The 72,089-nt window shown below is 37.3% G+C and overlaps 3 protein-coding genes and 1 long non-coding RNA gene across 11 annotated transcripts in view; 2 read left to right on the top strand and 2 right to left on the bottom strand.

Annotated features, from left to right (window-relative positions):
• The window catches only part of TMEM67 (transmembrane protein 67), a 55,365-nt gene extending 37,276 nt beyond the window's left edge, over positions 1 to 18,089 (bottom strand). Inside the window, exons 1-6 of the mRNA XM_040493979.1 lie at positions 17,813 to 18,089; positions 16,088 to 16,176; positions 13,644 to 13,737; positions 7,026 to 7,125; positions 5,265 to 5,334; positions 5,094 to 5,168 (exon numbers count right to left, since the gene is read on the bottom strand). Of these exons, the coding sequence (XP_040349913.1) occupies positions 5,094 to 5,168; positions 5,265 to 5,334; positions 7,026 to 7,125; positions 13,644 to 13,737; positions 16,088 to 16,176; positions 17,813 to 18,074 (690 nt within the window). The 5' untranslated portion in view covers positions 18,075 to 18,089. The remainder of the gene's footprint in view (positions 1 to 5,093; positions 5,169 to 5,264; positions 5,335 to 7,025; positions 7,126 to 13,643; positions 13,738 to 16,087; positions 16,177 to 17,812) is intronic.
• Positions 18,090 to 31,319: 13,230 nt separating this feature from the next.
• RBM12B (RNA binding motif protein 12B) lies at positions 31,320 to 39,053 on the top strand. 7 transcript variants are annotated; one of them, XM_040493974.1, is made up of 4 exons: positions 31,320 to 31,517; positions 31,695 to 31,762; positions 34,786 to 34,833; positions 35,420 to 39,053. In XM_040493974.1, the coding sequence occupies exon 4, from the start codon at positions 35,448 to 35,450 to the stop codon at positions 38,424 to 38,426; it is 2,979 nt and encodes a 992-aa protein (XP_040349908.1). In that variant the 5' UTR covers positions 31,320 to 31,517; positions 31,695 to 31,762; positions 34,786 to 34,833; positions 35,420 to 35,447; the 3' UTR covers positions 38,427 to 39,053. The 7 variants fall into 7 exon arrangements, with proteins under 7 accessions (XP_040349908.1, XP_040349905.1, XP_040349904.1 ...); XM_040493971.1 differs by having other exon boundaries at positions 31,695 to 33,619; XM_040493970.1 differs by lacking the exon at positions 31,695 to 31,762.
• Positions 39,054 to 39,590: 537 nt separating this feature from the next.
• LOC121042705 (uncharacterized) lies at positions 39,591 to 65,874 on the top strand. Its single transcript, XR_005796394.1, has 2 exons — positions 39,591 to 39,652; positions 64,451 to 65,874. It is a non-coding gene; the product is annotated as an uncharacterized LOC121042705 (long non-coding RNA).
• Positions 42,448 to 69,954, bottom strand: CIBAR1 (CBY1 interacting BAR domain containing 1). Of its 2 annotated transcripts, XM_040493977.1 has the most exons (10): positions 69,808 to 69,954; positions 69,023 to 69,257; positions 67,870 to 67,893; positions 65,884 to 65,952; positions 64,829 to 64,930; positions 61,787 to 61,792; positions 60,480 to 60,584; positions 51,210 to 51,323; positions 45,523 to 45,642; positions 42,448 to 43,671 (listed from the first exon to the last, which is right to left on the bottom strand). In XM_040493977.1, the coding sequence occupies exons 1-10, from the start codon at positions 69,831 to 69,833 to the stop codon at positions 43,585 to 43,587; spliced, it is 888 nt and encodes a 295-aa protein (XP_040349911.1). In that variant the 5' UTR covers positions 69,834 to 69,954; the 3' UTR covers positions 42,448 to 43,584. The 2 variants fall into 2 exon arrangements, with proteins under 2 accessions (XP_040349911.1, XP_040349912.1); XM_040493978.1 differs by lacking the exon at positions 67,870 to 67,893 and having other exon boundaries at positions 69,808 to 69,952.
• Between the last annotated feature and the right edge of the window lie 2,135 nt (positions 69,955 to 72,089).

The raw sequence follows: 72,089 nt of genomic DNA, 5'->3' as shown, positions 1-72,089 counted from the left end.
TGGGCATCAGATTCACCTGTGGAATTTCCAAAGAACAGAAAATGCCTCACTGCATTCCAAATCAATCTCCAGGAGACCAAGGGCACGCATGTGCTCTGAAAGCTGCAGATATAAATCTCTGGCTAAGAACCACTGCTTTAGAGCTTATCTGCACATCTTGCTAAAAAATGACACACTAAGAAACACCATTCAGAGGCATGGACAGAGAGGAGATAAAACCAAATTATATGGAACATGGCATCATAGCTATCAAAAAAATCTGAAGTAAAATTCTAAGTCACTATTTTCATCTCGTCAAGTAGCAATTCTCCCTTTTAAAAATTCTCCCTTTTAAAGAAAAACATCACCTCTGCATACAGGATTGAAGAACACATTAAAAAAAAAAAACAACTAGTAAAAATGGAAAGCAAAGACAACAGTGTTTGGAAATTCATGTAAAATAAACCCACAGACAATTCCAGTGACAATGTTAAAGCTACATGATCCTTTCATAAAATACTATCCACACATTTTAACCCAGGAATTTAGAAACACTTGGGACATTTATCATAAGGAAATAATCTCTCTAAAAGGAAAAACATATCTGTGCATAAAATGATTGATAGCAATATTATTAATAACAGAAAACCTAAATATTCAAAGGGGAGTGTTAGGTAATGAGAGTGTTAGGTAACTATTAAAAATTATATTGGTTGAGCCTGGAACATGGTATAGAGAAACCAAGAAGGTGCAAAAAGACTGATGGAGACACGTCAAAATAACATAGGAACTGTCTTAAAGTGAAGCCCGAAGACAATTTGAACTTTGGAAAAAAAAAAAAAACAGTAAAAAATTATAGCACATTGAATAAAGATTTCATGAGTTCAGAGTGAAAGAAAAAGTATAGAGAGAAAGGAAAGCACTCTTTACAGAAGACTGCTAGCTACTAAATGTAAAGGAAATAATAGAATTGTGAAATTATCTTGAAATGACCGATTTAATTTTTTTTTTTTCAACGTTTATTTATTTTTGGGACAGAGAGAGACAGAGCATGAACGGGGGAGGGGCAGAGAGAAAGGGAGGCACAGAATCGGAAACAGGCTCCAGGCTCCGAGCCATCAGCCCAGAGCCTGACGCGGGGCTCAAACTCACAGACCGCGAGATCGCGACCTGGCTGAAGTCGGACGCTTAACCGACTGCGCCACCCAGGCGCCCCGAAATGACCAATTTAAAACTTGATTCAGGCAAGGTTGGTTCATCAGTGGCCACTAAAATGGATATTTACAAAGTCGCAAAGTAAAATCTCCGACTGACTTATTAATCACAGTACCTTTACAATGAAGAGAAGTGGCAGATCCCACCGTGACCAGATAATCAAATTTAGCATCACCAGGAACTAGACAACCTAACATGTGCTCTTTGTTATGATGCAATGGATATACACAATACCTACATCATATTCTTGTGAAAAGATGTTTCACTGAATCTAATCATGAGAAAACAATCAGAAAAATCCAGATTGTGGGACACTCTACAAGAGACCTGGCCTGGATTCTGCATTTCAATTCTATAAAAGTCAAAAAAGCAAAAAAACCCGCAAACCCACAAAAGCAAAATTCAGCAGGGTCTAGATTAAAGAAAACTAAAAGACTAATTACATTGTGGGATCCTTAAATGAATCCTTGGATTCTTGCCTCCTCTCTCCCTGCACCCACAAAAAGGGAGGCATAAAGGACATTATTGGAACACAGGGTAAATTTAGATATGAACAGTATATCAGATAATTTTATTATCTTAGTTTCTTTGCTCTGAAGCCAGGAAAATCCCCTTGTTCTTAGGGGCTATATAATATGATATTTAGGAGTGAAGTGTCACAAGTCTACAACTTATTTTCAAGTGACTCTGAAAAAAAATGTGTGTGTGTATGCATGCATTTTACATACATACAGAATTATAAAGCAAATGCAGCAAAACATTAATAATTGGTTAACCTAAGTGAAAGATGTATGTATAGTTCTGGTCTTGTACTTTTTTTTAAGTTTATTTATTTTGAGAGAGAGTGCACAAGTGAGCAGGGAAGGGCAGAGAGAGGAAGACAGAGAATCCCAATCAGGCTCCATGCTGTCAGCACAGAGCCCAGTGTGGGGTTCGAACCCACGAACTGTGAGAACATGACCTGAGCTGAAATCAAGAGTTGGATGCTCAAAACTGACTGGGCCACCCAGGCACATTCCTGGACTTATATTTTTAACTTTTCTGTAATTTTGAAATTTTCAAAAAAAAAGTTGAGAAAAACACAAAGCCAAGATGCTAGATCACTATTACTATCTTTGGGGACAGACAATGGGAACACACTGACCCGTATATATGGAAACTCTTTACTGATTGGCAGGGACATTCCTAGAGTAGGATTAAATGCTCTCATAAAATTATACAAAATTAATTATGTTCCAATTCTGTATTACCCAAGAGAACACCTGATTTGTAATGTTCTAAGCACACTTTTCCAATTAGGAAGCGTGTACATTATCAAGTCAATGTAAGTATTTTAGTCTAGCTGGCAATTAATATATATAAACTAATAAACATGCATTTTGCTTTATCCACCATCTAGTCTCTTGTGGGTTTAATTATTTTGTACTGGTCCCCTAGGTCCTGACTGACTACAAGTGCACTGCTAAAACTGAGTTCTTATGTCACCCAGGCTGAGGACTGGGCCAAAATAGTCATATAATCTTAACTATATTTGTTTACAGGCCTCATAACTTAAGCTACACAGAACCTGTCTCAACATTAGTTATAAAATGACTTAAAAATCAAGGTTTCCAAACTTGTCCTTAGGAAAGCATCAGTGTTCAAGATTGATAATGTTTAAATGAAATGTATTAACTGAATCAAATTAACTTTAAGAATGGAATTGATTTTCCCTGTCCATCTTTTCTTAACAGAGTCTGCAACAGATCTATTGCAAAGTGGTGTGAAGAAGGATGGGGAGATGGTATGGAAGAGAGCAGTATGGTTGGAAGACTATTACACTGAGCAAATGAGTAAACTGAAGATGAGACCCAGATTTCGCACTGCTGGAGACGGTACTTAAAATCTGTCAAAAGGAGAGTTAGAAGGAATGCTGAGGTACTGCTTTGGAATTGAAAGTATCAGTGGGAACTCATTTACTTCAATACATATACAAAATAAATAGTTACAGATGTGTGTATGTATATAGGTATCTGCCTCCTAAAAGGGCATGCTCCATGTGGTAATCTTGGTTTCTAATTATTATCTTCCAGAAATTCTAAAGAAATGGCTGATCCCAGGGCTGAGGTAGGAAAAGTACAAGATAAGCCTGGAAATCTTTTGTTCCAGAAAGGAAGGAAATGCTCAAAGAATGATGGAGATATATCAAAAAGACACAGGAAACAAACTGAAGAAGCTTCTACTAGCTAAATCTAGGACAATTTGAGGATCAAAACAAATAATGCATGTACTGGATTATAACCAACTGAATAAAACAGGAACCCACTAATCTATACCTACGTTAATAAACAAATATATAAATGAAAATAAGGAAAAATTCTTTCTTATAGTAGAATGTCAATTAATAAATGAAGAAGGAATGATGGAAATATTTGGCAACCATGCTAGTAGTGGTTGATAAAGGCAAACATCACTTTATTGTTGTTTAACTTACTGTTAGGGTCGGCGAAGACAAAGTGCAATCTTGGAAATTCTCTTTACAAAATACTAACCTATTATAAAGGGAAAAATGGTACCCTTATAGTAGACATGGTGACTTTATGGCGTGTGATCAAAGTTAAAATCACCAGTAGTGGGACAAATGGACACTGTGTGCCCTCTGTTATAATACGTTGACATCTTTTTTGTGGTTTCCTGCCAAGCATGTCCTGATTATGAGGAAAAACTGGCTGGATCCAGGTTGAGGGTCATCCTATAGACTGTAAAGCCTGTAACCTTCAAAGCTGTTGAGTTCATGAAAGACAGCGAAAGACTAAGGACCTATTTCAGATCAGAGGAGACTAAAAGAGGCATGACTTCTAAATGACTGGTGATCTGACACCAAAGAGAAAAAAGAGGCGTTGTTGGTACTTTTGGCAAAGTTATTTTAAAAAGGCAAAAAGAAAACAAATGGAAAAATGAAAATTAAAGGCCTGCAAGTTTGACAATGGTATACAGAAGGCCACTATAACCTGAGACTGGGAACACTCCAGAAGACACACCTCTTACTCCAAATGAGGCAATTTGAGGTGATCTCAGAGCTCCGTATTTGTACCCCAATATTAGCATTTATTTTGTTGGCTTGCAAATGCATGGTACTTGCCTATCACTCCCACAAGACCGTATTGGAGAACAGGGATTTTTGCTTTATTCCTTAAGAGCCCAGATTCTACCTTCATCATGGCTGTCCTCCTGTCCCTTCTAATGACTCTCATTCATCTAAGGATAATTTGAGCAACCGGGTCCTCGCCTGCCTGCCACAAGCTCTGCTGCCATACTGGGTATTTTATTTTCAGTGCTCATTAACTAACTCCTAGTTAGTCAACGAACTCCTATTCTCTATTCGTGATCTTTTCACTTCCAATTCATCTACTTCCCATTTTACACAGCAGACCTTGTCAGACCAGAATCTGTTACAAAGGCTCTAACCTGAGGCATCCATGCTCTCATCCACAGAACAAGGAACCTGGCCAGATATGAATAACCCTTGTTTCTCCAGTGATTAGCATGTATAGGCACTGTGAGGTAATTATTATTATTATGTCCAATGTACAGACAGTAAAACTGAAGTTTAGAAATATCAAGTAAGTCCAAGGATATAAAACTAATGACTGGCAACCTAGGGTTCAAGTCTAGAGTCTCTGGTGCTCTTAACAAATAATGCTTCATTCCTTACTGGATCTATATAGGACCTTTCCAGCTTAAACATTCGGAGATTCACTGAAAAAGTTTGAGCTAAGGTAGAGAAGAGAGTAACTGTTTCTTAATTTATTTGTGTTTTGAAGTGACTTACACAGAAATATTTCTCATTTTAGCCCCAGACTGATGACCAAAGGAAGTAATGCAACAAGAATGGAACAAAAAAACTGAAACATACTCACAAGTTCTCCATAACGGGCAGATGAAATTACACGTGAAGGAAAATTCACTGTGCTGCTGAAACATAATCCCCCGGTCTTCATAAATAAATAAAAATTAAAAAAAAAAAACAGTTTATGGAAAGGTATAACTTAATTTTAAAATATACACTTCATTAATGTGCTTAGCCTTACTAAAATGTTCGGTTCCGAACACACACAGGACCTGTTGGTATTGACGAATGTTGGCTCACATCGAACACATCTGTCAATATAACAAAAACATTTTAAAATGTTAATGAATTATGCTAGATCTAATTTCATTAAAATCTGTCTTCTTAAATGCTGGATTAGAATAGATTCATTCAACTAAGTAATTACTTATAATAAACTAAACAAATTAAAAAATTAACACTGATTTGATTATTTTTATACCACTCCTTGTATTACAAAGCAAGGTATAAATAAATAATATTAGCCAATAATAGGAGAATATTCTTTTGAAACTACATGGCGTGTACAGAATAAACAATATTGAATAAAAAAGATGGTTAAGTCACTCAATTAAGAGCCTAACAAACTCACATAAGTAAAACCCAATCTGTTTTCATAGGTAGTTATATCAAATCTACATTCCTTATTTTGCCTCTCACAAAGCAAAAAGGAAACATATACTGAAAAAATGTGTCTATCTCCTGATCAAAGCTGTGACAAACACTTTTAAAGTCTATTTATTATCTTTATTTATTTTAGAAAAATACTTTGTATTTTTCATTAATGTATGATATCCAGGGAGGGAGAGCATCCACCGGACTAGCGGGGACAGTGATGGGTCTGTAGTATTCATTACTCGTAAGATAGAGCAGGTAGGAGGCACTTGGGCATGGCATAGAAGTGGGCTTAGGCGGTACTGGAGGGGAAGACCTGGGGATCAGCCCAATAGTCAATATTTGGATACTACAATCCATATCAGCATAAGGGAAGAGGTGATCCAATACTAAATACCCCCAGGAGAAGCTACTCAAGTATTTTCTCTTAAACTTGGGAAAAGTCATCATGTAGCTCTCTATAAAAATGTGAAGAATTTGAAATAGGGATACTGTGTTTGAGTTAGAGAGACAGGGCTGTGTGTTTATGTGGTGCACACATATGCACGCATAAAGGGGAAACAGGAAGTGATAAAGAACAGGGCTATTAATCAGGGTTTCTGGGTCACTATAATTACCATTTATCTATTAACATGCTTTTTTACGTAATATTATTTAAAATTTTTTTTTAATGTTTATTTATTTTTGAGAGAGACAGAAACAGAATGTGAATGGGTTAGGGGCAGAGAGAGAGGGAAACACAAAATCCAAAGCAGGTTCCAGGCTCCGAGCTGTCAGCACAGAGCCTGACGCAGGGCTCAAACCCACGAACCGTGAGATTATGACCTGAGCTGAAGTCGGATGTTCAACCGACTGAGCCCCCCAGGTGCCCTTATGTAACATTATTTTAAAGCACAGTTCCTGGCACACAGTAAGGATGCTGCAAATAGAAGTTAATATTTATATACTATATATATATTATAGATTATGTACAAATTTCATAATAACAAACAAAAAAAGCACCTTTTACTGAGCACTTACTCTGAAGCACTATGCTAAGAATTCACATACTGATTTCTGAGCTGTGATAACAGCCTAGGAAGTAGGTGGTATATTTCCATTCTAAGGACAAAAAGACTGACTTACTGAGCTAGCCAAGGTCAAACAACTGATAAGAGACTGAACCAAGCTTTGAACCCTAATCAGTCTCATTCTCTGATCTTCAGCTTCTTTATATGTTAATATCTACTTTTATCTTCTTTGGGCTATTATGAGGAACAAGTGATATCATAGGAAGTATTTTTAAAAGGTATAGATTCCATATAAATGTACGATGATATTTAAAGTCAGCACCCAGCACACCACTTACCTGTTTCCTAAAGCATTTGCTACTGTAAAAGAGTTTTCATTTTCGTCACAGAGCTTACAAGTTGCTTGAGACAACAATGTTCCGTTAACATCTCTTTCCACTAAACAATTTAGAAACAAAATTAAGATGTAACTCAAAGTCAACATATAACCTTCTATAAACTTAGTACAGTCCCCTTGTAATTATTATAAATAATCAGGTATATTTAAGATACCTGATTTGTATAAGAGGAATGTCAAATACCACCATAACAAAGTGTAGAAAAGTGAAGCCTTCCTCATTCCCACATAAAAAAATTACAAAACTTAACTTTCCAAATCATAATAATAAATTATTATTTTTTTCTTTATTTTTCTTTTTTGTTACTTCTTACCTGTACGTTCCTGCTACAGCAGGTATGCAGAAACAAGCAATTTCATAGACAGTTGACATGTTTCTACAACTTAAGAGGGTTTTTTGTAGCACCTATTAAGATGTTAAATTCACATATCCTACAACACTACAATTTCATTTTTAGATACCTAACCTACAGAAACACTTGTACATGTGTATAAGGATATTTACTGAGGTAGTTACTTGTTAGAAAACAACCTACATATTTAAAATAGCAAGATGATGGTATATTCATCCTACGAAATACTATGGAGTGGACTAAAAAGAATTATGTAATCTAACAGATCATACTGGTAACTGAAAAAAGTTTGCTCTAGAACAATATTTTTGGTATGAAACATTTATATAATGTGGCTGTAATGTTTATTTTAAAACAGAAAAAAAAAGGTTCTAGAAGGAAACACACACGCAAACGTGTATGTGCACGCACATCAAAATGTTAACAATTACTTTTGGGGCTAAGGGAATTAACAGAGAACCAGCACTGAGAAAAATGGTCAAAGGGCATTACTCCTAATCATAATGTTATCAATAATGCTTTGTCCATAATGTTTTAAGTTTTTGCAAGATAGTAAAAATGAGTTTAACCAAAGTAAAGGTGAATGACTTGTTTCTCCTACAGTCATCCTTATCCCCGTCTCAGTAAATGGCAATGCCACTGGACCATTTACTCAGGCCCTAGTCCTTAGAGTTTCCTCATTTCTTTTCATACTGTATATTAAAAACAATAAAATTAAAGTTAACAAAATAAATCTGCAAATCTTGTTAGCTCCTCCTTTAAAATATATCCAGAAACTGAATTATTCTCTCTACCTCCGCAACTCTACCCCAGGCCAAGGGACATCAATCTATCACCTGGACTTTTATGACAGCTTCCTAACTGGAGTCCTGGTTCTATTCTCTAGGCAGAAGCTAGAGCAAGACTTTTCAAAACTAAGTGTGATGATTTCACTCCCCTGAAAACTTTCTAATGGCCTTCCATCTCACTTGGGGTACTTTCTAAGGTCACTATTACAGCCAAAAGGCCTTACATGATCTGCACACAATCACTCCAACTTTCCAGACCCATCTACTTCTGCTTTCCTCCTCATTTACTTTACCCACATTAGCATATTTGCTGCTCCTTGAAAATGCCAAATATTCTCCCATCTCAGGATCTTTGTACTTGCCATTCCCTCTGTCTAGAACGAGTCCCCTAGTGATCTACATGGCTCTGTCCCGCACTTCCTTCAAATCTTTGCTCAGATGTCACTTTTCCAAAGAGATCTTCCATGATCATCCACGTAATATAACACTTGGCGCGCGCTCTCTCTCTCTCTCTCTCGCTCTCTCTCTCTCTCTCTCTCCCCCTCCCTCCCTTGTCTTCACAGCACTTACCATGCCCTGGCATATACTATTAATTTGCTTAGAACCTAAGTTGGATTCACCACTGTCTGCCAGCACCTGGCAGGTAGTGCTCAATAAACTCTTTTTTGAATTTGGGAAATTTTAATTTGGAAGGTTTCACATAAAAATTGTGTATTTTTAGCATTTTTTTAAAAATAGGAAAATCTGATTTCATGGGACCCATGTTCCTACATGTTGATAACCATTTTCTGGTACTGAACAGGGTACTGCTCAGTAAAAGGTACTGCTTTTTAGCTTCACTGCCGTTCTGTTGAACCAAGTTTTATAATTTTATGTTAAATTTTAATTTTTGTGAACAAATATTTATGATGAAATAAGTATGACAACATATAAATATTTCCAAGGATGTACAGAAACATATAAATACATAAAGCATTCTTGGAAGAACACAAAAGAAACTTAATAGTGGTTACATTAGAGAACTAAGAATAAGAGTGAGGGTGGAAGGGCAAGGACCCTTGGTTTTTATATTTTTCTATACTATTTACATTTCAAACCATATACATGTATTACTTTAATTTTAAAAAGTAAAAATTTTAAGTTGAAAAATATGGATATATCTTTTTAAGTAGTAAATCTACATGTGCTCTTATGGCACCCTCTCCAAAATACACTGCAAATAGACATTCCAAAATATTTGCAATACATTAAAAACTTGGAAAGATAGAGAAAAAATAATTACTTTAGGTTAATTTCTGGGAAATAAAATAGATGGGGAGTGTAACTTTTATTTCTCATTCTATAGCCTCAAGAATTTTGATATTTTTAATGATAATTATTTTAAAATTATTTTTAAAAAATTATTTACCTGATTATCTGATCATTTTCTTTTTATGTCAGAAATGGGAAGAGTTGAGAGAAGCGGTGCAATAAGTAAGATGTACCCTCTTTCTGTACTCTTCCATTCCTCTCCAACCCCTCTTGCAAATCCACAGAACAAATCAACAGCAAAAGTTCAAGGTGGCTCTAAGGAGCTCATGCCATGGAGAATTTTAAGTATGTAACAGTAGCGTCTAAGATAGTGAAATACTGTTTTCACAGCTGTCACTCAACCTTAAGGGGTCTCTAGGTGTCAGAGCCACCATCTGGCCCCCCGGGCATCTAGCCTCCATTCTCAGCAACCTACTAAAACTGCCACTTCTGTACCAGTGATCTCTGTCAAAAGTTGTTTCAGAAATTCAGTCCATAATGACTTCCTCACAGCATGAATCTATGAACCATCATCACCTTCATCCCCACTTAGAAATCCCAAAGATATTTTGACTTTTCCTTTTTCCTCATCCCTATATTCCTTCACTCATCTAGGTCTACTGTCATCCTTTTAATGTTTCTGGCATCTACTCTTTTGGGCATAATTCCCTCTAGCTCTGGTTCAGGTCCAGTAGTCACATGTCTACAGCACCAGAGCAGCCTCTTCACAGCTCTCCCTACTTCTGCTCTTCCACTCCTTAAATGTGAACTTCATGAAAGCAGGGACTTCGTGCCTGTTCACTGTATCCTCTTCACTGCTTTATGCTTCGCACCTTTGCACAATGGCCAGCGCGTAGTAGGAGCTCAATAAATATTTGTTGAATGAACAAATGCAACAGATTGTTGCCAGATTAATCATCATTCTCCTGTTCAAAGCTTTGAACAAAATGCCTATGCCTACAGAATATCCTACCATTCAAGGCCTTCCGCCATCTGTACCAAAGCACCTTTAAACTCAACAAACTGTTATCCTCCCAATTCCTTTATTTTCAATCTAGATGTTTATGTTTATAATAATACTCTTGCTCATACTGCTCCTTCTGCCTAGATGTTCTCTTTCTTATTACCTTTTGAAATCCCATTAATCCTTTATGGCCCCACGATTACACTGCCTCCTCATGACAACCTTCCTAAACAACCCTGGTTGAAGTGACTTCCTCTTTACAGAGCATTTATTGTTTATAAATGCTCATTTGATGATTTAATATATGTGCCCCTGTGAAAATATTTTGTTGCTATTTTGCTCTGCAAATTACTTTTCCATAGGCATATCCTGCCTTCTAGCTAGATTTTAAATAAATTGATGGCAGAGATTTGTATTTCTTTAAAAAAATAATTTGGGGGAGGGGAGGCTCAGAGGGAGAGAGAGAATCTCAAGCAGGCTCCATGCTCAGTGTGGAGCCTGATGCAGGGCTCGATCCCATGAACTGTGGGATCATGACCTGAGTAGAAACCAAGAGTCGGACACTTAACTGAGCCACCCAGGTACCCCTATAAAATTAATTTTTGAATAGATAATATATAAATAGAATAAAAAAGGCACAAAAAATTTTTAAGTGAAAATTAAGTCTCTTCCATCCTTTTCCCCCCCAGATACCGAATTCTCCTCCCTGGAAGCAATACTGTTATCAGTTCCTTGTAAATTCTTCCAGAAATAGGCTGTGCATAAACACATATGCATGTATAATCTTTTTTAGAAAACATAAATGGTAGTTCACCAAACACAGAAAACAGAACTGATAAATAGCAGGTACCAAATAAATATTTGTGGATGAATGAATATAAACTTTATATACCTTGTTTTTTTACTTAATGGATCTTGGATTTGTTTCCACAGCAATAAAGAACTGCATTATTTTTCTATATAATAATCTATATTTTTCTGCATTCTATACCATTGTATGGATGTACCAGAGTTTATTTGACTAATCTCCTCTTAACAAACTTTTACATTGCTTACAATATTTTGTCTTAGGATTAATGTTTCAATAAGAAGCCATGCATACACTTCTTCAGACATATTATTTCCCTGCACTGGAATGGGAAATTCCCAGATAAGGGCTAGCTGGGCAATGATCTGCATTTGATAAATACTGTCAAGTTGCTTTCTACAGACGCTGCACAAATTTATAATCCTCCAGTAATATATGAATGACTATTTCCCTGTATCCTTACTGAACCAACTGAGCCACCTGGGCACCCTGAAATTCGTTTTTCTTTAGATTCATATTTAATATTTAGATATTTGACCTGAAATTTATTTTTCCTTAAGCAATAAGTTAGAAACCCGACTTAGTATTTTCCAAGTTTCCCCAACACCATTTACTAATCAGTCTTTTCTCCACTGACATGAAATACTACTTTTATCCCATATCACATTCTGATACAGATTAGATCTATTTTGATTCTCTATCTTAAGTCCCATCCATCAGTATGTGTAACCCATAGACCAGCCATTCATATTATTACAGTAGCTTTAAAATGCACATAGTATCTGAAGGGGTTATTTTCTCTTTCCTTTTTCATAATTGTCTTGGCTTTTCACATTTTCCAGATAAACTTTGGAATTAGTCTCTAAAACAGACAAACAATATTCTAGTAGAATTTATTAAGGTTCTGTTAAATGTATAGACGGGTATTGTGAGAGCTAACATCTTTTTTTTTTTTTTTTAATGGTTTGTTTATGTATGTATGTATTTATTTATTTTTATTGTTTTAAATATTTATTTTTGAGAGACAGAGGGAGAGAGTGTGAGTAGGAGAGGGGCAGAGAGAGAGGAAGATGCAGAATCTGAAGCAGTCTCCAGGCTCTGAGCAGAGCCCAACATGGGGCTCAAACTCACAAACCGTGAGATCATGACCCGAGCCCAAATCAGACGCTTAACCGACTGAGCCATCCAGGCGCCCCTAATGTTTTGTTTATTTTTGTGAGAGAGAGAGAGACAGAGAGAGAGAGAGGGAGAGAAGGAGAGAGAGAAGGAGTGGGGGACAGGCAGAGAGAAAGGGAGACAGAGAACCCAAAGCAGGCTCCGCATTGTCAGTGCAAAGCACAACATGGGGCTCAAAACCATGAACCGTGAGATCACAACCTCAGCTGAAATCAAGAGCAGGATGCTCAACCGAGCCACCCAGGGGCCCTCTAATATCTTTATAATATTTAATCTTCCCCTCCAAGAACAAGGTATGTATTCCATTTATTAAAGCCAACTTTTGTGTTCTGCAGAAGCATTCTAAGGTTCTTCAATTGATTTATCTTATATATTTCTTCTGAAGTTTATACAGGTGTTTTTTCTTTTTGTTGCTACTGTAGACAAGATCTTTTCTTCATATATTCTAAAGGATTGTTGTTTAGATAGACAAAGTCTACTAATTTTTGGATATTAATTTTTTACCCCAAAACCTTTATTGTTTATGATAATTTTTAGTAATTCTCTTGGGTTTTCTAAACATATAATTAAATCATTAAAAATTAGTTTTTAACGATTTTTACTTCCTTTTTAATTACTCAACCACCTGTTTCTTTCACTTACCTAAGTGCATCTTTATCTGGTTCCTGACAATAGAAATGCTTATACTTTCTCCCTATTAGGCACCATGTTGACTTTTGAGTTGAAACATATATACTTTATCATATTAAGGAAGTATCCATCTTACCATCTAATTGTACATTGTTAAGACTTTTTTTTTTTAAATCAGGTAGGACTTTTTATTCTCTTCTCAATGCCTGCTGGTGACTTAAACATCATTAAATTCTGGGCAATAAAAAATACTGTTCACCAAGGTATTTCCATTAATGTCCTTATCAAAAATAACATAAGTGGGGGGTGCCTGGGTGGCTTAGTCAAGTGTCCAATTCTTGATTTCGGCTCAGGTCACAATCTTGCAGTTTGTGAGATCAAGCCCTGCATCAGCCTTTGCACTGAGTGTGGAGCCTCCTTGAGGTTCTCTTCCTCTCTCTCTCTGCCCCACCCCTGCTCGCATTCTCTCTCTCAAAATAAATAAATATATATTTGTTAAGTAGCGTAAGTGAAGATTCTACTACTTTTTCATAAGGAATCTACTTCTTACCTAAAACATGGCCAGTAGGACAGTGGCATTTTCCTTCTGCAGTTAAACCACCAGGGCAAGAAATGCAATTCCAGCCATCTTCAGTAACACCTTTCTAAATTAAAATAAATCAATAAGTAAATTATCCTTCTTAATTGATGCTGTGAATTCAAGAAGCCACAGTAGTGTACAATTTGTAGTCAAGATTCAAATAAATCATGCATATATGAGCTACATAAATATTTCTTGGAGAGTTAAACTGTGCTCACTTTCCGAAATTAAGCTATACATTATTACTATGTACAGACTACTGTTAACTCTGGGCAACCGTTGTTTCTTCTTCATGATTTTCAGTTCAAATGAGTCATTTCTTTCAAAGTAATATTGCCATTCAGTTTTTCCATTTACAAAGAAAAAACAACAAAATTCAACAGCATTTAATCAACAGATACTCAATTAATAGTTTGGTTTTACCTGTTCTAAAATATTCTAATTTTTACTTATTGAAAAAAAATTTAATGTTTATTATTTTTTAGAGAGAGAGACAAATTATGAGCAGGGGAGAGGCAGAGAGAGGGAGACATAGAATCTGAAGCAGGCTCCAGGCTCCAAGCTATCCATACAGAGCCCAATGTGGGGCTCAAACTCATGAACTATGAGATCATGACCAGAGCCAAAGTCAGATGCTCAACTGACGGAGCCAACCAGGCGCCCCTCTAATTTTTATAATCCAAATATGTTAGCTTTTAAAAATTAAGTTATGATTTAAAATGGGTGAATTTTATAGTGTATGAATAATATGTAAATAAAGTTGTTAAAGTTATAAGGATATTTCTTTCAATCCAGAATTGTTTGTATTAATGAAAGTTTTGTTTTTCTTTTTAAGTTTATTTATTTATTTTGAGTGGTGGAGGGGCAGTGAGAGAGGAAGACAGAGAATTGCATGCAGGCTCCGCACTGTCAGCACAGAGCTGATGCAGGGCCTGAACCCATGAACCATGAAATCATGAAATCCGAGCTGAAATCAAGAGCCAGATGCTTAACTGATTTAGCCACCCAAGTGTCTCAATGAAGGTTTTTTATAAAATATGACATTCAAAATTAGGTGTATTATATGATTTTTCCTAAACCTGGGGCAAAAATATAATATCAAAAACATGAATGTAACCAAAATGAATAGAGAACAAATGGTAATAACAAAACAATGCCACAAATTATTTTTAATTTTAGTTGAAAAGACTGGATTTATCATGAAATGCTCCTATATTTGTCAGCACATTATATAGGGCTATTTAAAAATTATGATTGTTGGGGCGCCTGGGTGGCTCAGTCGGTTAAGCGTCCAACTCTTGATTTTGGCCCAGGTCATGACCTCAGGGTTCATTAAATCGATTCTGCAGTGTGCTCTGCCCTGACAGTACCAGTCTGTTTGGGATTCTTTCTCTCCTTCTCTCTCTCTCTCGCTCTCGCTCTTGCTCTCTGCCCCTCCCCCACTCGTGTGCACACATGTGCGCACATGCTCTCCCTCTCTCAATATAAATAAATAAACATTGGAAAAATAAAAATTATGCTTGTTTAGTAATCTCACTGAAAAATAAATTTGCTTTGTAGCCATTTCATATTAGCTTTTCATCATTGATAATTCATCTATGGTCAATATTTACAAAAATATAAAATACGTATTAAGGTGAAAATCAAACTTAAAAGTTAAATCAAGTTAGCCATAAATTAGGACAACTGGTAAATTAAACTAGTAACTTAATAATAATTAACTTGATAGTATTTTAGACCATTAAATTCCCAGATTCAATTATTTTATTCAGATAATGAGAAGAAACATCGCTATGAAAGAACTGGCTCACAAAGACTTCCAATTATCCAAAATGACTGGAAAATGTATTTCTGTTAATTAAGAATCATTACATATAGTAACCATTAATTTACTAATTTTCCTAAAATTATATGACTAACAAAACAGCAATAGATATTATTTAACCTCTTTAGTGATGCAATTGGCATTTCATGAACTTATCACACCTCAGTTATCATTATAAACATGAATTGTTATATAAGACTGTTAACACAATAGGTGTAAGGCACAGAACTCAATCTGTACCAGTCAAAAAACTCACACATCCCAACTTGTTCTCTATATATACCATTCATCTATTTTTTTAAGTCACTGAGTTACTCTATGAGAAAATATAAAGACACAAATATTCACAGCTTTGTGGTTTTTTAAATCTCAGACTTTAAAAACTAAGGCAATACATTTGTTTTTTTCCAAGTCTGCATAAAATTTCACTCATTTTCCAAAATTTACTCGAGAAAAACAAAGTTAATTTAATAATTTTGAGTTTTGGGACCATATTATAGTACAGCATTAAAATGTAGTTTAAAAAAATAAAGATATGTTAATTTACTACTTTTTACAGTAAAATGATTTTAAAATAAATACTTGATACCATGTTTTCCGGGCACTTTTTACAAATAATATCAGGTCCTCCATTATTAGAGATCATCTGAAATCCTGGTAAACACACACATGAAGTTCCTAAAATAAAAACAGTCAATTTTGACCTTGGTAAATAAAAATAAAGCTCCAAGATAGGGAAAATTTTAATATTCTTAAAATCTTGAGAAGAAGTATAGCTGTTAATAGCAAGACCCTGGAATCAGCACTGCATGGATTCTAATCTTAATTCTGCTATTCAGCTGTGTGACCTTTAGCAAGTTACTAAACTCTATGGCTTGGTCTCCACTTTGGCAAAATGCGGGCAATAACAGTACTTACCTCATAGGGTTGATATGGGTGTTAAATTAGTTATTATACGCAAAGATCTTAGAATGTGTATGGCACGCAGTAGGTACCATACGTGCTACCACCTTAAGTGCAAGCATAACTGAACTATTAAAGTACTGAACTTTAATTTTAATAATCAAACTATGCATTAACTGCTATGGGAAATTTTACTGTTCTATTTCATCCAACCATACACATATATTCAATGAATTCAAATTTACTTTGTCAAAACAAAGCCTTATTAGCAAAGTTACCTTGATTCAAATAAACCATTGTTTTCCTCTGGACAGACAGTAGACCTTACAAGATAATCACCATTCAACTTGCTGGACAGGTAAGGACAACATTCTCTAAGGAGGCATCAAGTGGAAACAGCACCCATAGCAATCTATGTAGTAGGATGCATCCAATATCTGGGTCCGTAACTATGAAGCAACACCTTACAGTTTAAGAGCCGGTGAAATGCTTCCTCATTCATACATCCTCACCCGAGGAGCCGGCCCAGTCTTAAATGACAACTTTAATGAGGATATATCAAATTTGAAGATGGGAGAAAGTTAACACCATGGGTGACCAAATCAAGAGTGAAAACATTTCGGACCTTAGAATATGGAAAAAGTCTTATTCTGAGCAGTTTCAGTGAGGGGAACTGGGACCAAATGACCTACGTTTGAAGGGAAAAACAACAACAACAACTAAGTTTAATACAAAGAGACTTTAAGGGCAATTAGTAATATTCAATAATAAAAGGGACGAGTCCTAAGGAAATCTATATTAAGAACACACTGTATAGTGGAAATACATGGGTTGAGACTGAGGGCAGAGAGACACCAGTTCTTCCAATCCACAATTTAGGTAACAAAGAAGATGTAACAACATCATCGAGGCTTGAATTTCCTTATCTGTAAAATGAGAAGACTGGACCTAATCATGGTTAAGGTCCCTTCTAGCTCTAGGTTTCTGGGATTTGAAGAGCAAGATAAAGAGATAACAAAATTTATAAGCGCTAATTTGCATTCCCTCCGCAACCCATCCTGTGACCTACTTCTCTACACCTCGTTCCTTCTCTACTTTTTTTCTATCTTCGGTGGGCGACTTTCCAGGTGCCTCCCGAAAGACCCCTCGGATGAGAAGTGAGGGACTGGCGCCGAGAAATTAATTATCGGCCATGGCTCAGGGGGTAGTTTACTCGGGTTCCCCAACCTCATTTGTGTGCAAGCTGCAATCCTCCAAGGAAACCCACCCCTCAGGAGTTGGCAGTTAACTTTCCTGAAACATTTCTTCCCGCCGACGAAAATGTGTTTCAGAGACAGGGGGAGGGGGCAGCGGGCAACAAGAAGCCTGGAGTGTTAAAACTCTGGCTAGGGCCCACCCTGAACGGTCTCACCTCGGGCATCCTGCCTCTGGTTGGCTCCACACGGCACACAGGACAGCGCGGAGATATCGAAGTACTGGTTGTGGCCGCACGACTCCGGCTGCAGGAATGGAAATGAGAAGGTCTGGGCGTGTGAGACTCGCGGGAGGGCCAACAGGAGGAATACGTTCACAGCCGCGGCGAAGGTGGACCAAGCCGCCATGGCTACCCTGGCCCCACCGCCGCTCGTCACCATGGTGCAGACGCCGGCGGCAGCGCAGTCTCCGCGCCCCATCAGCCGCTGCGGCGAACCTGCAGAGCCGATTGGACGACTCCGCCTGGGGTTCCGGAAGTGTCTGCCGTCGCCGCCTGGTTGCTAGGTGAGCAAAGCCTCGGGAAGCTGGCTGGTCTGGGATAGGAAGGGGTAGAGGTACAGTAACCCTGGAGGCTGGCAGGCCAACCCGCTCTTTAAAATGTGTTTCAAACTCTGGGACGCGACCCGTTACCGGGCTTGTTATCAGTTTAGGAGGTCGGTAAATAGAATTTCACAGCAAAGACTATATGCGATAGTATGACAGAATTATGAGTATTGTTTCATTAAGCTGTTGAATGATGTTTACATCAGAATTTATCCAAATCAGGCCATTTTCGCGTTAAAGGAGACATTCCAACAGAGTATTTGCAAAATACATTTGTCAAAAAAGTAGAAAAAAATCCACTGATTTGAAATATGCAATGCTGGGGGCGCCTGGGTGGCGCAGTCGGTTAAGCGTCCGACTTCAGCCAGGTCACGATCTCGCGGTCCGTGAGTTCGAGCCCCGCGTCAGGCTCTGGGCTGATGGCTCAGAGCCTGGAGCCTGTTTCCGATTCTGTGTCTCCCTCTCTCTCTGCCCCTCCCCCGTTCATGCTCTGTCTCTCTGTCCCAAAAATAAATAAACGTTAAAAAAAATTTTTTTAAAGAAATATGCAATGCTGGAAGATTGGCTTAAGCACTAAAAAAAGATCTTTCCTGCCAGACTTTTTCTTTGTGTTTCTACTTTCTTTGTTTCGGGTAAAGGAAATCATGTATATAAAATTAGATCATCTTTACTCATTTGTGAATAAAGAAGGAAACTAATTTTTAACCAAATTTAAACATACACGAATCCTGCCTTTCAAAGCAGGCATCCTTGAAGGCTATTAGCACCAAAACATTTTAGAATTACCTTTAGAGCCACTTTACAGATCATAAAATTTTATTTCTCAATATTTAAATTCACTTCTGTTTCTGTTGTATTTTATTTTATTTTATTTTGTTCTCACACTCCCCACTCCCCCAATAAAATCATCTGGCATAATTTTCAGCCACCTTATCAATCAGTAGTAGCTAGAAACAACTTTTGGCTCTCTCAAAAAAAAGATAGATAACTTTAACCAGTATCCACCATCAGTCCTAGTATTTTTCATGTGGCCTTCCCCAAAAGACCAGCATTCACTCAGTCACTAATATCTATGATACAGGACACAGTAATATGTTCTGAAAGCTCTCTCTTAAAAAGGAATCTCAAAAATGTTTTTGAGTAATTATGCATTGCTGGGGTGTTTAACTGGTAGTGGAAATCATTTATCTGATTAAGATTTTTTTTTAAAGACATGTGACTATACAAATGTCAATGACTCAGAAAGGGTATGGTCAGAATAGTTGAGATTAATCTGCAAAAGCTTCGTATGGGTGAATTTTAATTCTAATCTTCCTTGATGAAGTGCATACTGTTATATGCTCTGTGGAGGGGATTGGGGCAATAACATTTACTCATTGCCTTCTATGTAATTAAGACAACAAAAGAGCTCCCATTCTTGGTTTTTCTTGTGTTCCACACTGTGCACTATACTAGGCTCTTGACAGCATTAATCTGAACTCTTTATAATAACCCTCTGAGGTAATACTATCCCTTTCTGTATCCCTTTCTGAGGATCAAGAAAGTAACATTTTAGAAAGTGGTGGAACTAGAATTTATTTTCATCTGGCCAACTCCACAACCTGTTACCTTTCCAGTTTACTAAGTGGCTTCTTTGTGGAATAGAGGAAAAATTTGGCATATTCTATATATAGGATGAAACGATTGCCTTTAGTTAACAAGATGGTACCTTCATTGTACACCACAGACAGGGGAACGATGATTGCCTAAGACTTTTGGGCACTGTACCTGACAAAACTGCTTCAAAAAGCTAAATAAAGTAGTGAAATGATTCAAAATAGAAACAGGTTTGACATAACTGTAGATACTATGGGTTCATCTGTATAAACTGCTTACAAGGATAGCGGAAAAAATGTTAGCTAAAACTATTAAGTATAAATTGGGAGTGTATCATTAGGGATATTTCTGCTGCAAATAATAGATTAAGTAGTTTAAGCCAGTTCCCAATGGCTTAAACAAAAACAAACAGGAGAAGTCTGGACATAGGTGGTCACTGGTGTTCATTCAATGATGTCAGATAGTCACCTCTGCAGTTTTCTTGGCTTTTCCCTCTTAGTTGCAGGGTGCTTGCCCTATACCAGATTTAAGACAGGAAGAAGAAAATAAGCTGAACCAGAGATATTTCCACTGTCTCTTAAAAGAAAAAAAAAAAAAGTAATGTCGTATGTTAAACTTCTTACCTGCATCATTTCAATATTTTTAACAGCCCTATAAATAGACAGTGCATTTATCAGCTTAAAGACATCCCAGTATCACCCAGCTAAAATGTGGAAGAATTATCCATAGAAGTGGACGAGACTAGCAGAACATGGTTTAATGTTATGAAGAAGTCTACCAAAAAACATGAGAGGATGGCTTCAAAGAGGACAGCAAATGCTTATTGAACACCTAGAATGAGATGGGTACTGTACCATGCCTCACCTACAATAACAAAATTAGGGTTATGGAAGAAGGGAGAGGCAGGGAAGGATGAATGAAAGAGCTGTTTAGGAGGAAGAATCGTGAGAATGTTATGACTTGGACAGTGGAAGTAAAGAAACAAAAACAAGGATCACTCCCGGTTTCTGATTTGGGTAGCTAGGTGGATTGTGACATTATAGGAAAACAGGAAATATCTGGGGACAGATAAAAGCTTCTTTCTGAATAAAAAAAAAATTAATGGTAAAAATTAAAGTTATAGAATTATCCATTCATGGGGAGTTGGGACCATGGATAATTTAAATAACTGATATTAATTTTTTGTTTTCAGTGTGTCAGTCACTGCAATATCTCATTTGACAAAATTGGGACCATTATAATCACTTTACTTTACAGATGAGAAAACCAAGACTTAGAAAGCATATATGACTTCCTAAGGTCATACTCAGATCATGATTCTAACTCTGGTAATTTGATACCAGAGCCCACATTCTTTCTTAAAAAAAAAAAAAATTAATGTTTCTGTTTAAGAGCGAAACAAAGTGCGAGCAGGGGGATGGGCAGAGAGGGAGGGAGACACAGAGTCCAAAGCAGGCTCCAGGCTCCCAACTGTCATCACAGAGCCTGACACAGGGCTTGAACCCACAAGATCATGACCTAAGCCAAAGTTGGATGCTTAACTGACTGAGCTACCCAGGCACCCCTGGAGCCCACCATCTTGACCCTGATTCTTTACTTGTGCTCTTGAACCCTTGGATGTGCTTTCTTGGGCATGAATAAAGAAAAGGGAAAGGCAGGTAAGCCCATGAGGGGGTTAATGCATTAAAGTATCACAGAATTTAAAGTATTAAAGAATGTGATGAACAAATGCAAAGTGCGGAAGTGGAAGTTGTGGTCAGAAAGGGGAATTAGTGAGGTCAAGATCTTACAGTCAGGGCACTTTGTGTGGTAAGTCCTACTCTCTTTCCTAATCTTCAGACTCTTGGTGCCAATTCCTACTAGAACTGCTGCATCACATTCAATATGTTCTAAACTGGATGGGCTTCCATAATGGAACACTCTCCCAGGTTTTCTGCAGGTGATTCCTAGAATAAACTTTCTGGTTATTCCTCCTCTTTGCCCTTTCTTGACTCAACTTCCTTTATCTAACTAAATATGGATAGTCCCTGAGGGCTCAGTCCTAGACTTTTGTCTCTTCTCATACTTTAGTTTCCCTCTGGATGTCAACCATGTCCTTGACTTCACTGACCACTTTTTGCAGATGACTCACATATTTATATATATCCAGGCCAAATTTCTTTTTCTGAGCTCTGAACCAGTATTTCCACTGCTTGCTTGGACGTTCCATTTGGGTGGAATGAAACATCTTTAATTCAAGGTGTCCCGAAACAACCCATGATCTCCATCCCTTCCTCCACCCCCAACCTTGTCTTCTTCCAGTGTCTTCTATCTCAGTTAATGGTAACATCATCCCACCTGTAATACAGACCAAAACTCTAGGAGTCACTTTTGATGCTTTCCATTCTTTCATCCTCCCATTTCAGTCTAGCTAGACTTCTTAATTTTTTTAACTTTATTTATTTTGAGAGAGAGCAAGGGAGTGAAAGAGAGCAAGGGAGGGAGTGAGAGAGAGTGAGGGAGGGGCAGAAAGTGAGGGAGAGAGAGAATCCCGAGAAGGCTCCATGCTGCCAGTGCAGAGTTCAATGAGGGGCACTATCCCACAAACCACGAGATCATGACCTGAGCCAAAATCAAGAGTCAGATGCTTAACTGACTGAGCCACCCAGGCACCCCTAGACCTCTTGATTTTTTACCTTCTAAATATATCTTGAATTAATCACCCAAATATCCCTTGAATTCTTTTACTTTTCTTAACCTCTATCATCCTAAAATGTCTTCTCTCATATGAATTACTGCAATGACCTATTTTAAACCTTAATTTTCAGTTTTAGGAATTATCAGTTATTCTATTTTATTTTTTTATTGAGGTATAATTGACATATAATTTTTATATTGGTTTCAGGTTTACACCATGATTCAATATTTGTATATATTGATAAATGATCACCACAGTAAGTCTAGTTAACATCTATCACCATATATAGTTACAAAATTTTTTCTTGTAATGAGAACTTTTAAGATCTACTCTTAGCAACTTTCAAATATGCAATGAAGTATTATTAACTATAGTTGCTATGCTGTATATTACATCCCCATGACTTATTTATTTTACAGCTGGAAGTTTATACCTCTGGGCCCTCTTCACCCATTTCACCCACTCTCTACCCTCAGTTCTGACAACTACCAGTCTGTTCTCTTGTATCTATGAGTTTGGGGATTTTTTTGTTATTTTTTAAAATAGATTCCTCATGTAAATGAGATCATAAGGTATTTGTCTTTCTCTGTCAGACTTATTTCACTTAGTGTAATGCCTCAAGGTCCACCCATGTTGCAAATGGCAAGGTTGCATTCTTTTTTTAAAATTTTTTTTAACATTTATTTATTTTTGAGAGACAGAGAGAGGCAGAACACAAGTGGGGGAGGGGCAGAGAGAGAATGAGACACAGAATCCGAAACAGGCTCCAGGCTCTGAGCTGTCAGCCCAAAGCACGACACGGGGCTCAAACTCACAAACCGCAAGATCATTACCTGAGCCGAAGTCAGACGCTTAACCGACTGAGCCACTCAGGTGCCCATGGTCGCATTCTTTTTTTATGACTGAATAACATTCCTACATATATGTGTATAATCACATTTTTTCCCTTCTTTCTTTTTCTTTCCTTCTTTTTCTTTCTCTTCCTTTCCTTCTTCTTTCCTTTCTTCTTTCTTTCATTTGTTGTTTCCATTGTTTCCATATCTTGGTTATTGTAAATAATGTTACAATGAGTGTGAGGGTGCATATATCTTTTTGAGTCAGGGTTTCATTTTCTTCAGATAGACACCCAGAAGTAGAATTGCTAGATCATATGATAGTTCTATTTTTAATTTTTAAAAGAACCTCCATAATGGTTGCACCAATTTAAATTCTCACTAACAGTGCACAAGGTTTCCCTTTTTTCCACATCCTCACCAACACTTGTTCTTTTCTTTTTGATAATAACCATCCTAACAAGTGTGAGATAATATCTCACAGTTGTTTTTGATTTGCATTTCCCTGATGATTAGTGATGTTGAGTACCATTTCATATACCTGTTGGCCATCTGTATGTATTCATTGGAAAAATATCTATCCAGACCTTCTGCCCATTTTTTGATCAGATTGTTTCTCTGTGATTGAATTGTATTAGTTGTTTATATATTTTGGGTATTAATCCCTTATCAGATACATGATTTGCATGTTATTTTCTCCCATTCAGTAGGTTGCTTTTTCATTTTGTTGGTGGTTTCCTTTGCTGTGCAGAATCTTTTTAGTTTGATGCAGTCCCGCTTGTTTATTTTTGCTTCAGTTGCCTCAGGGATCTATGTTCTTAAGCACTGTTATGAGGTCTCTCCTCCAGGACAGAAACCCAGAATGAAGAGACTATGCAATCTATCAAACTGGAAGGGTAAAGTGGAGTAATGTTAAAGAGAGATCTCAGGTTAAGTGTATTGCATGTTCTCTCCTTTCTTGGTTTACTGCTTTCTTTGGGTAGAGTTTCCTAAGAAAAGATGCATAAGATGTAAATTTTTGAGACCTTGTGTATCTGAAAATATCTTTATTCTTCCCTCACAGTTACTTAACAGTTTATTTGGGTATGAAGTTCTACTTTGGAAAATCCCCTCAGAATTTTGAAGGTATTGCTTCTCTTTCTTTTGGTTTCTCATATTGCTCTTGAAAAATCTGCCATTTTGATACTTAATCTTTTGGGTTTAAATTTGCTTTTTACCTTCTGGAAGTCTTGAGGATGTCCCTCTGTCCTCATTTTTTAAAATTTTATAGTGATGTGTCTTGGAGTGTTTCATTGTCTTCTTTTGTGTTGAGCACTTGTTGGATCTTAATTGTTCCTATGAAGATCACTCATTTATTTCTCTTCTCCCTTTTTGGAAGCCCTGTTTCAGATACTGGACCCCATGGACTTTTCTTTAATTTTCTTATGTTATCTTTTCCATTTCATTTTGTTTTGTTCTACTTTCTGGAAAAATTTCCAAGCATTCTCTTTCAAACATTACCTTGAGTTTTTCATTTCCACTATTATTAATTCAACTTCTAAAAGCACTTTTTAATTTTCTGACTATATCTAATGTGTAACATCATGGTATTCTTTCATGGATGTAACATTTTATCTCTTTGAAGATATTACTTATTAATAGTGTTTTAAGTTTCCTTTTAAGGTTTTTTTTTTTTTTGAGAAATTTTATTTATTTTTTAATGTTCATTCACTTTTGAGAGACAGAGACAGAGACAGAACACAAGCAGGGGAGAGGCAGAGAGAGAGGGGGACACAGGATCCGAAGCAGGTTCCAGGCTCTGAGCTGTCAGCACAGAGGGCTTGAATTTACGAACTGTAAGATCATGACCTGAGCGGAAGTCAGACACTCAATGGACTGAGCCACCCACGCGCCCCTCCTTTTACATTTAAAGTTTCCTTCTGCCTGCACAATCTCTGTTTTTTCAAAGTTATGTTTTGTATGAGAGGATTTACTTATAAATCTAGTGACCCTTTGCTATTTATGTATCTGTGTTTTATATCTATGTATATTTATCTACTAAATGTATGCATATTAGAGTGGGGCACACTGAAAAGCTAATAGGAAGCTCTAAAAGGACACGTGGGGCTTCTTGACTGGTCTACAATGTGTAGGGTGATTTGCCTGGGCTGTTTCTTTTTCTTTTTTAGAAAAATTTTTTAAGTTTTTATTTATTTTTGAGAGAGAGAGAGGGAGAGACTGAGTGTGAGCAGGGGAGGGGCAGAGAGAGAGACACAGAATCTGAAGCAGGCTACAGGCTCTGAGCTGTCAGCACAGAGCCCGACACAGGGCTTGAATCCACGAACTGTGAGATCATGACCTGAGCCAAAGTTGGAAGCTGAACTGACTGAGCCACCCAGGCACCCCATGCCTGGGCTGTTTCTTAGGGCATCTCCCATGTTAGTGTTTTTTCTTTCTTCTGTCTTGTTGTGCTGATCAGGTTCCCCAGGAAGAAACTTCTCTCTGGAGAATTCAAGCCTGGCTGCCAGGGAAGGAGGGTGTGAGTTTCATCATTCAGTTTCATCATTTACACGTTGTCATTTTCATATAATAGAACCCCTGATCTCATTTGTACCCATTGTCCCATAGTCATATTCTCTCAAGAGAATAAACTTTCCATCTTCTGGGGGGAGATCTATGTTTCTTGGCTCTGAAAAGGAGTCTTAAGTGCATGTTTTTAGTGCTTTATAAATTAATGTTCAACCAAATGTTTTCATCTCCTTCCCCAACAGAAGACACTGAGGACTTCTAAGACTTTGAGGACTTATTTGGTGTATATCAGGTTGCCTTTTGCTTTTCCCACTGTCAATTTAGGATTCAGCCCTCTTGGATTCACAAAAGAATTTATCACCTATCTATCTCTTTCCTGCTCACAAAATTTTATTGCCGTTGCCTCCTACTCTATTATCTTCATTCGTGTCAGTTTTTGCTTCTTCCAAAAGTTCCTTTTCTGTTATATTAGGATTTCTGAAAGGAGAGGAAGTAAATGCCTGTGTTCAAACTGTCACCTTAAACTGGAAGTCAAAAACCCTGTTAACCTGTCCTCATATACATACTCTTGCCGCCCCCTAATCCATTCTCCATACCTCAGCTGGAGTAACCTTTGAAATGCAAGTCTATCACCTCTCTGCTTAAAATAATTTTTTTTTTTCCAGTGGGAAGCTCAACCTCTTGAGCATGAACCACAACTCCCAGCAGGGTCTGACTTGTTCCCACATCCTTTCATTGTCCCGTGCACTCCTGTGCACTCTGCCTACATTGGTCTTCTTTCAATTCTCTGAATGCTAAGCCTGTGCACCTCTCTGCCTGGACTATTGCTCTTTCCTTGCCCTCCCTGGAAATTTCCATTTACTTTGTTAACTCTACCTTTCCTTCCAGCTCATCTGTCACTTTTTTTTTTTTAAGTTTATTTATTTTGAGTGGGTGGGGGAGGGCAGACAGAGAGAAAAACAGAGAAGAATCCCAAGCAGACTCCATGCTGTCAGTGCAGAGCCCCAAGTGGGGCTCAATCCTATGAACTCGTGAGACCAAGACCTGAGCTGAAATCAAGAGTCAGATGCTTAGCCAACTGAGCCACCCAAGCATCTCTCATCTGTCATTTAAGGAACTCCTCCTGCCTTTTGTGATCAGGCCAGGCCTGTGATTCTCACAGCATCATGTATTTCCCTTTTATAGCTCTTGTCCCTATTGTAAATTTACATTTAGTTGAGTAATTCTTCTACTAGGTTTCCTGCCCTCTCCTAGACTACAAGAATTATGAAAGCAAGGCCCATGTCCATTTTTGTTCACCCTGTCTCCTTAGTACCTGGAGTTGTGCATAACACATTGTCATTTAATACACATTTGTTGCAATGGAATAGATTAAAACTTGCTTCACTCCCTCATTCTCTAGTTTATTGTCATCTTCCAAACTCTAAGGGGATCTCAATGCTGTGTCCTCTCATTTCATCCCTGAGAAGGGGGCAGAGGACCAACATAGGTTGAGCCTGGAGTAGGCTCTAGCCATAGTCTAAGAGACAGATTTTTTAGTGTCCACAAAATTTTCTTTCTACTTTGCTTGATGTTGATCAAAGTACCATGTACCAATAACCAGTCTCAGGGGAGGACTCCAAAAATTTCTGCCCATTGCATCTTCGTTTTAGAGTCATTAGGGGAAATACAATGCAGTCAAACATTGGACAGACAACAGTTTATTTACATAGAGAAGAGACAGAGCAGGATCAGCTTCAATAGTGGTGTCAGTCCCCCATGGCCAGTGGGTGTCTCTTGGCCACTGACACAAGGCAACTGGTCTTTGTGCCACACCCCTCTCATGATGCAGTGGAAACAACCTGGCCTCTCTCTAGGACAGGATAACAGTGGGTTGACCAAGTGATGTTTAATGTACATACTTTAAACAGAGCAAGAGTACTTAGCCCAAAACAAGGCCTATCCCACATAAGGTGATAGGTCAGGTTTAGTCTGTGTGGGCTCTTTAACTCTTGGCAAGGAGGTGTTGCAGACTCAAGGCCCATTCTTATGCAGCTGAGTGGGGTCTGAAAGACTGCATGAAGGAGACTCCCTCTTCCAACACAAAGTCTTATAGACTCTTTCCTTCTTCCTCCGTTCACCCTTTTCTTCTTTCTTTCACTTTCTCCTTATATTCTGTGTTTGGAAGTTCTCTTTAGTTTATTAGGTCTTCTTGCTTCTTTCTTTTATGTACCCAGTACTAAATGGAACCAAGAGAAATGAAGCCTAAGCAGGAGAGGTCATGTTTCATGTGTGGTTCTACCTGTTCACTAGAAGTGGGTTCTATACTGAGATTTGGGGGCCAAAGCTTCAGCAGTAAAACAGATTTTGTCCACCACCTTTCCTGCATGACCCCTTTGTTAACCTATAACATAAATAACATTCAGGATCTCAGTCTCCTCCATCTTTCTACCATGGCGATAAGACTCCCATTTACTCCATCACACACAGTTGAGCAAGCTCCTTTATTTAATCAGTAGTGTCCAAACAGGGCTCCAATAATCCCTAGGGGTTTTGTAGGTGTACCTCTGAGGACCACCTCAGGGGAAAATTGGAAAAGAGCATTCAGGTCACCACAGCAACAGGTAAGATTTCATGTTATATGCTTTTCTTGGTGCTTTACTATGTATTATATATAATGTACAATGCATGTGTGTGCATGCATGTTTATGCACATGCATGTGTGTTTTACATACACAACACTCCTACTGTCACCTTCACTTGATAGGTGAAGAAATTAAGGCAGAGTGATTCAGTGACTAATGTGATACAGCTAGCAAGTGGCAGAGTTAGGTTTGGAACTATGGTATTCTGATTTCTGAGCCAGCCTTCTTGATTTCCAAGTCATATTGGAGTTTGTTGTGTGTTAGGGACTGTGGTAAGTGCTTTACAAGCACTATATCATTTAGTCCTCAAAAATGGCCCTGAATGGTGAATACTGTTATCTTCACTCTACAAATGGAGAAACCTAAGGATAAGGAATTTGTTCACAGTCATCAAGTGGCAGAGTTGGGATTTAAACTTGGATCTGCCTGATTCAAAAGCCCAGTCTTAATCCCCATGTTCAACCTGTGCTTCTGGTGTAATGGCATGTGCAGTGTCTATTCTGCTACAGTATAAGCTTCCTGAGGAAAGAGGGCTGAGTTGTTCACCCTCGTCTTTCAGGGGCCTTGGCAAGGTTCTTGGCCCACAGTTTGTGCTCAATAAATGCCAGTTAAATTGAATGGAAGTCAAGGTGTGCAAGATGGATAAAGGACTTTGCAGTTGAGAAGATCAAGGAACTCTTGAGATCAAGTGAGAAAAGACTGTTCTTGTGGGTGTTGAAGAGCTAGGAAGGGCAGCTGAAAGCTATCTGATACCAAAATCATTCTGGAGGGTAGGGAGTGATGTAGATATAGTAAAAAGCTGGGAGAGGTTGAGTAATTGCCCAAGCAGAGCCACAGAATGCTCATGGCTTGGTGTGGTTACCATATTTTATGATATAGTCTTGTTCCAGAAACTTACTTTTCTTTCTGTACTCTGAAATGATTAGACATCCATGTTGACATACTAAAGGCTCAAGAAACTATTCTATAACCAGGATACCATGTAATTAAAACTAATTACCTCAACTGGCATTTTCTGGTTTTGATTGTAATTGGTATTGTTATCTGAGTGAGGCAGGAGGCAGACTAGAAAAGACAGGCATACGGTATAGTGTCTTATTTGTGGAGAAAATCTGCAAGTAGAAGGGGATGGCTATCCCCAAACAGTAAATGAGGCTGACAATACCTGTTTAAGCCTGTTCAAAAGAGGGAGTTTGACCTAAGCATACTTGTTCAGATTAGCCTTATAGAAAATGCTCATTAAATGATAGCTATTATTTTTGTTAACATAGATGAGAATGCTTCCTAGGTACCCTTTAACTGAGAACCACTTTTTGAGATTAGGTACCTTCTCATGTTCTATTTCCACATGTAGCGAACAACTCTTTGAGTATTTGACTTCATATAGAGAGCATATACAGGCCAGGAAAAGTGCTGGTCAGCCAGAGGTGATCTCAGGTTCACTCTACTAGTGTTTCCTCTTGTGACTTAATATTGGCAATATTGACATTCTGGAGTGTTGGTTCTGTGTTTGTTTAAAGGGAGCCTGCCTCACAGGCCAGAATCCTCTTCCTGTGGCCTCTGGGAGCAAATGAGCAGGGTTCAATTCCTGGATTGAATTCCTGGATTGGATTCAATTCCTTCACTATCTCTGTAGTTTTGAGCAAGTTATGCAATCCTTTATGCATTAGTTTCCCTTATCTGTAATATAGGAAACATAATAATACCTACTTCTAAAAATAGTTGTAAAAATATAATGAGATAATGCACAGGGCTTGTCACGTGGTAAGCAAGCCCTCAATATATTTTAGCTTTTGAGGCCAGGTTCCCCTAGGACCAAACCCAGGACTGTAGGGAATAATCAAGGTAAATGCTATCTACTCAATAAGCCTAGCTTCCCAAAGTGCCCTCTTTCGGCATGGATGGCCTGGGTAACCCTGACATTTGAAACAAGTCACTAATACTTACCTAGTCTAAGGTTTTATATATATTAACTCATTTAGTATTTATGGCAACCCCATGGGGTAGATATTATTTTATCCCCATTTTACAGATGAGGAAACTGAGGCATAGAGAGGCTAAATAACTTGCCCGAGTAAATGGTGGCTCTCATTCCAGGAACCACCTTTTATTCACTTGATTCACTTGATAGACTACCTCTTATAATCATATCAGAAGGATTGAAAACTCATTTTTTCATCTCCATTTTAAAGATGTAGTATCTGCTTTCTTAGTGAGCTTTGGCTCCAACCATAAATGCATCGTGTAGTTATAAAACTGGTGGGCTGCTTTGTTATTTGTAAATAATAACACCAGATATTACATAGCTGGCATCACAGAACATGCCTGTAATTGTGCTTTTCACTTACCATTTGTTCAGGATTGGTCTATCTGTTCTCATGTTTCAAAAAACTAGGAAGTAGGAACAACAAACGTAAAAAGGCACTTCAAAAAGTTATTAATGTCTATAAAATTGAATAGGCATGCATTTATTAAACCCACTGGGTGTTGGTCATCTAACGCAGTAAAACTAACATTTCTGTGCCTTTTTAAAGCTTATGAAAGAGCCTTATAGAAGATGCTTACAACACACGATAACTGCAGCGGTGAAAAGACAAATCGCCAACTGGTCTCTGCTTTTGCATCTCCTTAATTCCTGTAAACCACAGACGTTTCCCCAACGTACCTCAGCAGTTATTATTGAAGCTTCTCCTTACTGCAATCATACGGCCTCGAACTTTGTCTAGGAATCTCTCCCTTCTCTGGTGGAGGCGCCCGGATTGGCTGGAATCTGAACATGCGCAGAAGCTCAGCAAACCCTAGGCGGGCCGTTGTGCTCGCGGGCACCGCCTCCCTTCCCCTGACAAGGGGAAGCGGGTGAGCACAAGACGCGTGCGCAAACGTGGCCGGGGCGCCGGGGTGGTGGGTTACGCCTGGAGAGCGCATGGGCAGACAAACTGTACGTCCGTTTGTCCGGAGCGGAGGGGAGAGTGGGCGCCATCTTCTTCTAGGCTCACTGAGGGCTTCACCTGTGCCGGGCAGGCTGCTGCGACGAGGAGTGCCCCCCGCCCCCGGTCTTGTGTGTCCGACTCGGCAGCAGTGGTGTGTGTTTACTGCCAAGTGCGAAGCAGTTACCCTTGGGGCGTCGGGGGTGGGGAGGGGTTGGCGACGGGGACGGAAGAACGGGGAAAGGCGGGGCCGGCGGCCGCGCCAGGAGCTAGCGTAGCTTCTGCCGTTAGGGCACCCTCTTTCCTTGCTAAACACCGACTCTCCCGTCAGCCTCCATGTGGTGTTGTGTGTGCGCTTCCCAGTTTTCCTGAGAGTGAAGATCTCGAAGGATTTCATAGGTATTTTTTTTCTTTGCTATGTCATCGTAGTCAGTGGTGGCAGAAAAGCGCTGAAGGCCCGGCTCGTTAGGCGTGAGAGTGGCCAAAGTGTTTGAGTTAGGTATGGGGCAGTTCACCCTGTGGCGAGTTAGGGTGGAATGTTTGCCCTTGGGACGGCGTAACGGAAAGGCACGGAGGTTGGGCGGTCCAGGTTAATTTGAAGGCTGATTTTGGCTGAAGGTCTGGCGACAGCATCGGATCCCACGTAGCAACTTTGGCCTGGCGCAAAAGAAGGAAGCTCTAACCCTTGGGAGTCTGGACAAAGGCTTTGGGCTATAGAAGCGATTCCTTCGGATGATCCCCATTTGAGGATGATGGATGTTATGGGAAATCCTGTGCCCTGTGGATTCGTCTTCATTTACAGTTCCTATTAACGACTATGGCTCTGTCGTCATGCCTTTGGTTTTTATTTTAACCATCTACATTATAAAAGGATAAAAGGCAGATCTTCATAAAGAATAATTGTGGACCGGGCTAGATTATTTTCTGCAAGGGAAACTCATGCATTTAGAATTTCATCATAACTTTGGGTTTTAAGGAATAGGCATTTCCCCCCACCGTATCTGGAGAATGACTTGTTACTCTCTAGTTAAAATCAGATGGATCTGAGATAATACCTGTTTAAATTTAGTCTCGTTTCCCTATCAGGCTTGATTAGAAGATGCACATTTCGTATTGTTTAGTAATGGTGATCAAGTGTGATGAATCCTGGATAAAATCAAAATTACTTAAAATGAACTTCTTAATTTCAAGCTTTTCAGGACTCACTTCATCTTTTCATAGGTTAGAAGTTCTAACATCACTGTCTTTAAATCAACACAGTCGCAAAAATACTTCTGTTACATTCATAAGTAGAAACAATTCTAAGTGCAGTGTACTTTAGGGTATTTTGTGTGTTTCTATTTTTGTGTTATGTTCTAAGAGTAGAATTTCTGGTGAATTTGCTTAAGGAAATGACCTATGGGAACCATAGGAAAAGTGCTCATTTTGAGAACTGGTCTCTTACAGATGGCCTCCTAGGTGTGTCATTGTTGAGGGATAAAATGGTACGTTACCCTACCAGCTAAAAGGGAAAAAAGTTAATTGTTAGTTATATGTGGCAAATTAGACAAAATATTTTATCTTGTCTGCTTGGTTGGAATTCATGAGATTTGTACTCCTGGAACTATTTAGTTCAAATATTGTTAAGCTGAGGATAAACTAGAAATTTTTTGAATTTGACATGTTATTCCTTGAAACGTCCCTACGTAGCTTGTAGATATATTTATGTTCTCAGGGCATATCCCTTTTTAAGTTTTTTAAAAAGTTGAGGTTAGACAAAATGGCATGTATCTTACTTGCTTTGGAGCTAAGTTAATTTGTATAGGAAGGAATCTTGGAACTTTAATGTGGACAACTAGTACAGAGCCATTTATATAGTTTTTTAAACGTTGGTGTGGATATTGGTTTGTTGAAGGAACCAGGTTTGTACTCATTTTTATTTTTGGTACTGTGGATTTTTCATAAACGATTTTTTTAGGGCAGTTTTTTTAGGTTTACAGCAATATTGAGCAGAAGATGCAGAGATTTCCTATATACCCCCTGCCCGCGCCCATGTACTTTGTAAATATTTTAATAGTATTAATAGTCAATATTTTAAGTATCAATTTGGCATTGATAATTCAGATGTAGAATATGGCCAGTAATTTCTTGATACCTTGTTAGTTGAGCTTGTAGTTTAAAAAGTAATCAGTGGACCCTTTCCAAAGGAAAATAAGCCTTGCAGACCTCAAAGAATATGTCTTCCAACCACACTTTGTGGAAGAGTGGTACTTAAGTGTAAGTACTGAATTAAAGCAACATTTCTTTGCACATTAAAAACATAAATGTATAATTATTAATTTAGCAACTCTTATTTGATAAGAATACATTAAATGTTGTAACTTTGAGTATCTCTGAAAATATTAGATATAAATTGCCTTAAGGAAATAAGATTTCTCAGCAGTTAATACTGATAATCCCTAAACATTCTAAATAAATGTGTTTTTATTTTCTTTATTGTCATTTGGGTTTTCTCAGTGCAGGACAGCTTAAAATGGAATAAACTTGTTAGCATAATAAGATTCTTATTTGAACATTTTCTGTTTGGCTTAGGATGAATTTAGTAGTAATTGTTTTAGGAGTTTAAGATAAGGATTAGTAGCAGAGATTTTTTATTTTATGGGTATTTTAGTGTTTGCCTTAATTATATTAGAATCAGGAAATTTAATTCCATGTTTGGAAGTGTGAGCTATATGTGTATAACTTAAAATGTGTATTCAAATGGGTAGCCATTGGTTTGAATTTATTACTTAAAAAATTGGTTTTTGAATTCAAAACATTAGTATTTTGTTCATTTATTGTATCATTTTGAATGGTTGCCTTATTAGTTTGATTTGGTCTTATATTTTAAAAGGGAGGAAAACTGCAAGACAGTTGGGCATAAGGAGCTAGGTGTTTGGTTTTCTCATGAGTGGAAGTGACAGAAGTTTTGTTGGGAACTTTTGATGTGTTTAAATTGACCTTTTACTTGTAGAACACTTGTCTGCTTTTTTTTTTTTTTTAAGTGGATATAAAATTTATATACAGTGAAATGCACAGACTTTAAGGATAGTATTCATTTGATAAGTTTATACTCCCATGTAACCAACACTCTAATCAAAATGTATAACACTTTCATCACCCCTTTGCTCTTGCCACTTCCAATCAAGGAGCTATTTAATTTCCAGAAGATTTTTGTTTTTAAATAATTTGCAGATGACTGCTTGGAATTTGTACTTCGTTTTTGCTGAAGGATGATTAATTTCCCCTTGGAACAAAGAAGACCATTTTGTAATGTCCATAGTTGTGGTTCCGTATATTGCTTCACTTTTAATAGGTAATTCTGAAGGGAATATCCTAATCTGGCGTGTTTAAGATCAATTACAGGGTCCAAGGATTAATTATATTTCATTTTCTTTCCACAGTTAAGTTGCTTTTACAGAATTAACAGGTCTCCAAGAAATTTTAAAAAGGTAAGATATCCAGAGCTTAAGGCTATTCACAGAAGCTTGACAAAAAAAATGTAAAGTAGAATAGTACATGTAGGCACACATGGTTTCTGTACTTTACCTTTGGTCAGTGATGCACTAGTGGCAGACAGTTTATTATTATGAGCAGAAATTATATTCTGACCATAGATGGCTTTTCTCATATGTAAAACTTATCATGGTTGGTAACATTCTTTAATCCACAAAGCTCTCTCACATGTTTCAGCAGAAGATCTGTTTCTAAGTGAGTCTGAAAATAGTTTTTGGTCTTGTTGTGAAGCAGTGCTTGGCAGATTTACAAAGCAGATTTGATATTTTTGATGTTCATACTATATAGGATAGGTGATATGAAATATTTCTCCGAAGTAGTTGGTTTATTTTTATGTTTAGATGGGAGAAGGTTTATTCTTTTTCTAAGAAATTAGATACTGTCAATATTTTTTGTGAACTCATACCCTGTTTTCATTTATAAATGCTGAAGAAGGTAGGAACTAAGTAATTATTAAGTTTAGTTTGGGATAAGGTACTTCACAAATAAGACTTGCTATTATGTGTACCTTTTTGTCTGCAGGTCATTATTGCTGTGGTTTGAGCTCAGCATGGCTGTAGTCATCCGTTTACTGGGGCTTCCTTTTATTGCGGGGCCTGTGGATATTCGTCACTTCTTCACGGGATTGACTATTCCTGATGGAGGAGTGCATATAATTGGAGGGGAAGTTGGGGAGGCTTTTATTATTTTTGCAACAGATGAAGATGCAAGACGTGCCATAAGTCGTTCAGGAGGGTTTATCAAGGATTCATCTGTAGAGCTCTTTCTTAGTAGTAAGGCAGAAATGCAGAAGACTATAGAAATGAAAAGAACTGATCGCATAGGAAGAGAGCGACCGGGATCTGGGGCATCAGGGGCTGGCAGCTTATCTAACTTTGTTGAGGCTATTAAAGAAGAAGCAAGTAATTCCGGATATGGCTCTCCAATTAATCAAGATGCTGGGTTTCATACTAATGGTACAGGACATGGTGATTTAAGGCCAAGAAAGACAAGGCCATTGAAGGCAGAGAATCCTTACTTGTTTCTGCGAGGTTTGCCTTACTTAGTAAATGAAGATGATGTACGTGTCTTTTTTTCTGGTTTGTGTGTGGATGGCGTAATTTTCTTAAAACATCACGATGGCCGAAATAATGGTGATGCCATAGTAAAATTTGCTTCATGTATTGATGCTTCAGGAGGTCTTAAATGTCATAGAAGTTTTATGGGTTCAAGATTTATAGAAGTAATGCAAGGCTCAGAACAACAGTGGATTGAGTTTGGTGGTAATGCAATTAAGGAGGTTGACATTCCTATGAGAATTGAAGAACATTCTCCACCAAGAGGAATTAATGATAGACATTTTCGAAAACGATCTCATTCAAAATCTCCCAGAAGAACACGTTCTCGTTCTCCTCTCGGGTTTTATGTTCACTTAAAAAATCTGTCCCTAAGTATTAACAAAAGAGATTTAAGAAATTTCTTTAGAGATACTGATCTGACTAATGAACAGATTAGGTTTTTATATAAAGATGAAAGAAGAACAAGATATGCCTTTGTAATGTTCAAAACTCTGAAAGACTATAACACTGCTCTGGGTTTACATAAGACTGTTTTACAGTATCGTCCTGTTCATATTGATCCTGTTTCTAGAAAACAGATGCTGAAGTTCATTGAATGTTATGAAAAGAAAAGACCAGTGTCCATAGAAAAAGAGAGGCTTGGACATATTTCACAAAAATACTCTCAAGAAGGCTACCCTGGCCAGAAACTGTGTATATATATAAGAAATTTTCCTTTTGATGTTACAAAAGTTGAAGTGCAAAAGTTCTTTGCAGACTTTTCTCTTGCAGAGGATGACATTTACTTACTTTATGATGACAAAGGAGTTGGTCTGGGAGAAGCATTGGTGAAATTCAAATCAGAAGGACAAGCCATGAAAGCCGAACGTTTAAACCGACGGAGATTCTTGGGGACAGAGGTATTGTTAAGACTTATATCTGAGGCACAAATGCAGGAGTTTGATGTAAATTTTTCCTTGATGTCCAGTGAGAGAGTGCAAGACCATTCACAGTCACGTGATAGAGATGACCATTCCCATTCTTTTGACTCCAGCGATCCACCAATGTACTCAGTTGGTCCTGAAAACTTCAGGCATCAGCAGGAGGACTTGAGGCAACTGGACAATTTCAAGCAAACCCAGGGGGATTTCCGACAGCTTGATAGGAGCCTTCCAGAAGATTTTAGGCGCTCCCCAGAGGACTTCAGGCGCTCCCCAGAAGACTTCAGGCGCCCTCGGGAGGAACACTTCAGGCGGCCTCTTGAGGATTTCAGGCGGCCTCTTGAGGAGGATTTCAGGCGGCCTTGGGAGGAGGACTTCAGATACCCTCGGGAGGAGGACTTCAGGTACCCCAGAGAGGAGGAGTGGAGGCGGGCACCGGAGGAGGATTTCAGGCGGCCTTCCAAGGAGGATTTCAGGCGACCCCTCGAGGAGGACTGGAGGCGGCTCCCGGAGGAGGATTGGAGGAGGCCCCCGGAGGGAGACTTCAGGCGGCCTCTTGAGGAGGATTGGAGGCGGCCTCCTGAGGATGACTTTAGACGGCTTCCCCAAGGGGAGTGGAGACGACCACCTGAGGAGGACTTCAGGCGACTTCCCGAGGAGGACTTCAGGCGACCTCCGGAGGAGGATTTCAGGCGTTCTCCCGAGGAGGATTTCAGGCGTTCTCCCGAAGAAGATTTTAGGCGGCCGCCCCAGGAACACTTCAGGCGGCCGGCCCCGGAGCATCTCAGGCGGCCGGCCCCGGAGCACTTAAGGCGGCCGCCCCCGGAGCATTTCAGGCGACCGCCTCAGGAGCACTTCCGCCGGCCACCCCAGGAGCACTTCCGCCGCCCACCCCAGGAGCACTTCCGCCGCCCACCCCAGGAACATTTAAGGCGCCCACGAGAGGAGGATTTCAGGCACCCACCGGACGAAGATTTCAGAGGCCCTCCCGATGAAGACTTGAGGCATCCTCCTGATGAGGACTTCAGGAGCCCCCAGGAGGAAGATTTTAGATGCCCTTCTGATGAGGACTTCAGGCGGCTCCCGGAGGAAGACCTCAGGAAACCTCCAGAGGAGGACCCTAGACTTCCTGACAGTTTTAGACCTCCTGGTGAGGAGTTTAGGAGTCCACCCGATGACTTTAGAAGTCATCGTCCTTTTGTGAATTTTGGTCGCCCAGAAGGTGGCAAGTTTGATTTTGGAAAGCGCAGTATGGGAAGTTTTCCTGAGGGGAGATTTATGCCTGACCCAAAATTAAATTGTAGTTCAGGTAGACTAACACCTATTAAGATAATGAATCTTCCATTTAAAGCTAATGTTAACGAAATTCTAGACTTTTTCCATGGTTATAGAATCATACCTGATTCAGTTTCAATACAGTATAATGAGCAAGGGTTACCTACAGGGGAAGCCATTGTTGCTATGATAAACTATAATGAAGCTATGGCTGCTATTAAAGACCTAAGTGATAGGCCGGTTGGCCCACGCAAAGTTAAATTAATGTTGCTCTAGAGAGCATTCCTAAATTCAGATTTACCTCCCCACAGTATTGATGCAGTAAAATGCATTTGTTTTTTTTAAGTGTTTATTTTTAATTATCTAATGAAAAGAAACATTTTGACTTGTGAATAGAACAAATGTAAATATTAGAATGTGAATCTGGTTTTCTTTTGCTTGCAAATTACCATTCACTTTTTCTAATTTAAAATTATATATGCCCCCTTTTTTGGACAGTTGGGGAGAAAATTCCCTGAGTGCATTAGTTTTTGTTGATGTCATGGGTAAACCTCAAGATTTGTATAAAGTAGACCTGTATTTGGGGAAGATAAGTTTTATATTCACTTTTGTTTCTGGTCTGTAGTCTACATCTTTTACACTGTATAAGGAAATGGTCAGTGACTATTGTTCAGGTTTAGCATTTGCATTGCTAACTGCCTACAGAATTAATGCCCTCTTCTTTGTCTGAGATATTACTGTGTTAAGCCTCCCATTAATTATAAATAGTTCAAAATGGACAGACTGTGAACTTGAAGTTTACTTGTGTAAAAAGCTTAGGAGATTCTTGAAGTTTCCATGTTCATAATAACTTTGCAAAGTTTTATAAAAATAAAAAAATTTGCAACTGAATAGACCAGCTAATTAACTTTACTTGTATTTGTATAAAAAGAAAAAAGGATTACAGCTTCTTCTGTGAAGTTTTCAACAGCTATCTTAGACCATATTTATGATAGGATGGACCAAATAGCCTATAATAGCATAGAGTGCTGTGTACCTTTATGGTGTTTTCCATATCTCATCAACCAAACTGGTAAGATTAACTCCAAATACTTAAAAGAAAAAAGTAATTATAGGTACAAGGGGACATTTAGGCTTATGCTGGGAAGAATCTGATAAATGGATGTAGTTTGTTCTGGGAAGAATTTAGTGATGATTCATTGAACTTTTTTTTTCTTTTTTTTTTTTTTTACTAGGTTCTCATTTTAATTTTTTTTTATTTTTTTTTTATTTTTTATTTTTAAAAAATTTTTTTTTCAACGTTTATTTATTTTTGGGACAGAGAGAGACAGAGCATGAACGGGGGAGGGGCAGAGAGAGAGGGAGACACAGAATCAGAAACAGGCTCCAGGCTCTGAGCCATCAGCCCAGAGCCTGACGCGGGGCTCGAACTCACGGACTGCGAGATCGTGACCTGGCTGAAGTCGGACGCTTAACCGACTGCGCCACCCAGGCGCCCCTAGGTTCTCATTTTTAAATTATAAGACTTTGTATCCAAAGACTCAATAACTAAATATAATCAGATTTTTGTGAGATTGCATTTTTACTTGATATTTACTGTAGATGTTTTACAAACACTGCATTTGATTTTATTATATCCATAATAGTGGCTAACATTTATTGGGCACCTACTGTGTGCTAGGCAGTGAAAGTGCTTTACATGCATAATCTCAATCTCAATTTAAATATTACCTTAAGAAGTATGGTGTATTACTTATGTCTATTTCACAAGTGAGATAATGAAGTTTAGAGGTTAAGTAACTTGCCTAAAGTCATAGCTAGTAAATCATGGAGCTAGGTTCAACCCAGACAGACCTTGGACTCCAGTTCATGCTCTTAACACTTTTGCCTACTAACTTTTGTTAAATGGTACTTTTCATTTTGATAAGATTGTGCTAAAAATACTTTAGAGTAAATGATATTTTCTTTCTCTCCATTGTTGCTTTAAAGTGGCATTAAAAAACCAAAATTACTATGCTCATTGTTCATAAAAGACAAAATAACTTTAAAAGTTTTTATATATCTATCCAGGGCTTTTCTTGGATAATAATATCATAAATTGACTTCTAATTTAAAATTGTTCATTTTATCAAATAGGATTTGATTTTGGTTGGCCTTTTATATAGTTTACATAAAGCCAGGTTAATTTTCCTCAATTCTGTGATTCACAGGTTTCCCATATTGAGCAAATAAGAATATAATTTGAATTTATATATGGTAGCTTAGTAATTTAATAATAGGATTTTGCAGAAGTAGAATACTTTGTCAGTGTTTAGCCATTTGCCACTATTTTGGATTAATCTTCAGTGATTTAAGAAACTTGAGAGGCCAACTGAAGTTTCTGTGTTTTTAATTATTGTGAATATCTTACTTGCTAGTAGAATGAATAAACTGGTAAATTTGGTTTGAAAAAGCACATCAATATGGCTCTTTAAACTAGTAAGCTTACAAATAGCCAGGGGAATGATAAATGTGCAAACTAAACACAATGAACAAAAATAAAATAAGAAATGACTATTTTTAAATGCTCAGAGATTATATAGATGGTTCATTTGATAAGTCTTCTTGAGGAATGTATAGAAGACTTTAAAACACTTCCTAAATACATATCAGTAAGAGCCAAGATGAAGCCTAAAAGTGAAATATCATGTAACGTGGAACTGCTTCTCAAATGGGCGGGGGTGTGAGGTGATAGTAGACAAGAGGTCAACAATAGTAAACAGAAGCTTTGTATTATGATTGTAAAATTAATGAATTGATATAATTTACTCATAACCATTTAGTTTAATAAATTTTTTAACTTTTAAAAATAAAAAAGTAGAGAAAATTGGCTCCTACTGGTTGGGAACCATTTTTGCACATTTTCCCAGCTCTGCTGTCGGCGGTTATGTTAAATTGGCCATGGTAGTATTTTTGCAATGGAAATTGGCAAATGTAACAAGTCAGGGCATTTTCCATGATGGACTGTCAAACAGCACACCAATTTCAAAAACATAAAAGAGAATACTGCACTCAATTCTCATAGACCCATCAATGTGGTTGACTTTGAACAACCAGGGTTTGAACTGCAAGTGTGCACTTATAGGTAGGATTGTTTTGATAGATACAGTATAACACTAAATATTTTTATGGTTTTGTTGATACTTTTTCTCTAACTGACTTTATTGTAAGAATACAGTGTATAATACAGATACAGAATGTGTTGATCAACTGTTATTGGTAAGGCTTCTGATCAACAGGAGGTTACTGATAAGCAAGAGGCTGCTAAATTTTAAGGGAATCAAAAGTTAATGGATTTAAACTGTGCAGGGATCAGCACTCTTGACCCTGGTATAGTTCGGGGGTCAACTGTTTCAGCCACTTCTTTCTCCTGTTCCCAGACATACCAGGTACACTAGGAGCATACTGGTTCTCTAAGTTTAATACCTAGCAACATGTTAACTATCTTAAAACCAAACATTTTTTGTCAGAAGGTATCTGAAAAATATAGTTACCATCTAGAAAGTAAACTTGATCCCATAAACCAGGAGATAGTTAAGAATCATTAAGAGTTTATTTTTTATCAGTTACTAAGGATATTCTCAAGAGCAGTAGCTCTTGGTCCATAGATCACCTATTAAGCAGTGACCCCATCACCTCCATCTTTTTGTATTAAGTGTTAGCTATTACTTAAGGAGTTGTACTAGGTACTATATATTTGACTTATAATTATGAATTAACTATGTGATTTATTCTCCATAACCCTAAAAAACTTAAAACTGTTTTGGAGATATATGGAGGCTTATAGGCTAAGTAACTGGTCCAGTTACCTATTTTTTTTTTTTTTAATTAGGAAGCTGAAAGGTTTTTACATTTTTAAAGGTGGTTTAAATGATTATAGAACTATCTATGTAATAGCCTTAATTTTGTTTCTCAGCCCACAGATTATAAAGTATTTACTGCCTAGCCCTTTAAGAAATAGTTTGCCAACCTAAGTCTGGTCTAAAAGAAACTTAATTTTACATTGCTGAAAGTATTATGTATAGTAATCCTTTTGTCTTTAGAAGATTTCTTTAAAGTAGGCAGAGCATACATTTTATATCAGAACTATTTGCTGATTGCTTTGTATATCAGGCACTGTTTTAATTTTATAGATAGGCAACTAATGCTAAGAGAAGTGAGCTGCTATAGTAAACAAGAGAAATACTATAACCCTGGTTTTTCCTCCCAACTATAACACCACGTTTAAATATTGAGAAAATAAAATGCAATGTAATGATACCTTTAGTGTCTTAATTTATTTAGGGTTTTAGAACATTTTGAATATTTTGTACTGAAGTAATTTTATCATTTAGGGCTATTCTCAGGAAGCAATGTTTTGTTAACAGAACCATGAATAACAAAGTCAAAAAAGCTTTCTAGAAAGTCTTTATTTTTGTTGTGAATAGTTGCCTTTTGTAGTTATCCCAAATGATTTTATAAATTTCAAAATTTTTATATGCCTGACTGGTATCCATGAAATAACAAAAGTACAATCCCCATCCAAAGAAACAAAAGTATTGGACATACTGAAAGGCTCTGATTAAATTGATTATTTTCAGGAATAAAAGTAACTGTATACTCTTTCATTAATTAGATGGTGGTTTGGTAAAATTTTTATAGACTTTTAAATGATTATCATTTTCCATGATGTTTCTTAGGCAACACTCCACCAAATTACAGCTTTCTAAAAGCTATAGTACCATGTATAATGCTTCAGTATGACAGCATTTTCATTTTAAAACCAGAATCAGGCTGAATGTGGCTTTCTCTTTGAATCTAAAATTTCTGCTTTATGTAGTTTTAAGACACTGATATCCTAGTGTCCCATTACTTTTAATAAAAAGTAATGACACTTATTGAAAAGTAAATTATGTATCAAATAATGAAACTTCAGGTTGTAGTAAAAGTGAAAAAAAAGTAAAGGAAAAAAACCTTTGTCCTTTTGATTAAGGCTTTATGGAATAGAATTTGTATTTAATCAGAATGAGTAAAGACCCTTTTTTTGGCAATGAAAGCAAAGAAAGCAAGTGGAATTGTTAGATCTCTTGTGTTTTGTCATCTATTTCTATTGCAACCTCAACTAGGTATAGTGCATTATATGGAATGCATTTGAAATACATAATTTTTTTTTTTTTTTAATGGAACCTCTACAAAAATCACATACTGCTAGATAGGATGTTGAAATGACTGGTGTGTAATATTTTTCAAAACCTTCATTTTTGGTCAGCATAAATTTCCTTTAATTTTCATTTTCAGGAGGATTTCATTTTGAGGTTTAACGAGTATGAAGCCAGTATAAAGTTTTACAGTGTAGTAATTCTGGACGCCAAGTCATTCAAGATGAAAATTGAAATATGAACTTTTCTTAAGAAAATTAATTTTCTTCTTCTGTAACATCTAAGTCTTCATCCTCTTCATCATCATCTGCTTGTTGATCCTTTCTTAGTCGACAGGTAGACACCTGTTAAAAGTTAACACATTTTAAAAAATATTAACTTAAAATATTTTTACATACTTGGTATCTTTTTAATATGCCCTTATAGAGAAGGTCACATAGAACATATGTTTCAGGAAGATAATAATTTTTTAGTAATGAAAATTCCCTATGAATTCTTATATTTTAAGGTTGAAAAGAGTTACAGAGCTTTTTCATTCATATATCAGATTGTTTTTGAACAAAAATATGAAATTAACCAATTCCAGTTCGGTACTAGTATTTGAATAACTAAATACTTCAGAGAAAAGTACATACTCAGTATACTATGGATATCGAAAATATTTTGTTAAGTAATTCTTAGATCACAAAAATGGGCATCTGAATATGAGAATCATCAAAGGGACAGCAAATAATATGCCAAGACTATTTCAACTAGGCAGCTGAAATATTAAAATTTAATACTGTGATTTAAATGGAGTCTGAATTCACTACTTGCTTTTAAGTCCTGACCATTGCCACTTGGGAAGTCATCTTGCTTCAGACCTTTCTGAGGCCCATTTGGCAATGTCTGGAGACAATGTTGTTACATCTGGGGGTTTGTGTTTGTGTGTGTTACTGGCATCTTGTGGGTAGAGGCTAGTGATGCTGAACATCTTTAGAATGCACAGGACAGTACTCCCTGTTCCCTTGCCAAATTATCTGACTCAAAGTCAATGGTGTGGAGGTCAAGAAACCCTAGGATAATGTAATTCTAAAGTACGACACAGATGTTATCCAATTTTGGTAACATTATTAGCTCTCAATAGAAACAAACTTTGTACTATAATACTAGATAATATGGAATTTACATGCAAGGCACTTTATGCTGATAAATAATAAAAATGTGAGTTGTTTGGGGGAGAGAGACGTATACATATAAAGCAGTAAATAAATGCTTAGAAGAGAACCAAATGAAAATAGAAGTCATTGGGTCACATTTACCTACAAGTTGTATTTTGAAAATATGTTGCTTAATCTTATTAATTTTTTTGAGAGAGATCAAAGGGGGTGGGGAAGGACAGAGAGGGAGACAGAGGGTCTGAAGTAGGCTCTGTGCTGACAGCAGCGAGCCCGATGTGGGACTTGAACTCACAAACTGAGATCATGACCTGAGCTGAAGTTGGATGCTTAACTGACTGAGCCACCCAAGTGCCCCTATTTTGCTCAATTTTAAATTCTGAAGGCTAGATATGAAAAAAAGTATTGATCTCTGGATCAGAAGTTGGCAAGCTATACTCCATTTTGCCTCCTGTTTTTGTAAATAAAGTTTTATTATAACACTGCCATAAAGAATTGTTAATGTATTATTTATGGCTGCCCTTATTTGGGACATACACCTTGGGCCCATTTTCTGTATGGCCTCTTAAAAGAAAAAGGCTGTACACCCCTCCCAGTTGTAGACATCTAGTAACTCAGGCTTTCTGGATATTGAAGAAATGAGAAAATGGACTTTTTACCTAAAGATACGTGCTTCAGATCTAAGATCATGTTCAGCAAAAAGACTTTTTTTAGGTATAATTTTCACTGAGTCATGATAGTGGTATTTAAACCATAAGCAGTTTGACTTCAGAATCTATGCTCTTCATATTACATCTGAAAACAAATCTAGATTAGCATTCTCCTGTCCTTTCCACCTCTGCTCTCAAGTGTTCTGTAGAGAGTATTATGTACTACAGTATACAAAATAAGAACAGAGCTGCACTTAATGCAATCTTCCAATCATCTTCTGTAAGAGGGTAAGTTATATGAAGTCAGGACATAAGGGAAACTAAAAATGTATTGAACAATACCAAAGGCAGCTGCTCATATTCCTTTAAATTACGGTTTTTAGCTTACCTGACCTGTTCCAGATACACACTTAGCTGACAGTGATCTTTGAAGAGGGGACTTTGAATTTGCTCTTACGATATCTAAACGGGATGAATAATCTGGTGGATACAGAGAATTTCGGAAAACCTGTTGCAATGATAAAGCAACATTATAAAATAAATACCAAACGATGGGAATCTAGGAAGCCATGTTAAGTTCTTAGTTAAGATTTTTTTTTTTTTAAAGCAGCCACATCCACCTGCTCACCTTCACCTCCCAGGAACAAATTTCTATTATTGTAAGTTAAAAAAAAAAAAAAAAAACCACTACAAAAAATAAAGTTTTAAAGATGAAAGCTATAAAGTTTATTTGAACCAGGTTAAGATGCTGATGGGTTCTGAAACCATCACTTGAGAGCTTTTGCTGAGGAGTTCCTTCCCTCAAAGTGGATGCTCCCAAGGAGAGAGGCTGCAAGTCATACCTTTGATTCTTTGTCTTCTCCCTGTCTCAACTCTTATCAATTTAACTTCATCGCAGTAGTCTAACAGTACATCATTTCAGAGTAAGTTGGAGCCACTGTGATTTATGGATTATAATCTCACTAGACTTTGAAACACCTTTTGTCAGTTTTTTTATCCTTAAGGCAACAGTTCCAAATACCACTCTCTTAAGCCTATCTATATTTTTTGTCTTCCCCCATTTCTCTAATATATAAACTGGTAGGTAATGTTGTCAGATGTGAATTTCTTCAACTTCACTCCCTTTTTCCTCAACTCTTTACCCCACCCCTTTTATTTAATGTCATCTGAGTCTTTCCAAGGTGCATATTTCCTATATCTAAGACTTCAAAAAAGAAAAGCCTTCTTTCTCCACAGGTTCCTTCCCCTCAGCAAATAAGCTCAAGATCATTTTTTTTTTTTAATTCAAGATATAACTTTACTCCTTAACTTCTCAAATATTCTCCTTCATCTCCATTTGTCAAAAAAACTACAAGTGGGCTTTCACTTTCCACTGAAATTGCTTTTGCCCCAAACCACCAAAGTCATCTTTGATCCTCCCTGGCCTTGTTATGAAACTTCTTTTCCAGGTATGCCATCTCTAACCTCTTTTCATGTGCTAGCTGCCCTATTTCTTCACATCTCTTTTTTTACTGCTTATACCTTAAATATTTTTAAAGGATTTCCCTTAGGCCACTTTTTTTTTTCTTTACCCTTTTCTCTGAAGATCTTATCTATATAGTGTTTAATGGCTACCTTTCAACCAATTTTCTATAGGCTCTCTTCTGATAGCCATACTTAACATGCCTAACTACTTCTGTTGTAGACCAACCATCTAATAGAACTCTGAGATGATTGAAATGCTTGCTGTCTAAACAGGCTACATGTGGCTACTACCCCTTGAAATGTAGTTCATGTGAATGAGGAACTGAATTTTTAACTTTAGCCACATATGCCTAGGGGCTACTGTGTTAGACAGCGTAGTTCTATATTCACCTTTACAATGATAGATGTTACGATACATTGAGTAGACCAAACTATAATCCTAGGCATTCTCCCTAAATTTCTCATCTGAGGCACTTCTATTTTAATTTATTGACTCTGCACATCTTTCTTTGTAGTTTACTTAGAATTATCTTACTGAAGACCAAAGCATGATTATTAAAACACTTTGTGGCTCCTCCCTACCTAGAGTCCACATACTGACACCCAAGGCTTAACATTACTCAAACCTACTCATCACTCTTCACCTCTAGCCTATTTACCTATATGCAGAATATGTTATACTCTGCCTTTGCAATGCTGAGTCCTCAGCCTAGAATTCCAGCACACTCATCAAGAGCCAAGTCAAATGCCATCTTCTGCTTTCTCCTATTCTCTAGTCAGTAGCGCTTACTGTTTATACCTCAATACAGCTATCATTTCATTGTTCCGTAATTATGCATCTATCTCCAACACTAGTGCAAGGAGCCCCGTTTTATCTTTGCAACTCCTCCCAGCTTAAGATTGTAACATAAAGGAATGTTACCGACGTGTTTTGGGGAAAAGAAACTCAAAACTAAGGGATTTCTCTATGCATTTCTTTAAACCTTAGAGAAGTACAAGACACAAAAGGAGCGAAGAGGTGAAACTTAAACTCAAGAGGTGAGACATGTTTTAGGACAATTCAGTCATGCTAATTAGGTTATTTAACATGTTACTGAGGATCCAATTATGTTTTCATGCCAGTTAAGGAAAACATATCCTGGTATGATATAAGAAACGGATATAAGGAACACGTATCCTGGTATAAGAACCATTAATCAAATGGTATTTGGAAGGGATGTATTTTTGTTAGAACAACATTCCTTTTTTAACTGTTCTAAAAAAGATGAAGTTAAAAGTGGGAAATGGAAGACAGTATACACCCATGAGATAAAAGTCTAAACCAGATACGTGTTAAAATTAATCTCTTAATGCAAAACAACAGGTTTACAGGAATGTTTATTGGCAATAATGCATTTCCCAATATGGTCCAAGATCTCTTCTAGGAGTGAGTCTCAAGATGCTCTGAAGTGACTGCACAGAGGTGATCTTTTGAAGGGGAAAATGAGCCTGACAATGCTTTTTTATGTGAAGAACAAATAAGGTAAGATGGTTTGTGATATAACTAGATGCCTAACCACAAAAAAAATTAGCTGTTGCCAGAATAAGTCTCAGCAGTCCTTGTAAAGCATGAAGTATTTAAGAAGAATAGCAAGTTATTTCTCTGTCCCTGTCTACATATTTTCTCTACTTGTTCCAAGAAATCCTGTATGTAAAAGGTTCTTTTTCTTCTTGGTACCAGTTTCATAGAATTTTACTTTCCCTGGTCCCACAACTCTCCCTAGTCTGCTTCCTTCTCTCCACAATTGCTGTGTGGCAGAACACTAACGGCTTCTGCCTATAGTTCGTTACGCCTCAGGACCTCTGTGTATCTGTGTCCTTTGCCCTACAGGTGTTGCCAGGCATCCTACGCGTCCCTCAGACTTCTAATTAAGAAATCATTCTTTGATTCGCTAGACTATTTAGAATCCTCACAGCACACTATATTTTTTCTTTACAGGACTGGTCACATTATAAAACTTAAACAGTTACACAGCACAGGCATACTTCATTTTATTGCACTTCATTGTGCTTCACAGAGACTCTTTTACAACTTAAGGGTTTTGTGGCAATGCTGCTTCAAGCAAGTCTGTCAGTGCCATTTTTCCAACAGCATTTGCTCACTTCGTGTCTCTGTGTCACATTTTGGTAATTATTAACAATATTTTAAACTTTTTCATTATTATTACCTGTCTTAAGGTGACCTGTGATCAGTGATTATGACTCACTGGAAGCTCGGGTGATGGTTAGCATTTTTTTAGCAATAATATATTTTCTTTATGTACACCTTTTTGCTTTTTGGATCTAATGCTGTTGCACACTTAATGGACTATAGTATATAACACTGTATGTTAATTGTGCTGGAATTAAAATAAAAGACTTAAAAAAGTAGACTACAGTATAGCGTAAACATAACTTTTATGTGCACTGGCAAACCTAAAAATTCATTTGACTTGCTTTATTGTGATATTCCTTTTGTTGCACAGGTCTGGAATGCTATAATATCTCTGAGGTATGCCTGTATATTTTTTAAATGTCTGAACTCTATGGTAGATTTTTAAATCTTTGCTTTGACAACTCAGACCTTTTCTAACTTATAATACTAAATCTTCAGAGTGATGCCTGGCATATAACAGGTGCTCAATAAACAGTTGTTGAATGAACATTTTATGAGGTAAATACTAGATCTCCATTTGAGAGATAAGGAAGCTGAAGAATGAAAAACTTGCTCAATATTACCCCATTAGAAAGTAGGAACGTTGATACTCAAAAACGTATCTACCACACAGCTCTGAGATCCTGGGTGTTTTATGAATCTCTCCTCCCACGAGCTATTTAGCTAACTGATTAAGAATACTGGTAAGGGAAGTGGTGTGACAGAATAAACTAGCTAGGACCTCTGGAATGAGAAAGAAAATCTTGGGGTTCAAAGAGATTGAAGGAACTTTAGTAACAGTTAACAAATGGCATGTCAGAGGCATTAGAAAAAGGAGAATGAAGATAACTTCTAAACAGGACTCCAGTCTTCTAGGAAAAGTAAGGGATCAATTTTGAACCTACCACTCAGTACAGTGTTTTTCTTGTAGGGAATGGTGCCTATCACACTCATCAAGAACCACACTAATCACAGTATAGAGAGGATAAAAACCGTGTCTGTAGTCAGGACTTTTGGGTTTGGCTTCCAGCATTATTAGTTATGGGACCCTTTGGGAAGTTTCTTAATCTACTTCTGCCTCAGTTTCCTCTTCCATAGAAAGGAGGACAATAAATACTTTTGTCAAAGTTGATGGGAGGATTAAAATATAATTAAAATGCATAGATCAGTAGCTGTCCAAAGTAATCGCTATATATAAACATTTGCTATTTTATTATTTTACAAATGACAGATAAAAGCTTGATCTGTTTTTTAAAAGATAGGACATGAAAGGAGTGAAAATTAAGAAACCTTAGCTATAGTACTTGGAAGGAAGGGAAACTTAGGAAGCCATCTATTGATAGACAATAAATAGAAATATCATGTATGCATAACTGATATAAAACTAAGATGAGATTTTGACATTGGAAAACATATGTACACATATTAAAACATATATCCTTCTTCATTTTAGTCAAACTTTTATCTGATTTTATGAATTAGATTTCCTGGAACCAGTGGAGTAGTGGGAAAAGAAGGCCCAGGTGAACTCTTTATGGATAGTTAGTTAATAAATAAACAACTGGGGGAATCTTCAAAATTGTCAACTGGCAGATACTCCCAAATTCTATCACTCATTAATAGAGAATTTTGGTTATATCTTGAGATTATCTGGTCTTTTTCACTTCTACTATAGAGATAATATGGACAAAGTCTGTGTGTAATACTTTATCTATTTCAGCAAAAATACTTTTGTGCCTTTATTCCTCCCTTTAAAAGGTAAGAGGGTTGGACAGTTACTCTTCAGATATGCTTGTTGAAGCCAGGCTGTGATATTTAGATGCTCTAACATTAGTTGGCTACTTGCATTTGCATCTAACTATCAGTACAAAGCAAGCCTTATTATAAACCTACACTTATTTCATAGCATACTGATTAAATCACACAAAACTGGTGAGAATCCTGATTCTGCTGTTTACTAGCTAAGTGGCTGTGGTCAAGTTAAGTTACTTAAAGCCTCTAAACCTGTTTCTGTAGTTATAAGATGCGAATAACCACAGCACCTACTTCATAGGATTCTGAGCAGTGAATGAGAAAATGCATGTGAAGCTTTGGGTATTCTGCACAGCATAAGCAATCAAATGTTAGCACTAATCAATGTGATGGTTAGCACACTTAAGTGACTTACATCACCAGTCAAAATGATACAGTATTTCACGTAATGGCCTTATTAACTAGCTGTTAATAAATTAATTCTTGGAACTTTACCATGGTGAATTTGTTAAGTTAAAAATACATAATGAGAAAAACATAAAAGTTGAGCTATTTGGGACTGCACACAGTAACACGAGCCATTGTAGTATTCAAACTTAAGATATTTTTACCCATACAGATTAATGCTTTCTTTTAAATATTTCCATCTTAAGAGAAGAACTTAACTTAGATAGATATAGTCCTACCTCCAAATCTTCTTCTTCATCAATCTTTTGTATGTTTTGGTAGGCAGCAGTATAGACCTCTAAAGCTTTGCCATGAAATAACATTTCAATAGTGATAAATTCTGAAAATATAGTCTAAAAAAAAAAAACCACAAAGATTTGAATTTAAACAATCATATGAATTTGTGAATTTAGTAAATTTATTCCTTATTATTGTTTTTGCATTTTATGAAATACAGAGGTATCTCTTTTTCCACAGGGCACATCAAGTATAAAAGATAATGGGAATAAAAATAGTTGAAAAGACTGTAGCACAACGTTGAAATTATATAAAATATTTCTTATCCCACCATTTAATTTCCTCCTATTTTTTAATAAGTCAGTTCTTTGTATACCTTGTAATTGATATTTGTGATAAAAAAAAGATCTGACTAAAATGTATACCATATGTACTCTGTTACCATATGTCTCTAAATATTAGATAAAGCAGGTCAGTTCTAAACCTGATATTTTAGTAACTCCAACTGATGTTGAAACAATAGTATGTCTTTTTAGACAGGAATTCTATCCCATCATATTTCTATGTGTTACTTGTATTCTCTAGCCACAAAGGACTTACTTGGTAATTATATTGCTACTACTGATAATAGCACCATGCATTTGTGTAGAGCTTTTCCAGTTTACGAATACGTGACTTGCCTCCTGTTGCTCATAGCTAGAATGTTGTGACTTGGGTCTGATTCTTCAAAGGTTATAGCTCTTGCTTATTGTACTGTGCTCTTCTTGCTGGAATCCATCATTTCCTTCACAAATAAACTATGCATGTAAACTCTATGGAGCATGATGACAGCTTACAACAAGGAAGATAATGAGCTAAGAGAATGAATGGAGATGTGCATGTTGATTTAAGCAGGGGTGAGATAATCGGTAGGTAAGGAAAGGATACAAACCAGAAAAGTTTTCAATAAAATAGGATCTTATCCTTTTGTTAATTATTTTGTCTCTTATCAAAATAAAAAAATCAGAGCATTAATATAGAGAGGAGTGGACAGAATAAGAATAAGGTAGAAAGTACCAAAGCATTGTCCTTAAGGGGCAAGAGAAAAGAGATGGGCTACAACAGACAAGAGTCAAATACCCATTTCTCTTTGTTGCTGCTCTCCTGTGTTAGTCATCAAATAGGAGTGGCCCTGCACTTTGGAAGACAGTGTTATAGGTATCCCTTAGTGTCCTGTGATTTTTTTTTTTTTCTCCTTCATGTCCATTCTTTCTTCCTTAAGAATATTTAAGGGAGTACTGATAGGCTTCTGATTACTACTCGATGGAAACAGATTAGTAGTTGAAAGTATCCCTTCTGGCCTAAAAAGACTGGGCTCTGGGACAAGACACAAGTATGACTAACAGTGACCCTTACTGTCACTTCATACAGGTCACAGAGGGTTCTGGTATACTGGAATGGCAACTGACTAATAAGCAGTATTATGACCAAGAATCTCTAGATACCCAAGAATGAAGTCGCTTTTGATTAAGACTGGCACTTATTCACTTAGTTGTCCGTCTTCCTAAGATAGCAGTCTAGCTAGAAAGGAGTCAAGTGCCCTTAGGAGTGTGAAAACTCCAAGAGGGAAAACAGCAGAACCAGAAGTCAATGATATGCCAAAACACTTAAGATTCCTACTTGGTTCTTGGTCTGCTGCTCATTTTAGGCAATGGGAATAATCAAGCAGAGGTTTACAACTTTCCTTTTGAATCTTAAATTTAGAGATTTTCTACATTTACTAAATAAAGAACTATGTAAAAAATATAGACATAGCTTGACTTTCTTTTTATTCAAGGCTGTTACAGAAATTTGTTTTCATTTATTTAGGTTTAATGTTTCAGCTAAGTACAGTAGAGAATCAACATTTTACAATGTTACACAGTGCACTCTCTTTTTTAGTTTTTCTTTTTTGGGTATTTATAAATCATCTGTTTACTTACGTGGATCTATTATGTGGAGAGAGAAGATAAGGTATTTGCTTTATGCTATAAAAGTACTTGAGAAATAAAGTAGCCTCAAATAAGGGAATTAAGCTTAATCAGTCAAGTGAGTTAGGTATTACTCGTATTTTTAAATATTTCTACAAGTGGACATTCTAAATCTTTATAATAGACTGTCACACTATTTCGTAACTAGTGAAATCCAAATACTTACAACCTTATTACACCTAAATCAGTAGATTAGGCTTAATTCAAATCTATTCCACTGTGGTAACTTTGTGGAATATGCAAACATTTCAAAATAATTTAAAACATTTTTCAAGTATTTGAATATAGTTATTAAATTTCTGATGGTCAGAATCTCTGAATGTGTCATCTCTGAACTAACAATTTTTTAATACTAGCATTTTATAGGATTTACATTACCCTTAGCTCATAAGTGAGCCCTGAAAAATATGTAGATACGTCTGTCACTGAAGAAAGCTACATTTTTGTTTATTCATGTCCTCTGATAAGAGAATCTACTGCATTCTCATTTTAAAAAACACTGATCAACTTTGAGTCTGTTACCACTTTCCAGTCTCAATTTAGTTTCAATTAATGATAAGTACTTTACAAATTCTCTTTAATCTATAAATGGCTATTATTTACTATGTGGAAGGTGGGGGGGAGGGAATCACTCTCAGGTTTTGTGATACTTTGGTTTAATCCTTTATGGTTTGAATTTTTATTTCTTGACAAAACCTATATTGTAACACCTAAATAAGACGAGACTGGCCCTACTGATTTTTTATACTGTTTATTTTTCTGTCAAAAACCATAATGGGAAATCAGAAGTACTGGTAATCTAGTATCCCAGACTTGGAATTTTTGACCTAAGAGTTATGAAGCCTAAAGATTATCATAGAGAGTTATATCCCTGAGTATAGCGAGGAGGGAATACTGCCAATTAATTACACTTTTTTTTTCTAGTTAGAATTTCACAAAACATCTGAAGATAGGCAGAAGGAAGGAAAATAATAGCAAGGAACAGAAAAGTTAGGTGACCCCTAGTATAAGAAGAACATAAAAAGCATGTTTTTGAAATTAAATAGTTTCAGTGAATCACCAGAAGGGTGGTGGAACTTTTTAGGACCCAATCATACTTAGAAATAATTTTCCCCAAATAAATTTAGCCTAACTTTCAGTGATCTCATGTAATCTTATCTGCAGTGGGTGAGTATCATCAGGGACAGACGCATTAATGAGTTATTTTTTTTTCCCCTTTTCAATTTTATTTTGTATGACTAGAGGGCAATTTGGGCATGTACTTAATTTTTACTGGTAGAAGATGGGGGAGCTAATCTGAAATTCTCTATTGACAAGTATTCTGTAACGCAGGATAGTATATAGGAGTTAAGATTATGGGCTCTGGATCAAGATAAATGTGGGTTCCAATCATGACCGAACATAACAGTTCTATAATATAAGCAGTTTATCTGTACTTTTCCTTAATTTTTCTCATCTGTACAATGGGGGATAAGAACAGTATCAAACTCATAAGTTTGGGGGTGAAGGATTAAATGAGAGAATCCAAGAGAAGGTATAGTATGGTGACTGACTTAGAGTAAGTGCTCAACACAAGTTAGCTATTTTTATCACTCAAGAAGTAAACTTGCTAAGTTAGAAAATGTTCCTTATGTTAATATTAAAGCCTCTACCTGGTTTAATTAGCAAGCAACACTTTTAACAAAAAAGTCATGAAAGGTCTGACTAATAACATTTTGGCAAATAAAGGGGAAATAATGACTCCAGAGTAGAGGCTATTCAATAAGTGATGCCAGGAGAACTTTTACCTACTTGAAAAGAATAAAGCTAGATATCTACCTCATACCATATGCAAAACACAACTGCCAGATAAAATGTTTAAATATTTAAAATATTTTTAAAACTTACAAATACTACAAGAAAATATAAGCAAGTATTTACAATCTTGAGGATGAAAACAACCTTTCAAACATGACACCAAGTATGAAACCAAAAAAGAGACCAACAGATCTGGCAACAAACATAAAACTTTATGGCACAAACACACCATAAACAACAAAATGGGAAAATACATTTGCGACATTTCTCTTCAATATAAAAGGTTAATTCTCTCAATATAAGGATTTTTTTACAAAGTAATAAGCAAACTGCCAACACAATAAAAATACAGGCTAAGGACAAGTGTGGGTAATTTACTAAAGAAGAAATAAATGTATTATTAAATATATGAAAAAATATTGTCTTAATAGTAGTAAGTGCAAATTAAGATTACACCGATTTTTTTCACCTATCAGACTAATTATTAAAAAGACTACTACTCATCATTGGTATACTGGGTTGCTCATGCAGGTTTTATAGAAATGTAAACCAGTTAAAGCTTTGTGGGCAGGAGTCTAAAGCTTTGTGGACAGAAGGTATCAAAATTTAAAGGGTGTATGCTCTTTGAATCAGAAATACCACTTTGGTAATTTATCCCAAAAGAACAACTGGATCAGCAAAAAGCCGAATGTTTAATGATGCAATGAGATCTATACCTGCAAAAATAATGTTGATATCACCAATAAGGACTGGTTAGATAAAGTAATATATATCCATAGCAAAAAATGTGAGGATACCAAAAGGATCTGTTTCTTAGCAAATGTCTGTGATATATTAAATTTTAAAAAGAGATGCTACATATAGTGTGGTCCACTTAAATATAACTGTATAGGGGTAATGATATTACCTCCCTCATAAAGATGTTGTGAGGAGTAAGTGAGTGTATCCACATAGAATGCATAGAATATGTGACATAGTCAACGCCTAAGAAATATTTATAATCCTATCTCTTGTGTATATGTACACAGAAAAAAGTTGTAATGACATAAACCAAAATGCTAATTTATTATTTCTCAGTAGTAGGATTATTATACTTTCTTAATAGTTTCATGCAGAAAATTTATGGTTATTTTATATTTAGTTATAAGAAAAATAAAGCTATTAAATTTAGAAGATGTTTCTTGTTCATGTCAGCTACTTTGCCACATACTGAATTCCTGTTCCTCTCTGTTCCAGGAGTGACCCCCTGTTTAAGATCCTTTCTGTAGGCCTGAAATTCCCTTGACATTCACCATGTAACTGATGATTTTTCCTATTATATGGGAAACAAATGGGATTGTGATTTTTCATCCACATTCTGCACTCAAGTTCCATACCAACTTTTCTCAAGCCAATTTTTTGCAAGGTTCCTGTGAAGTCTTTATCTAAAAATTGTGCTACCTTGCTGATTAATTAATTGTGCTACTTTTGCTGCTACCAAAATTCAGATGGACTTGTCAGTTAAACCTACCTCCCACACAGTTGTACAGTAATCAGCAGTGCTCACTCATTTCTGCCCCCAGAGAGGTTAGAGGAGCCAGAAGTTCTGCCCCCATCTGAACCAGTAGCCTGATAAAAGGTAAGAATAAGAATGTTCTAGGTTTGTTTCTCCCAAAATTATGAGTGGCAGCAACGATTTTTACTTTTCCAAGAATTTCTGTCATAAACAGAAATGTAAGACATGCTAAAATCAACATAGGGGGGCAGTAGTGTCACTCTTTTTGACTTGTGTTTGAAACTTCTGGGATTTGTGCATCCCTCTTTATCATAAAAGATCTCAAATGAGGCCTGACTTGGAAAAGAAACAATTTGATAGTGATGAGGAAAGATGTATAAAATGGAGATTCAGAACCCTAACAGAGTTTAATTTTGACCTCTGGAACTCATTTCTGGAAGTTTGGTAGATCGTGGGGGGTCTGTATTTAAAATGTAGGTTGTCACAGATGATATATATCTTGTATGTAGAAAATCTTAAGGAATCTACTAAACTATCAGCACTAATAAATGAATTCTGTAAGGTTGCAGAATACAGGATCAGTCTGCAAAAACTGATTATATTTGTGTGCATTTGCAATGAATAATCCAAAAATGAAATTAAGTAAACAATTCCATTTACAATAGCATGAAGGATTATAAAATACTTAGGAAAAAGTTTGAGAAAAGAAACACAAAAATGTATCCTCTGAACACTATAAAATGGTTAAAATAAACTAAGGAATACTTAAATAAATGGAAAAATATCCCTATGTTTATGGCCTGAAAAAATTAATTGTAAGATGGCAATACTCCCCAAATTGATTTATTGATGCAATTCCTACCAGAATCCCACCTGACTTCTTTATAGAAACTGAGAAGCTGATTCTAAAATTCATACAGAATTACAACAGATCTAGAATAGCCAAAACAATCTTTGAAAAGAAGAAAGTAGAAGAACTTATACACCCTGATTTTAAAATTCATTATAAAGCAATGCTAATCAATGTAGTGTGGTACTGGCATAGGACAGACCTATAGATCAATGAAAGGCAAAGTTCAGAAACAAAACCATGTCAACTGATTTTTACCAAGGGTTCCAAGGCTATTCAATGGAAAAGAATAGCTTCTTCAACAAATGGTGCTTGGGCAACTGGACAGTCACATGCAAAAAGATGGAAGTTTAACCTTCAGCTCACACCATACATCAAAATTAATTCAAATGGATCAAAGACTTAAAAGAACTATGAAAACTATACAACTGTTAGAAGAAAACAGGGATAAATCTTCATGATCTCAGATTCGGCAATGGATTGTTAGATATGACACTAAAAACACAAGCAACAAAAGAAACAAATATACTGACTTCAAGCATAAAAACTTTTCTGCTTCAAGGAACACCATGAAGATAGTGAAAAGAACCCTAAGGATGAGAGAAAAAAATAATTGCAAACCATAGATCTGAAAAGGGACTTGTATCCAGAATAGATAAAGAACTTTTACCACTCAATAATAAAAAGACAACCCAATGAAAATATGGGCAAAGGGTCTGAATAGACATTTCTTCAAGGAAGACGTACCAATGGCCAATAAGCATTAGCAGGGAAATGCAACTCAAAACCACAATGACCTACCATTTCACACCCACTCGGATGGTTGTGATGAAAAAGTCTGATGAACAGCAAGTATTGGTGAGGATGCAAAAAAATTTGAACCTAATCTTGAAGCCCCTTGGGAAAACAGTCTGGAAGTTTCTCAGATGATTACAGATAAGGTTCTACCATATGATGCAGCAATTCAATTAGATGTATACCTAATAAAAATGACAATTTATGTCCATACAAAAACTTGTATATGAATGTATCGTTAATCACAATAGCCAAAAGGTAGAAACCACCCAAGTGTCCGTTAATGGATGAACCGATAAACAAAATGTGGCAATACTCATATAATAGAATATTTGGCCATAAAAAGGAATGGATTATACTCATAGGATACATGTTATGACATGAGAGCATGTATATAGCTAATATACGTATATGTATATAAGTATAGTTAATAATGAAAACATTACGCTAAGTGAAAGAAGCCAGTTATAAAATCAACCATGTCATGATTCCAGTCACATGAACTGTCCAGAGTAGCCAAATCCATAGAGACGTGAGATAAGTAAGTGATGGTTGCTTAGGGCTGGGATGGGGTGGGGTGGGGTGGGAGGAGCAGTGAAGTACTAGGTCTTACTCTGAGGTGATAACAATGTTCTAAAATTGAGTGGTGATGATTACATATATCACAACACATTAAAAACTACTGAGTTGTACATTTTAAGTGGGTAAATTGTGTGGTGTATGAATTATATCTCAATTTTCTAAAAAGTAGGTTTCTTCCTGTCTAACATTTTTGTGACCACCAAGAGCCTTCCAAGGGCATGATACAGTAGGTAAAGAGAAAGCTTGGAAGCCCTTCTCTGTGCACCCTCCACTGTGCAGTCTCTTTCTATGTCATAATGCTTCAGAAAATCCCAGGTACTTGGAATTGCAGTTGGGAATTCTGCACTCACTGTCTCTGCCTGTTCTGTAACTGGTGGTCACTCAGGGAATTAAAAACACATGTAGAGGTAGTCTGCCCCTGAAGTGAGCCCAAAGATCAGAGACACAGATTGCCATGTGTACAAGGAAATTTTGCAGGCATGAGGATCAGCGGGAGAGAGGAATCAGACTGCCATCACTGAAGAAGCCCTTAAGTGGCAATGGAATCAAGCATACCTCACCAGTCTTCATTCTCATTGTTCAGGTTAAAGCTATTTATTTTAATAATCTTCTTTCCTTTCTCCCTCAATTTATGAGATGATGTCAGTGACTGTAAAATGTTATATCCTGCCCACACTCTCCCACCTCAGTAAATGGAGTTCGTCTCCTCTATTAAATGAGATGGTCTTCATGAGCAGTAATCTACCATTACAAAGCAGAGTGCAAAGTGAATTGAGAGGCTTTAAAAAAGGGTTTTGGTCTTCAGGACCAAACTAGAGACTTTTGAGCATGGTTATCAGAAAAAATCAAAGTTCTGAAATCCTTTAAAACTGTAACGGGGAGAAAAAGGTACAAATGAATGTTGTTTCGTGGACTGTAAAGAGGAATGATATAATTAAATGGCAGTTAATTTTACTGATAAGAACGTAACTTTTGAAAGCAAGATGTTTTCTTTGTTAGTAGTTGTAAAATGACAAAAGTATTTTTCTTTGAAGCCTTTTTCTCAGAAAATATGCAGCAAGCCAAAACACATCCTAGATTACTTGTTTTAAAGGACATAATATGGTCATAAGCAATCCTCCAAATCTTTCCAAATGCATATGAAAAAGTCACTGAAGACTTCTGAAGTCTATGATCTGAAAGATGTCATATCTACTGGTATGTTGCAATAAGATAAGGCAATTCTTATTATTACCACTGTATCATGGTGGATGCAAATTTATGTGGTTGGCTACTCTTGCTATTTTTTTATGTGATAATATCTAGTTACTAGAGAGCATTTAATGAGTGTATTATAATGGAAAGCACAGATTTTTAAAATACATAATTGGTTTATAGTTTCAGATTTTTGGCTATGATACTTTGGGTAAATTACTTTCTATCTTTGCTTAAATTTTATATAATGTATGGATAACACCACCTCATTCTTATGAAGTTGCTATAAAGAGAATTCATATAAAGTGCCTGTAACAGCACTGGATGCACAAAAACATAAGAAATGTTAGTTTCCTTTGATTAAATAGAAATGGAATAAGTTGAATATCTGAGGAAATAGGAAAATATCATCTGATATATTTTTATTTATAGTACCTTTTCCATATAGACTATGGGCTAAAAAAATCAGCATTAAAATTTTTCATACATTTAAATAAACAAAAAATAACATTAGAAAACATGTTGCAGACTTTAACAGTTACTTTATTACCTTTATATCCTTTATTTTCTGCTTTTCGAAATTGTCAATGGTTTCCTCCAGATGACGAGTTGTTCGGGTAGCATCCATTGTAGCTCTCTGCAATTCAGTTTCTGCCTACAAAAAGTATTCCCCAACCAAAGATACAAAACAGTTCAAGTTAGAATCCATTCAACTGAGTCTATTTCTAAATGTTACAATTGCCCTATTGGCTTTTTGGCGTAATACTGTAAACTGTTCAAGAATGTATTTTACCACATAAAATGATCTATATAATAAGCATGTGCAGAATAAAGAACTTTAAATCTATTAAATGACATGATTCCTGACCTCAAACAAAAGAAAATGTAACTCCTTCCCCTTTTTTCCTACAAAATCATTTTTTTTCCCTATATCACCCTTGGGCTGTTTACTGTAAGACAATTTTCTATATTTTCTACTCCTTTCATCTGTCTTACCATCTGTGCCATTTATCATTCTGTTCTTTTCTCATTCTTTCCCCTTTAGCCCTTTATTTTCCAAAAAAGGATGGACTTGTGACTTAAGTATTTTAAATTTTCTAATTCTCCAAATGCATTAAATGTTTCTAATCCTGTAATATCCTAATCAGATATAGAAGAATGTACACTACATATCTTTATTTCAGCATGGGGTATATTTATACATTCTTCTTAAAAGCTAATCATATTACACTGTTAACATTTAGTTAATGCTTATTACAAAAAATATATACCAGTAAGTAATAAATTAGATGGCAACTTTAACGCTTTACTTCATATACTGTAATGACAAGCACTCATACAATCTAGATCTGTAGTGTATAATCAATATGGTGGCCAGTAGCCACATGTGGCTACTGTAAGATTTAATGATTAAAAAACTACTTCCTCATTTGGTTTAATTGCATTTCAAGAGCTCAACAGCCATATATTGCTAGTGGCTACAGTACTGTAAAGTGCAGAACATTTCTAATCTACTCATGTATTTCACTTAAAAAAGCATTTCTTACTTTAGAACTGTAGTTGCCCAAAAATATTTAAAAGATTTTATTACTAAGCAGTAGAGGTTTTAAAAAACATAGCTGAATTTTTGATTAAATTCTAATACAGTTTTGTTTCCTGTACTAGTAGTATATTTACTCAAAAGTATCACATATCATCATTTAATAATCCATGGAAAAATGTGCATTTGTCATCAAAGTTTAGTGACACGTACTATTTTGACATTTAGCCCTTGCTTTTTCAAGAAAATGTATAAATTGAAGTAAGTAAAAGAGTTTACTATAGGGATCCATCTCGACACACCACTTTATTACCCACCTGTGACTGAAATTTTTCATAAAGGAAAAAATACATTTCAAAGAGAACAATTTTTTTTAGTAAATTAGAATCATATGCTCATTGAGTTATATAAACTTGCAATCAGATTATACATTAATTATAATTTTATATTGATTATGTACTCTTACATTTAGAATAACTCATGGGGCACCTGGGTGGCTCAGTCGGTTAAGTGTCTGACTCTTGATTTCAGCTCAGGTCATGGCCTCACAGGTTTGTGGCTTCGAGCCCTGCACCAGGCTCTGCGTCGACAGTGCAGAGTCTGCTTGGGATTCTCTCTCTCCTCTCTCTCTGCCCCTCCCCACTTGCAGTGTCTCTCTCTCTCTCTCTCAAAAATAAGTAAACAAACTTAAAAAAAGAAGAATTTAGAATAATTCAAGTACATGATTTTAAGATGCTAAGAATTTAAAAATATAGTCATTATACGTATGTGTACATTTGCCATAAGGGAGTAAAGTTTTTTAAAAGCATACAAACTTCTGTTTTTTTTAAGTTTACTTATTTATTTTGAAAGAGAGTGCAGACACATGTGCAGGAGAGGCAGAGAGAGAATCCCAAGCAGGTTCTGTGCTCACAGCAGTGAGCCCAATGCAGGGCTCAATCTCACAAACTGCAAGATCATGACCCTCCGCTGAAATCAAGAGCCCGAGGCTTAACCAAGTGAGCCACCCAGGTGCCCTGGGCTTGCAATTTTTAAAAATATAACTGTATCACAGGAAATTCAAAAGTAAAATAGAGTTCCTTTGTAGATTAGTATGAAAAAATTTCTAACAGTTATTTGATGCATGTTAACCTTCTAATGAGAATATTCAAGAAAACTAATTTCTTAATAGTATTTCATGCGACTCATGCAATTCTTGTGACTACTTCCTTCTGATTATGTCTTTGCCCTCTCCAGTTACTGATAGTTTCAAATTAAAAAAATTTTTTTTGATTTGGACAGGTAGGTGGAATTGGCTAAACCAGGAAGAGTGGGGAAGCAGAGGCTGCAGCTGGGACACCTGTGTTTTAATCTTCCCCCACCCTCCACCAACTAATATTCATTTCTGAAAGTTTCAGATCTTTTCACTCAGGCACAGCAACTCACACAAAGTTAACACAGCTATTTTTAACAAAAAAGACACAGGTTTCTATTTCTTGTTTTTGTTTTGTTTTTTTCGGAAAATTCTTCAAAATCCTATAATGTATCAATTTGAGTAGGAAATGCTTTTTATTAAAACACTATGAGGGCGCCTGGGTGTCTCAGTCAGTTGAGCATCCGACTTCAGTTCAGGTCATGATTTCACAGCCTGTGAGTTCAAGCCCCCCGTCGGCCTCACTGCTGTCAGCACAGAGCAGGCTTCAGGTCTTCTGTCCCCTTTTTCTCTGTTCCTCCCCCTGCTCATGCTCTCTCAAACATAAACATTACAAAAATAAAGTAAAAAAATAAAATACTATGACACAACTCTGTGAGTTAGAGGTATCAGTATATTTAATGAAACTAGCCATTAGTGCAAAATGGCTTATAAAATGGTGAGCCAGACTGGTGTTTTTCAAACTGTGTCATAGGAAACTTTTTCCAAAGCCACCCAGGGCCTTGCAGGATGAGCAAGCAGACAGAGCCCTGAGATTCTTCTTTATCCCATCCTCTTATATCAGAGCCACTCCATGTTTTTTACATATTGAACTTTAACATGCTTGCTGCTTTTGAATGATCAGATGAATTTTAAGGGTCCATCCTAGTTAATATTCTATTATGCTATGATTGAATATTTTTATATTTATATTGAATACATTTGTATATAGATTGTCCTTTATTTTCTAGTCTTAGGTTGTCAAAATCCACTCACTTTTCCAGTGAGCATATCAATTCACCTATAGCAGTAATCTATTCCATTGTTGCATTTATTTCCCCCAATGTGAACCTAGCGACCAGTTTCATCTACAGTGTAAGACTGCCTCCTCCACAGCAGTGTTTACAACAGACCATCTAAGTCAGAAACATCTTTGTCTTAGAAATGTTCATTTCTGTGTTGAATCTCCACACTAATACCCCTGATTCAATCGTACCAACTACTCGGGATTCCAGATGTGACATTTTTCTGCCTTTATGTATTCTCCTCCAAACAAAACAAAACAAAATTTTGATCTCTCGCTTCTTAAAATCTGGATAACCTGGTCTCTCTGCCTTAGTCCCTAGTTGGCAGTCATAAATTTTCCACCATTCTCTGGTTTTTCTGACTTGCTTAAAATCCAGACTCTATAATCTAGTTGGTAAATCTTAATCCTCAACTAGATGTTTCTGTCCCAGCCCTATGGCTGCCCATTTTTGTGTATTACAAGGTTGGGCTTATGTACCTTTGGTCCAGAGGAAGGAGGACCGCGCAACTGGTGTAGCCCCAAATTATTGCTCCAGGGGTTCCCCTCAGGGATGGAGGTGTTATGGAACCTCAAATGCCCCCAATAGGGGCACTCCTAATTGGCTGAGCTAGGGCAGTAAAAACCTTCAGGAAGCAGGAAGGAGACACAAGGAATGGGGAAAAGAGGCAGGGGGATAAATTAGTACTTTCTATACAATTGCACCTATTCCAATGGTTGGCAATTAGCCAGGCACTATTTTCTATCCTTTTATTTAGTCATGAACAAGGTACATTCTACCTTAAGTAACAGTCATTCTTAACAGAAGATCCTTGTCACAGTTGATAATCCTATCTAGATCCTTTTGTGTCCAGCTAAGGACCTCAATTGTATCTAGAACCTCCTGAGGGTCTTTGGCTGGTAGTCATAATTGTGGTTTCACACTGTTGTTGTTTTTAAAGGTGAAGGGGATTATACTGGGGAAAAATGACTTTTCCTTCCTTTTCAAAAGCAGGGCAGTTGATTTCTATAATGAGAACTTGTAAATGCATAGGTTTCTTTACAACCTTTATATTCAAATTTTCTGCACATTTAAGAGTAGAAATGCATAATTTCCATATATATTTACTTTTGTACGGCATACCTTACAAAACATTTTTTTAAAGATCAAAAGTCAAAGGATACAATAACATGTCGATCAGATGGGTTTCGCTGTCGTGTTCTTTCTAACTGAGTTAACTGTTTAGCTTCTCGATTCCTTGCTGTTAATGTTGCTTTGAGGTCATCCTGAAAAGAGGCATTTATGATTAATACAAATCTCTGATTTAAGAAGTAATATATACACACTCTGTTTTAAGAATGGGAAAACACTCCTTGTTTGGTCCAGGTATCATTACCACAGGAATTATTACTACTGCAGAATCAGTGTGTGTGAGTGTGCCTATGTATGTGTGCATTTCTTAAATATCCTCTAAAAATAATGATACAGGCAAGACAATTTTAATACGAACCTATAACCATTATATATAATGTTATATAGAGAGAGAATTTTGACTGTGGTAGTAGTTACATGTGTATACACATTTGTCAAAACTCAATGACCACTTAAAACAGAATTTTACTGCCTGTAAATTATACCTCAAAGTTGATTTAAAAAACAGAACTTGGGATGTAACATGCGGTATGGAGACTATAGTTATTAACCCTGTATTGCGTATTTTAAAGTTGCTTAAGAGTACATCTTAAAAAGCCTCATCGCAAGAAAAAAAGATTTCTAACTATGTATGATGATGGATGTTAACTAGACTTTTGTGATCATTTCACAATGTACACAGATACTAAATCACTGAAACTAATATGTCTCAATAAAAAAATAGAGCTTTGTCTTAGTCACTTTTAGTCTACCTGTTATTGCCTACTTTAAAATAAAAAAATATAAACTTAATATAAACTTATATTCATTTAGTAAAATAAGTTCTGTCCATATATTCTTCATGACTATAAATATTAAATATTTTAAACTTTCTATAATAATGTTTTATGTTGCTATAGTTTACTTAGTAAACTCACTAAAAATATCTCACTATTCTCAAAGTTCTAAGAAATGATGCTTCATAAAATGTGTGAAAAGAACTGTGTAACTATTATGTTATACTTTTTATTAGGAGGACAATTGTTGGAAATCTCATCCTCATTGCCACAATACCTAATAAATAGTAGGAAAAAATGAATTTACTTACTCGTTTCATTTTTACAATGGTTCCATAAGCTTTCAAAGGTTCAACTACTTTGGCTTCAAGTCTTTCAACCTATTGAAAATTATTATAAAATATAACTGAAAAGAAACACAGACATATCAAAATTTAAATTCGGAAATAAAACCTGTGCTATTTAACCTAAACATAATTACTATACAGAGTAATGTTTTAAGATGTCACAGTTTATCTTTATAAAAAAGCATCACCAGAAATTGATAAAACTCAGAATCGAAACTCAAATACAATAAAAACTATTAAGTTGCAGAGGAACAATAAAAGCAGAAAAGTACCTCGTATACAATATGGCAAGAAGGTGTCTCAGGTTTCTAAGAAGCTTATCTCCGCCACACAATCATCTATTACTTTTCTACCTCACAGTTGCTTTTGGGTAAGTCTCAAGACCTCTCAAATTTTAGTACTGCTACCATTATCAGTGTGTTTAGCACAGTGTTGGATATTCTACATATATTATCTCCAAAAGTAATAGTCCAACTTTCCAGATAAGAAAATTGAAGCTGAAAGCTACAGCATATTGGAAAAATTTTAAATGACACAAATCCTCAAAAGCAGAAAAAGCTTACAGACCACTGCATTAGCTGAAATTCTTTTCTGGGAAGCCTTTTGTAAACTACTAAAGCTTGAAGAACAAGATAAATGGTCTCAGTGTTGCTGAACTGTCAAACTGCATGGTTGATTTTTTATTTAGAATTAAACTGTTTTTCTTGGGGCGCCTGGGTGGCTCAGTCAGTTGAGCAGCTGACTTTTTTTTTTGGAGCGGCTGACTCTTGATTTCATCTCAGGTCATGATCCCAGGATCGTGGGATCTAGCCTCATGTTAGGCTCATTGCTGAGCATCTGAAGCCTACTTAGGATTCTCTCTCTCTCTCTCTCTCTCTCTCTCTCTCTCTGTCTCTTTCTCTTCCCCTCTGCCGCCTCCCTTGCTTGCAATCTCCCTAAAATTAAAAAAAAAAAAATTGAACTGTTTTTATTAAACATTACAGTTTTTATCTCATTTTGAGTAATTACTTTCTTTAATTAATAGTGCTAGTGGAAGGCACTGAAAAAGGTTTTATAAAGACATATATAGGGGTGCCTGGGTGGCTTAGTTGGTTAAACATCCAACTCTTGATCCCTGCTCAGGTCATGATCTCATGGTTCATGAGACTGAGCCCCAAGTCAGGCTCTGCGCTGACAGGGAGGAGCCTGCTTGGGATTCTATCTTTCCCTCTCTCTCTCTGCCGCGGCCCCCCCCCCCCCCCCCGTGCTTGTACATGCACACACACTTTCTCTCTCTCTCAAAATAAAATTAAAAAAAATCCAAAACTTTAAAGGCAAATATATATGTATAGTGTAAGAAAAATAACTCTTGGACAATAACATTTTCTTTATCAGGACAAGTAATACAAGATGACATTATTGTTCAAAATGAACATTATTTTTGGAGGAGGAAGAAGCCTTTTTTAAAAATGTTTATTTATTTATTTTGAGAGAGAGAGAGAGAGAGAGAGAGAGCACATAAGGAGGGGAGGGACAGAGAAAGAGGGAGACAGAATCAATCCCAAGCGTGCTCTGTGCTGTCAGCGCAGAGTCCAATGCAGGGTTCGATCTCACGAACTGTGAAATCATGACCTGAGCCGAAATCAAGAGTCAGAACTCTTGAAACTGACTGAGCCACCCAGGCGCCCCAGGAAGAAGGCTTTTTTTTGATGATGTATGTTTATATAGTCAGTACTTTACATTTCATATTGGTTTTTCTATAAACAAAATGTATATGAAGGCTTCACTTTAAAAGATTTTAGGAAAATGAAACAAACCAAGTTCTCATTGAGTAAATATTAGGAATCCTAAAATCAAAACCATGAATACTCTGAATAGTTTAGTCTATACCATTTTGAATAATCCATACACTGATTATGCAGTGCAAGGATTACCTTAAGTCTTTTTTCTGTTCTCCTTTTTGTTGCCTACCTTTTGTTCATGGTTCATTAGCACCTCCACCATTTGGGAAGCAGGGGAAATAAAAAAGGAGAACAAATGTGAATCAATTCACTTTGCTATTTGATAAATAGCATAGAGGTTTTCTAGAAAGGGGCACTGAAATTACTGTCTTAACATGGGAATTCAGGGTTATCAGTGAGTGTAAATAAATAATTTTTGAACACTAAGTCTCAGTTATGTTTAACTGAGAGCTCGGTGTTTATTATAGAAGACTATCCTATGACAAGAACTCAACTTTTCCCAAAAAGTACCCCCAAATCTAATTACTACTCAAATTTCCGTTTGGATCGCAAATGTAGGTTCAAAGATCGTTATCTTTGTTTTTGTGAGTTTTTTTGATAATTGAAATTACTGGATTAGGCTTTTAAAAAGTACCAAAAGCACTGATGAGAAGAGTCCAAGAGAAGCAATGTGGCTCCTAACTTGGCAATTTTCTGACAGTAAACCTGTATCTTGAAACCGAAGATAAATGTAAGTTAAAGTGCTTATGAGGTTTTAAAGGTAAAAATGGACTTTCATGAAGAAAACAATTACAACACCATCTTCTTCCCTCCTTTCCAAAGCAAAAGCAAAACAACCAAAGCCACTCCACAAAGTCTCACTACTAGTTTATATCTATGATATAAATCAGCAAATCACTGCTGCTTTTTTTTTTTTTTTTTTTAAACAATGAAATACCGGTCCACTTTGCAGAGCACTGAAGCAGCAAAGATCTCTTGTCCAATTATTACTTATTCACTCGTATTACCACTCTCAACATCTTCCATCTCCAGACATACTTTAAAATATACTTACGTGCACACAAGACACAAGTCATGCTCCTTTTCTTTCCCATGGGTACTATGTTTACTACCCCCTGTAAAGAGCCACCCCTTGGCCAAATGAAGTGGGGAAATTCAGGACTTCAGAACACCCTAAAGTTTAGTTTGAAAACGGTAAAATCACAAATCACAGGAAGCTTCCCTTTAACAGACTCACACAATGTTACATGAAATGTACGTTTATCATCAAGTGTGTGGTCGCCACTGCAGTTAGGTGGATTACAAGTGGAAGTCTTCACGGTTCCTTCATCCACTACTTCGGGGCTCATTCATAACAATGACGCTGTGACCTCACTCCATACCTCTGCTTGTCGATAATCCTGAAGTTTGGCAAACTCCTCGGCAAAGTTTTTCAGGCCCTGCTTTAAATTTGGGGTCTCTGTGGAGGCATACACGTTGATTTCATTCACCAGTAGGTCTGCTTTGTCTCGCAGTCTGGCAGTTTTCCGCACATAAGCAGCAAAGATTTGGCACAGCTCTCCGAAATGCTTCTCCACATTCGTGACAGCATCTTGCAGTTGTCTGGTTTGAGCGTCCCTAGAGAAAAAGATGACACAAAACGCAAATCATTCTCATCAGAGATGAAAAGGCTTCATCTCCGCGTTAATTTGATATGCAAACATTCCCGGGGCGTTTTGCGGCTTCGAAGGAGCAAACCATCAACGATCCCACCACCTCCCGAGGCGGGTTCCCCTCCTCTAGGTCCCCATGTCGGGGCCTGGCCTCAACACCCCGACAGTGCGGGCGCACGGAGAGGCCAGGCTGTGGCCTGGCCGCGCCGCCGCGGGGAGGCGGCTGCTAGGGCTGCCGCTCTGCGCGGCGCGGCCTGGGCGCCCGGCTGCCTCCCTGGCGTCTGCACCGCCCGGGCAATACCGGGCCCGGGGAGCGTAGTCCCAAGATCCACCCCCGGCCTCCGGGGCTCGCCGCAGCCCTGGGAAGTAGGCCCCAGATCGCAGCGGGGATGGGCCAGACCCCGGCCCAGGGTCGAGATTCGGCACGGAGGCCCCGGAGAGAGAGGCTCCGCTTCCCCCACCCGAGCCCTCGCGTGTGGAGGGGCCCTGGCCAGCCTAGGCCCCGGGGCTGTTACCGGTTTTCCAAGCTGCGCCTCAACATCTTGCCTTGCGCACGGCCGGGGACCCCGGGTTGGGCCCAACGACCTGGGCTCGGAGGCGCCCGAGCGTGCGCCGGGGCGCGAGCCGCCGCCTCCCGGAGCCTGAGAACCCGCCCCGCGCGCCGCCGCGCCGGCCCCGGCGTTTCTACGGCAACGCGGCGCGTCCCCGCGCTCGGGGCCTGAGTCGGCGGGAGCGCGGCCAGGGAAAGCCGGGGGGTCCCGGCGCCCGCCCCGAGACCCGCCCGCGCCCTCGGCCCGCGCGTTCCCTCCCGCCGCGTGCGGTTGGCACAGCGCCTAGGCCGGTGCCCGCTGCTGGGCCTTTCATCTTCGTCGAGAGCCGCCCTCGCCAAACCGCCTCCGGTCCCTCCAGCCGGGACTGTGGGCAAAGGAGCGCAAAGCCAATCAGCCAGTAACTGGGAGGGAAACGTAAAAGGAAAGGCCAATGGGGTCCAGTTTCTGCTGACGCGCCATTTAGCTTCAGAGCATATGCTCAGCGTGTCCGCGTCCCTGTGTTGAATCTGAAAACGTGGGCTCTTGGAAGCTGCCTTTGGTAGGAGCGCTGCTTACCGTCTCATCCCTAACTTTTCACTTATTCAGCAAATATTTGTTGAGTTCCTATTTTCTGGAAAAGATTGGGTTAGACACTGGAACTAATACAAACAAAGGTAAGAAGAAAGGACCCCCATCCTGACGGACCTTAGCATTCAATGAGGTGGCAGCCACTTAAACTGTTGAACAATATACTCTGAGATAAATAACAAACGGGAGGCTTTTCTTTTGCCTTTGAACAACCCATGTTCTTTGGGTTTTCTGACCTTACCTTGTGCTGCTCTTCCAAGTTAACACTGTTAGGACGAAATTCAAGCTTTCTCTCTCTCTCTCTCTCTCTCTCTCTCTCTCTCTCTCTCTCTCACGCACACACGCACGCACGCACGCGCGCCTCACACTTCTGTCTTCCCAACAGTACGTTAGGGCCCTCTTCCTTGGTAGTGTATTTTCTGGATTTTGTGCTGTCTCCCCCAGTCTAGACTGAGCTCTTGGAGGTAGAGGAAATGCAATTTTGGTCTTGTATTGTCAGTGCCTTAGGCTGATGAAAGTTTGGTTTGGACAAATGGGTATCCCCAGTCCTTTGTTACCTCTCTTATGGAACTCCCCTTCTTCTCGTATGTTACCTGTATTCCTCTCTTCTCCCCCTTGTATTCATTCGCAAGTTATCTACCCAGGACCTGTTGTATTCCAGATAGTGTGCTGGACTCTGAGCGTGGAGTAGTAAACTAAAATCAGAATAGTCTTTGCTCTTGTAGAGTGCACAGTCTCCTCAGAGTGATAGACACTAATCAAACAAATACTTGTAAAATTGCAGTTGAGGTATGTGCTACTGTATCTATTTTTTGCTGTATAACAAATCATGGCAGAACCTTGTGGCTTATGATAGTCCTTTAGCTAACTCAGGATTCTATGAATGGGCTGGGTGGTTCTTTTACTTTAGTCTACTCAAATGGGTTCTTTTATATCTTTCTGGCCAGCTCTGGGTTTGCTGGTGACTGGATGAGCCAAGGTGACCTCGCTCACAAGTCTGGGGTTGGGAAGGCTATCAGCAGGGGCAACAGAGGCAACATGTTAGTGACCCCTTTTGCATTATAACACAGGTACTAAGGGAAAGTACATGGTGCACGATGACATATACTTAATACAGAAGTTTGGTTTGAACTGGATGGGGAAAGTAGTTCATTGAGAAAGTGACATTTGAACTGAGATTCAGAGATTGAGAAGGGGTTAACTAGGTGAAGAAGGAGGGAAAAGTAGTCCAAAGAGAAGGACAGGATAGGCAGATTCCCTCCCTCCCAACCCAAACCCCAATCCCATTCCCATCTATCCTAACTGCCCTCCAGCTGATTATTCAAGTCAAAAACTTTGGAACCATCCATTCTTTTCCCCAGGCACACTGACAATTTCCATCTGTTCCACTGCCAAAACATATCCTGAATCACTCCTTTTTCATTTCTGCATCACCATAATCCAAGCTACTATCATCATTCACCTTTACTGCAGACCCTCCTTGTTGGTCTCTGCACGTCCACAGTTACACATTGCAATGCAAAATAAAACAAATGTAGATCAGATCATGCCAACCTTTCAAAGCCTCTGCTGAATCATCTGAGTGCTTATGTCTCCCCCAAATTCATATGTTGAAATCCCAATTTCTGGAGTGATGGTTTTAGGAGATGGGGCCTTAGGGGAAGGCTTTATTAGTGCTC

This window comes from Herpailurus yagouaroundi, unplaced genomic scaffold (assembly GCF_014898765.1).
Source record: "Herpailurus yagouaroundi ecotype Mexico unplaced genomic scaffold, PumYag 186, whole genome shotgun sequence".
Taxonomy (NCBI): Eukaryota; Metazoa; Chordata; class Mammalia; order Carnivora; family Felidae; genus Herpailurus; species Herpailurus yagouaroundi.
The sequence above is the reverse complement of the archived record's forward strand: the minus strand, read 5'-3'. Positions and strand labels throughout refer to the sequence as shown.

Coding starts and splice junctions, on each gene's coding strand:
- RBM12B (XM_040493970.1), top strand. CDS start 35,448: ATGGCTGTAGTCATCCGTTTACTGGGGCTTCCTTTTATTGCGGGGCCT.
- CIBAR1 (XM_040493977.1), bottom strand. CDS start 69,833: ATGTTGAGGCGCAGCTTGGAAAACCG. Junction 67,894..69,022: donor AGGATTATCGACAAGCAGAG/GTATGGAGTGAG, acceptor CAAATGGTGGAG/GTGCTAATGAACCATGAACA. Junction 43,672..45,522: donor GTGTATCTGGAACAGGTCAG/GTAAGCTAAAAA, acceptor AACTTTTAACAG/GTGTCTACCTGTCGACTAAG.